Here is a 66,414-nt window from a genome sequence, read left to right on the forward strand (position 1 = left end):
TCAGTAAAACAGGACCAGGTAGCCTCTAGGTCCTTCCAGCCCTAAAGTTCTGCTCCAGAATCTGAGCTAGACTTATTAGCGTCTGACCCCAGAAAGTGGAGTGTGGCCGAGGGCTCATATGTTCCATGGCCCCAGAAAGAAGTTCTCAGGCCTCCAGCACCTTCCAGCTCCAGTCTTCCTAAGATGCCTCACACAAGGCAGTTCTGAGAGAGACGGGCCTAAGAAGTAAAGACTGGTAAAATGAGTGAAGCCCCTGGGATAGCATGAATGGGATTCATGCTGGGTTTCTTTTATTCATGCAAGTCCTGAAGAGGAAAGCATGAAAAATGGTGAAGTCTCTGCCTTGCTGGCTGTCTCTGCCCGTGACTGCTAAGGAGAGGAAGCAGGGTCCTGCTGGTCGGGCCCAGGCTGCTTAGCATCACCCCTCAAGCTCCTGCCCTCACACTAGGGGGTCTTCAACAGTCATGTGAATGCTCCCTTTAACACCCCAACTGCCCACCTCCTCAACTTACTCATTTCCCATGCCATCCTCTGGCACCCCACCTCGGCTACACTCAGAGACAATCAGTCCCTTGATCATCCCGTCACTTACAAATGCACCACTTCCACATTTGGGAACTCTGAAATTCTACACTCCCTCATTATTTCACCCCTCCCTCTGCCTTGCAACCCTAAACCTGCTTTTTCATCCCCCCTGTGAGCTCCGATCTTCCTCCACCCTTCAGTTCTTCTGCTGGTCATAGCCCTGGCACTAGCTCCTCCATTCCCCATCTTGACCCCCCAGGGAGCCAGTTCAACTCTGTAGTCCCATGCCCCTTTATCCTATTATCGATTGTAGTCAGCCAAGCCCCAGCTTTGCATTCCTCCCACCATCCACCCTTCACTCACGTGTGCCACTGAATGAAGCTGGAGAAAATCACCAAACCAAGGTGACTGAATCCACTGCAAACTTCTGCTGCAGCATCTCCACCAGGCCCTGGCTGCCCCAAGACAAGCCCTTCATCCCTTCAAAGTGATTCCCTCTCCTGCCTGCTTGACAACAGTGACTCTTCCAAACCTTTTTATCCCTCCACAGACCTCATAGCTGCCCTCCCCACTCACCCCCATCCTCTCAACCAAGAACCTTGACTCATATTTCACTGATAAAATTGAGGCCATTCGCCGTGAGCATTTTCTTCTCCCCTCCTGCTCATCTTCTATCATTCAGAAGCCTTCTGCCACTACCTCTTTTGTCCTTGTCTCCTGATGAGGCGGTCTTTCTTCTTGCCAAGGCCAACCCTTCGACGTGCACCCCTGATCCCATTCCATCTCATCTCCCCCAACAGATCATGCCCTCTGATCACCTATCTTTAATCTCTCCTTATCTGATGGCTCCTCCCTGACTGTCAATAAACATGCCTGCATCTATCTTCCCAGTCCTAAACAAAACTCTCCCTTGATTCGTGCCTCCTTGCTGTCACCCCATATTTTCCCTGCCTTTTGTGGCTAAATTCCTTGGGAAGGCTGTCTCCAATAGATGTCTTCCTCCCTCTTATGACTTCTCTGCAGATGGTTTTTTGCTTCATCATTCCAGCGGAACTGTGATTCCTAATTGCCACCTTCAATGGTCTTTCCTCAATCTTCATCTTTCCTAAGCTCAATGCAGCCTCTGGCAGGCCCAGCCACCCGCTTCTCCAGGTCACTCTTTTCTCTAGCTTTTCAGGACCCTGCTCTGTGCTGGTCCTGCTCAATGCTAGTACCTTCCCTCTGAGACTACCTCCCATTTTCCCATATGGATCTCGTTTGTCCACAGTGGCTTAAGTGTTGTCCCTGCCATTACAAAGGGAGCACCTTGTCTTTTACCTTTCTACACATCACCAGTGCTTAGCTCAGGGCCTGGAACATAGTAGCTACTTAACAAATGCTTGGTGACTGACTGACTACACAAACTGGCATGTGGTGCCTTGTGATAACTCTACAATACTGGTCTGTCTGAGAATTCTTGACCTCACAATGTCCACATAGCTGGCCCAAGGGCAAAGCCAGAAAGGTTGCACCTTAAAGGTCTCTCGGTTCTTTTGATAGTAGCGATCAGATGATGGGCAGCTGAGAGTGAGCCCTTTAAGGAGCAGGTCACAGCACAAGAGCTTGTGGAAGGCAGTGGCAAAAAGAGCCGAGGAAAGGGGCCCAAAAGGAGACACTGAACTTGGCCTCCTTCACAGTTTGGCTTAGGATTGGCCCACTTCACTGTCTGGTTAACTTGCCATGTTCATTCCCATAGCAGTCTTATTCCCAGCTTTGGAATGGCACAGTCAGAATCTGTTCTTCAAGGCCCTTTTCCTTTCAGAAGCCTTCCTGGTTGATGTGGGCCTTCATTATGCTCTCATCCTTCCCCTGTACAACACTTCCAGGCCTAAGTTTAGCATTTAATTATTATTCACCATTGATGGAAGGGGGAAAAAACTCTGAATGAAGGCTGCCCATTGTCCAGATGAATAGAAAACTGAGGCCAGAGAATTTGGTCATTAGAGGGCATATGCATGTTCCCACGTGCATATGTGTATTGGCTTGAACTGAAATGACAAAAGGCGACACTCTGCCCCAAAGAAGATTAGAACAATGAAACCTGTGCCCTACGACCACCTTATCCTTAATCCACCACCAAAAAGTCTACTAATACCTTGGATTAATTGGCCAATGCTTATCTGGCCCAGATGGACGTTTTTTTTTTGGGGGGGGAGGTGGGGGAGGCTGGGTAGTAGAAGGAAGCAGAGGATCAGACACAAAGTTGAATAGGCCCTTTCATTTTCCAGGAGTGGGGACTAAGACCCCTAGATATTAAAAGACTTACCCAGAATCAAGCCGTAAATGGTAGAGTCAGAATTTGAAAACAAGTCTCCTTAACTTCAATCCCAGTGATCTATCAACTGTGCCATCTAGCTGCTAGTCATTCCTTCTCAGTCTCTCCAGGCCTTACCCTTCTACCTTCCCCCCACTTCCCTCTCTCTGCTGCCTCAGGTGATCTAGAATATGGCTCCTTTGTTGGACAGAAAGAGGTGGGTGCAGTTACTATTCTAACCAACACTCTGAGGCTTGGTGCCCCCAGGGATGCTAAGAGAAAAATGCAAAGCCAAGAGTGGTCCATTCTATCCATTAGCCTGGCCAGGAGTGAAGAACCTGAGACCTCGGGAGCACATGTGGCCCTCTAGGTCCTAAGGTGCAGCCCTCTGACTGAATCCAAACTTCCCAGAACACATCCCCTTCATTAAAGGATTGGTTCTGTCAAATCTGAACTCAAACAGCCACATCTGAGGACCTGGAAAGCCATGTGCGGCCTCAAAGCTGCACGTTCCCCACCTCTGGAAGGGATTGCATTCAAATCTCCAAATATCTGAGTAAAAATATTTCATCTATTCAAAATACCCACTGGACCAAAACCCTTGAAATCTGGAGAGACATCAAAAGTCAGGTGGTGGAAGGGCAATCTGTAAATGACCAGAAGGAGATCAGCAGGGTCCCTCAAGAAGACAAGCTCCTCAACAAGGGAATTAGCACAGTTACTTCTTTTTCAATGACCACTTTTCATAATTTGTGACAAGGACAAGGACTAGACCAGACCAACGAAGTCACTGGTCTAGAGAAAGCTCCCTTCACTAGCACAGGTTGGCACTTTCTCTGCAAGTTAGAATCTTAGAAAATTCCCTGCAAGGTGCCTTGTCCAGGATCACACGAGACAGTATGCAACAGTGTCAGCACTCGAACCCCCAAGTCTCCTAGGCCTTGGGACTCACTCTCTAGCTACTCTGTCTCCAAAAGAAGGTTTCTGTTCACACAGGTCCAACAGAAAGGGCTTCTGGGCGGATGAGGAATGTTCACTATTCAGTCCCCTTTAACACTGAAATCAACATGATGAATCAAAAACACTCTTACACTCACCACCACCTTTAACTTTTTTAGGGAGGCTACCACTTCTCATGGGTCTTGGTGGGGCTTCAAATTACCTCTAGTAGAGCAATAAAGTTCCATGGGTTTGAGAACTGGGAATTTGCCACACATATGAGAAGGAAAAGGTGAGAGTGGAGGACAGCCAAAAGACAGCCTTCATGCAGCACTGCAATCTCTAGGCCTCCCAGAAAGTGGGGGAGGAAGAAGAATGAGACAACCTCTAAGGTGCCTTCCAGATCTAAACTGATGCTTTTATGAACCAGTTTAATTAGTGGGCTCTAGAGGTCAAAGTTCAAATACAGCAAGAGACGTGGGTTTTAAATTTTTTTGTCAATTCCCAAGCATTTACCTTCTCTCCTCCTGCCTTCTCCATCACCCTTTAAAGAAAAAAAAAACTTAAACCTTGTAACAAATATCTGAAATTCCAATATCATCACACCATTGTCCCTTTCAATGACAATACTTTTATTTCTGTCTTCTTAGCACACTGTCTGGAACATGGAAAGTGCTTGCTGTTTATTACACTGATTGAGAAAAAAGCAGCCATCCCCCAGTGGGTATTGGTCCTGGGAGTACAACTGGCATTTGACCTGTCTATATTTCCATGGCAGCACCAGGAGCCAGGAAAGCCTCTGTCCCAGCCCTATCTGCAGGTACCTCACAGCACCCTCCTGTAGACAATCAGCTTATCTTCCCCTGGATTTCTCAAAGAGAAAGCAAAGGCACCAAAAACTGTCATGAATTTGCTAGCCCATGGTTTGGCCAGATAGAGGCTGGAAGAAATGATAGGTTCACTCTACAAATCATGCAAACTGTAGAGCTGGGGAGAAAGATCACTTCCTACTGGACTCCCTGGGTTCATGAGGGCCATCTAAGACAGAGCACTGAGTGTCTACGAAGCCATGTTGTGGATTGGGCACTGTGCTAGGAGTGGGAGGTCACAAAACAAAAATGAAAAAACAATCCCTGATGTCGAAAAGCGAGTGTTAAGTAAGTATCCATCAGAATCAGGCTTGGGGTTAGAAATAGCAAACAGGGAAGTGGAGGCACAGCCATTGCAGGCTTGGAACAGAGACCTCAGAGGTCAGCTTGGACAACCCTGCCACCCCCAACTCCAAGGCTGGAGATAGAGACACTGACACCCAGAATGGCCCTGTGTCTTGCCTATTGCCTCTAGGACAGAAAGGTTAATTTCATTCTACACCATGGGGTCCTCACCACTCTGTCAGGACCCAGGGAGCAGGCCTCATCACTGTCTCTTGAACAGGTACATCAAACCTGACTGTTCTGCCTTCATACAAACCAACTTACAGGTCCATTGTTTTGGCCTAATCAAGGACCAGGCCCTCATTTGGACTCTCCACTTCATTCATTAGATGATCTTCTTAGGCAAATTTCAGATCAAAGTCAGCAAGTCCCCAAGAGCCAGAATAGACCTCTAGAAGAATTTGTCGCCTGGGGCCCAGCCTTGCTTGGGGAGGCTGGGGGGAACACTCTTACTCAGATACAAGCCGGGTTCTAGGGTCGTTCTAATCAGGAGATTGTGTGATTCAGCAGAAACAGAACCAAATGAAACACAGGACATGGGGTAGGCCAAGACAGCACGATTAAGTTCATTAAGCTTGCTACAGTTTGAGACTGGCAAAGGCAGCTGGCAAATGGAAGCTGCCAGTGTTGCCCTGGTGCCCAGTTATGCCCAGACTATTTTGTCAGACCAGGAGGCCTCAACCTATTGGTTTCCTTGAGCACATAGGGATGGGGACTCAATCCAATTCCACCAAATTTTATTTTAGTAAAGTGTAAGAAGACTGGGAAAGAAGGAGAGGACAGAGTAGGGATGGCTCTGCATGCCAGACAGAGGATTTTAGATTTGATCTTGGAGGTAAGAGGGAGCCACCAGAATTTACGCAATATGGAGGTGGCATGGTCAGACCCGTGCTTTAGAAGAAACAGTTTTTATGCTCAAAGAGCCATAAAACCCTGCATACCCTTTGACCTAGCAATACCACTGTTAGGTCTATACTCCAAAAGAGATAAAAAACCAAAAAGGAAAAGGACCTACAGGTACAAAAACATCTACATCAGCTCTTTTCTGGGGGGAAAGAATTGGAAATTGAGGGGATGCCCAGCAATTGGGGAATGGCTGAACAAGTTGTGGTCTATGATTGTGATGGAATACTACTGTGCTTTAAGAAATGATGAGCAGGATGCTCTCAGAAAAACCTGGAAAGACTTACACGAGCTGATGCAAAGTGACATGCACTGTGTACAAAGTAACAACAATATTGTAAGATGATCGGCCGTGAATGACTTAGCTCTTCTCAGCCATACAATGATCCAGGACAACTGTGAAGGACTTAGGATGAAAGATGCTGTCCATCCCCAGAGAAAGAACTAATGATGTCTGAATACAGACTGAAGCAGACTTTCTTAAACTTTTTTTTATTTTTCTTGAGGGCTTTTTGGGGATCTATGTTTTCTTCCACAATATGACTGTTATGGAAGTGTTTTGCATGACTACACATATATGACCTATATCGAATTACTTACCTTCTCAGTAAGGGGGTTGGGGAGGGAGGGAAGGGAGAGAATTTGGAACTCAAAATTTTAAAAACAAATGCTAAAAATTATTTTTACACATAACTAGGGAAAAATAAAATACTAAACAAAAAAAATAGAAAGAAGGAACAGCTTTGGCAGTTGAGTGAAGACTGGATTAAAGAAGGAAAGAGACTTGAGACACAGAGACCAATTGGCAGGCTGCTGCAGTAGTCCAGGTGTGAGGTTATGAAGTGCTGGCAGTGTCAAAGAAGAGAAATGGGTGAACAGAAGAAAAGTGGTTCAAAAAGTAAAAAGCAATGGAACTTGGTAACAAATTGGAAATAGAGTAAGAGAGAGAAAATGGAGTCCAGGTTGAGAGCCTGGACAACTGGAAGGATGGTGGTACCCTAGACAATAACAGCAAATTAGGAAGAGGGGAAGCTTGGGGGGGGAGGAGTTCAGTTTTGGACAGATCGAGTTTGGGAGATAGCCCTAAGACCTTAGATATGTGAGAGTGGAGGTCAAGAAAGGTTAGGGTGGGACAAAGAGATCTGATAGATAGCTGCCTAGAGATTGATTCTGATTATGAATTTGAATTGAGTTTGATTATGGGGGCTGATCAGATCACCAAGGGAAATTGCATAGAGAGAGGAGGGAAGAGGGCCCCAAGGATGAAACCTGGGGAACACCTAACTTAGCCATCTGGATAAAGCTCCAGCAAAGGAAACTGAGAGGGAGTGTTCATATAGGTAGGAGGAGAACCAGGCTAGATGATGTCATAGAAACCTAGTGAGAAGACAGATTGATTGAATGAATGAAGCATTTATTAAGAACTTACTATGTGCAAAGCTCTGTGCTAAGTGCTGAGGGTACAAATAGGTAAATTAGATAGTCCTGGCTCTCAGGGAGCTCATGTTCTAATGGGGAACAACACAGATGAAAGGTTTCGGGTGCAAGTCAGATGGAAAGGCCCCATGACAAAGCAGGCCCTTAGGCAAAGCAGATGTTAATGCATCTTCTTCCTTGTCATTTCCACTAATAAAATGATGTCACCTTTCCCGTGTAGAACCCTAGGACAGGGCCAAGGACTTTAGCCTCAAGAACTCTCTTTTCTAGGTCTTTGGGAATTGTGGCTGGAGCACCCACAGGAGCAGTGGCCAGGCCACATGTCCACAGGGCTGCTGCCCAGGACGATGGCTGAGGGCACTGGGCTGGAAGCACTGCTGTTCCCAAGGCTCTGGGGCTCAGGTTGCTGGGCTATCCTCATCAGAGTCTGAAGGGAGATAGTGGTTAAGGTGGTGGTGGTTTGGCACACTCAGCACATGCTGCCTACATGTTAGATGATGTTTTAGTAACCAAAAGATAGAAAGACAGACTAGAAACATAGGGCCAAATCTAATAAAATAAAACTTAATATGTATAAATATAAACTCACGCTCAGGCTTAAAAAATCAACTACACAAATACAATATGGGTGAGGTGTGGGCTAGTTGCATTTCAACTGAAAAAGATTTTGGGATCTTAGTAGACCACCAATGCAATATAAGCCAACAGTGTGCTATGGCAATCAAAAACAAATTCAATTTTAAGTGTGAGTAGTTGAAACTACCCCTTTGCGATCTGGTTTCTTGCCTAGGTGAGCACATTTTTGAATGAATCAAACAATCAAAACTATATAGGGTCTAGGTGGTGCAGTGAATAGAGCACCAGCCCTGGAGTCAGGAGGACCTGAGTTCAAATCCAGCCTCAGACACTTAACACAAAAACTAGCTGTGTGACCTTGGGCAAGTCACTTAACCCCAGTTGCCCTCCAAAAAGCAAAAAAATAAAAAAAGTAAAGTAAAAAAAAAAAACCTCCGTAGGGTTTGCACATTTCCTTGAATCCATCAGCACACTATGTGAAAGACTAGGTCCTCTGCCGGAAATAATTTGTACAAAATTGAAGAAATTATCTCTAGATCACTGGGGAAGAGATTCTGGACATTTCAAGTGTAGAGGTTGGGGCGAGTAGGTCATTCTCAGGGCATCGGAGGACCAAAGGGAGGAACAGAGTATGGCAGGGGGGAGGGATGCTGGGTAGAGATGCTGGCTCTCTAAGGATCTCAGAGCACGATTCTAAGCTAAAGCAATAAACGTTCAGCATTTTACCCAGCATCCCATCCCAACATCTATTTCTTCACAAATATCCACCAAATCCCAAGGATTTTGCCTCAACAACAAAAGGGCCAGGGGCTAACTAGAAACACATAAATGTAAGGTTCGACTGAGCCTAAACTCTGCCTGGTGGGGTTCAAGATCTTTCCTAACTGGGAATTACATGATTATAACTGAACTCCCAGCTTTTGATCTAAAATAAATTCTGAAACCAAAGGGGGAAGGAACCAAGTAGACCTGAGGTGACATTACTTCACCCCAATGGACTTAAAACTGGTTATCTATTGGGATTTAAAAAATTTCTTTATAATTGGGATATTAACCAATCACAGACTGAGAAAGGATAGGGAATGAGGGAAGCAACAGCATTGATGTGCCTTGATGTGCCTTACTCCAGTAAAATCAATACCATGGATTCTTTTGTTTATTTTTAGGTGTTTATTTATTATTTAGGTGTTATTTTAAGAGGGCCACTGCTAAGTCAGGCAAGCAGGATACAGAAGGGTCTCACAATCTTGAGTATATCTGTCCTAAAACAAAGAAGGCCAAGGATGGTTCAAGTATGGGAGGGGCTGCCTTACTGAAGAAGGGTTCCACTTGTTCCGTCTGGCCCCCAAATATCCGACCAGGCACCAGAGAAGCAGGTTTGTTTGCTGTTAAGAAAATCTTAACAGGGTGTGGGGCTAGGTGTCTCAGTGAACAGAGCACCAGCCCTGAAGTCAGGAGGACCTGAGTTCAAATTTGGCTTCAGACATTTGACATACTTGCTAGCCATATGACTTTGGGCAAGTCACTTAACCCCAATTCCCTCCAAAAAAGCAAAAAAATAAACAAACCCCAAAACGAAAATCTTAACAGTCAGGTAATAATAACAGATAATGAATTGTAAATCAAAAGAAGATAGTTAGCATTTATAGATTGCTTTGGGATTTGCCCAAGTGCTTCTATATGTGTTAACTTATTAGATCCTTATGACAACCTGGGAGTTATCATTTGCATTTTACAGTTGAGGAAAATGAGGAAGACAGGTTAAATGACTATATAATAACAACATGAGAGTTCTCACCATTTATATAGCACTTTTTTTTAAGCAATTGGGGTTGAGTAACTTGCCCAAGGTTACATGGCCTGTTTTTTTGTGTGTGTGTGGGTGTTAAGTATCTGAGGCCGGAACCGATATCAGGTCTCCCAACTTTGGGGCCAGCGCTCTTATTCACTGAGCCACCTGGCCGCCCCCATTTATATAGTACTTTAAGTGAATCTCATGGGAAGAGAGGAGAGCAAGGCTCTCTCCTTGAGACACTGGGATCTTGGAGCTGACTTGCAGAGGGAGCAGCTGTTGTTGCTGTTAAGTTGTTTTAATTGTGTCCAAGTCTCTGTGACCCCATTTGGGATTTTCTTGTCAGAAATACTGGCAAGGTTTGCCATTTTCTTATCCAGCTCATTTTATGGATGAGGAAACTGAGGCAAACAGGGTTAAGGGACTTGCTCAGGATCACAGGGCTAGCAAGTGTGGAAGGCTGGATTTGAATTCAGCACTCTTCCCATAGAGTCACCCAGCTGCTATTTATCACCAAGGGCGTGTTCCACATTAGCACCTCAATGAATATTTAGGCCTGTAGCTATATAGACAGGACACTGTCACAAACTAGCTATTTCCGAGACACCTGCAATTCAACATGTCTAAAACAGAACTTATCTTTTCCCTCAACCCCTCGCCTCTTCTTAACTTGCACATTACTGTTAAAGGCTCCCCTCTTCTCCCAGTCACCAGGCTCACAACCTAGGGGGCATCCTCCTCCCTCCCTCACTCCTCTCCAATCTGCTGCCTGGTTCCAGAAATCGTCTCTCCATGACATCTCACATACATACCTCATAGCGGCCCCTTCCATCCCTCAGCTGCTGCCCTAGCTGGCTGGACTTTGAGAAGTCATACTGATGAACTTGGGGGTCATGGCAGAACAGGTTTTCCTACACTGGAATGTTCCAATATTCTGAGAGCCAATCACCACGTATATTATCCCTAGAAGAACGATGAATGGGTGACATGGGAAGTAGGAAAAGTGTGTCTAATATACCCTCAGCAGAAATAGGGGCCTCTCATGCAAACATATGGTCCCCTTCATTCTAAAATGTAATGTTATCTATGTTTTACTGTATTTTCACTTACTTCATTAAATATTTCCCAGTTCCATTTTAATGTGCTCAGCGTTGCATAGATTTGCTATCTCTCCTCTATACAACAGTAAGTCAAGGGGGATTGTGAAAAGGGGGCTTTAGGACACTGCGGGGGTCAACATAGAGATGTCTCTCCGTCTGAGATTCTGGGAGTGTGGAGGTTGTTTATTCACTTCGATCGCTCAAGGTGTGTCTTGGGTGGCCTAAGGACTGCTGGGACCTCCGCAGGTCTGCTAGAATGGACCTACATGAGCTCCATCAGTGAAGGCTTCAGAGCATGCCTATAAGACCAAACCAGGAAACCCAAGGTAGATTTCTGGAGGGCTCTTGGTCAAAAAGGCTCTATTTTTCAGATGAGGTTCTATCCTCACCCCGGGTTCCAGAATGCACGTTGCTGACATCTGGGCCAGGGAATTAGGTAGAAGATCTGTGAGTAAACCGATGCTTGGCCTTCGGCTTAGGAGAACGGTTCTTTCAGCCTTGCAGGAAACTGGGCGGAAGTTATCCATCTATCTTTTGTTGTCAAATCTCCATTATGCAACTTTAATTTGTGAAGAGCCTCTGCCACTCAATGGGATTTGTTGGCTTCTGCGCCAAGGTCTTTGTGAGGAGCGCATCCGGCATCACTCAGCCCTGTCTGCTGCTCAAAATGCTTGAAGCTCTCTTGTGTCTGTTTTGTAATAAGAAAATTCATGATGACATGTGTAGCCTTGTCCTTCACCACTGGGACATATACTTGCTGCAAGCTGAAAGGGTTATAGGAGGAGAGTACAAATTAATTTCTCCTTCTTCGACCTTGGAAAGCTGCTGGCACTTCTGATCTGAGAGGCCTGGCTTTTTCCATAGAACCTCCATGTTAGATAGAAGAAGAGTCATTGGTTACATGGAATCTTCCAGGAAATCATTCAAACTGAATGCCCAGTGATGGTACACTCCAAGTGAGAGGGACATGTGGTCTAGAAGCCCACCTGTGCCATGCTTAAGGGCGGTTAGTTCTGGCTTCAGGGATGCCATGAAGTATTTCTCTAAATACATATCCCGAACTCAGGTTCTCACAGGGAAAGTCTAGCAGAGTTCTACAGATTCTGCAGCTGGTGATAAATGAGCGAAGAGTCGCAAGCAGATTCCACACAGAGGCTCTCCTGAGTGCTAAGCCTCTATGGGGAAGGGGGACATAGGAAAGGGGGAAGGAACAGGCCACAGTCCTGAGGCTCTGGTACTGACATGATAGGAAGCTGACCTCAGTAGAAAGAGGCAGAGCAAAAGGGAGGAGCCCACATCTTAGTGGAGGAAGCAACACATAAGTTGGTTTATACAAAGAGGCCCGACTTCTTACATATACTTGCTATGTGACCTTGGGCAAGTCATTGAACCAATCTCACTGTTCTAGGCAACTTGCTAAGATTCAAATGTATAGAGAAGGTAATGAGTTGCAATGGTAGAGAGTTATCACCATCTGGGAATTTCCTATACCAATCAAACCATGAGTCCGACCCACATCCCTATCCTACATACAGGATACATTCATAGTGAATGGAAGGTAACAATAAAGGAGAAGGTTCTAGAAGCTGGGAGGACTGGAAAAGGTCATCTGCAGAAGGTGAGATTTGAACTGGGATGTCATGAGGTAGAGGTGAGAAAGGAAAGTATTCCAGGAATGGAGAAGAGCCAATTGCTCCCAGAAACAGGATGTCACCAGCCAAGTGTTAGTATGTTTAAAAAGCCTGGAGTCTTCTGTCTCCTTCTCTCCACCCATACAGCTACTGCCTTAATTTGGGTCCTTATCACCAGTCCCCAGGACCTTGGCCATAGTGTGCTGCTAAGTTTCTCTGCCTCATTCTCATTGGTCCTCTGTCTGGTCACCAAAGTGATCTTCCCAAAGCACAAAGCTAACCACATCACTCCCATGCTCAGTAAATTCCAGTGGTTCCCTATTTCTACCTTTTGCCTCTTTTCGTATAACCAGTGGCCCATAGTAGGTACTTACTAAATGTTTATGGGCCTTACTTCTGTATCAAATACAAACTCCTCTATTTGACATTTCAAGCTCCATTCATACAACTTGGCCCTTTCCTCACTTTCTAGCCATGATGGCGGCCTTGCTCCTCACACTTGGTACTCCATCTCTCACCTTCCTGCATCGGCAATGGCTATAGCCCATGATCACCTCAAGCACAATCACCCTCCCTGCTTCTGCCTCATTGTCCCTCATTTCCTTCAAGATTGGGCTCAAGCAATCATCTTCTGCATAAGGATTTTCCTTGTGTCCCCAACTGAGACCATCTCCTTTGCACTCCATTACACCATACCTGCTTTGTATGGATGTGTGTGTATGCATGGGGTGGGGGGGTCTCCTCCATTAGAATGTAAGCTCCTTTAGGGCAGGTACTATTTCTTTGTTGTCTCTGTATTCCCAATACCTAGCACAGTGCCCAGTTCACTGGAGGCATTTAATAAATGTTTGTTGAATTGAACTGGGGGATGCTAGGGGGTGGGAGAAGAAGGGGGGGACATGATAGGTATCTTCAAATATTTGAAAGGTTATTGTATAGAAGAGGGATTCAACTGAGTTCCAATGTGTGCAATGGGCAGAATTGGTAAAGAGGAAGATTTCAACTTGACCTAAAGAAAAGCGCCCACTTGGCCACTGGAACCATGCTGGGCCTGTCTCAAGAGGCAGTGGCTTCCCCCTTACTGGAGGTCTTCAGGTAAAGGCTGGCTGAGCCCTTGCTGGGGACGCTGCAGAGGATTCTTGGTCAAGTGTGGCTGGGACTCAAGGACTCTGAGCTCACTTCCAATTTTGCATTTGTTAAGTTTCTTAAGCTTACTGAGCCCCAGGCAGCTAGGGAAGATGATAAGTTACTGAGGGCCAGGTAAGCAGCAGTGAATGAGGAGGGAGTTTCCTTAGTAATGAAATCCCAGGCTCTGACAGGTTGGGGAATTCCCAGTTATCTCAATTCCTGCTAAGAGTCATGAACACTTTACCAGCTATTTCAGAGATATTCATGGGCTATCACAACAGGAGAGAAGCTTAGACACTGTCTCAACCATCTCATTTTACAAAAGGGGAAAATGAGGTTCAGGATAGGCAAGAGACTTGTTCAAGGTCACTTAGTTAGTTGGCCCTCATCTTTCTAACACAGCTTCTTCATGTATGATCCTGAAGCTGGTCTACTAAATCTTTAATATTGCTCAGTACAACCTGTCCCTCTTGCCTGAAATGCATTCCCTTTTTATCACTGTATCTTAGAATTCCTAATTTTCTTCAAAACTCAGCTCAAGTGCCACCTTCCACATGAAGCCCTCCCTGATTTCCCCCAGCTGTTTGTACCAATGTCTCCAAAATTACCTGGCATTTGTTTTATATATATTGGGGATCAACTTGATCTGTGTACATACTGTCTCCCCTGTTAAAACAGAAGCTGGTGATATATGAAAGATCTGTGATTTCACCAACATGGGGGATTCTTGGTGTGGGAAACCCCCTCCACCAAGAACACATTACAATCCAACCATGACTTAGCAGCTAAATCCTAGGGAGTTGCCTAAGCTTCAGAGAGGTTCCGTGTTTGTCTCCTGGCCACAGAGCTGGACAAAGACAGAGCTCAAGCCAAGGTTTTCCTCATTCAAGCCCATCTCCATCTCCTATGCCACACTGACCCTGTTCAATAATTAGAACAATAACATTCTTGACTCCTCTCTTCCTGAGGTCCAACCGGCTCAGAACCTCTAGAGAAATACTCTATTGCCTTGACCTCACAGACTTGAAATTGCTCCCAGAAACAGGATGTCACCAGCCAAGTGTCAGTATGTTTAAATAATTAAGAATGCATCACATCCCAAATGCTCTCTGCTAATTTCATGTCACCACCCAGACTGAAAGTGTGACTCACTCATTTCAAAACTGGCAAGTATCAGATCTGATCCAATTACTCATCTCCAGGCCCAGTCTCCATAGTTCTGAGTCTAGCCTGGCAAGTGACAAAGTCTCACTAATACAGTATTACACAGAGCAATAATTAAGGAATGTCTTTGGTAACAATGGGGTTCGGGTTGGGGGTCTGGGGCTGGTTTTTTCCACCTTTCTCTTGTGCTGTTTGATTCCTCGCCTTAAAGGGAGGTACTTACACAAAGGTAAGCTATTCTCCTGAAGGCCTAGAAAGCTCCCCGGGCTTCTTTCTGAAAAGTTCAATGATGTCCTTTGTTTTTCAACCCAGTCATCTCTGGATGTATCTCGGACCCTGGACCCCCTAGAATCCTCGGAAGAGGAGGACAGCTCTCTTATAAATGTTTACTGACTGTTGTTTGATTGACACAAGGAAACATAATTAAGCAGAACCAAGAGATACAACAATTCAACTCGATGGTGTATGTCACATTCCACGGCCCTAGATCCCCACTTCACAGAGAAGAGAGTTAGTCATTCAATTCGTCATCTGTCCTGTGTAATCAAGAGTGATCACTGCCTTTCTGATGAGCTTTGCTGCCTCTCTGTATGAGGGGGAGAAGGGTAATGGGCAGTGGCTATGATGGCATCAGTTGTGTCTTCCAGTTTCAAACTTCCAAGCCTGTTAGTCTCAAATGTGTCTTTTCTCATGAAACAATCTATCATGCCAATGCCTCCAAAATTAGCTGGATCTGCTTTATATATATTGGGGATCAATCTGATCTGTCTATATACTGTCACCCTTCTGTAAACAAAAGCTGGTGATATATGACAGATCTGTGATTTCACCAACATGGGGGATTCTTGGTGTGGGAAACCCCTTCCACCAAGAACACATTACAACCCAACCATGACTTAGCAGCTAAATCCTAGGGAGTGCCTAAGCTTCAGGGAGGCATTGTCTATCTGCTGCTTTATTCATTATGCTCAGTCATTATCCAGTTAAAGGTCATTCACTTGGGGCCTAATGGTTGTGGGGGGGGGGGTTACCACCCAAAAAGTGCCAACCCTTACTCTATCTTACTCTAGCAGCATCTTTGCTCTGGCTCCTTTCATAACTGGAACATAGACATGGTTTGGGTTGTCCTTGCTCTGTGCTCTGCAATTCTGGCAACGACCACATCCTAGACGTACATCGTGGCTTATCTTCCTTTTTGTCTTCTGGAATTTCAGAGTTTGGGTTTGATTGGGCTTTTTAATGGTCTCGGTTCACATGAGAACTTTGGCCACCCATTAACCTGTAGCTGGGCCTCTAGTATGGTGCAGAGAAGGCGGCATGGTAGAGGGGAGGGAGTGACAGGTTTGGAGTCAGGAGACCTGGGGTTCAGGTCAAGCTTGGTAAGTTCAACTTGCCACCTTGGGCAAGTCATGTAAATAAACTCTTGCTTAACCACTAATCATTTAACCGAACCACTAACCACTTAAACTCCGGTTTTCCCATCTGCAAAATTGGGATAATTCCACTGGTACCACTGCCATCCAAGGCAGCCATGAAGATGGCTGAGATGACTGTGGAAGCTTTCAGTAACTAAAGTACTCATTGATGAACACACATTAGTATTTCTGGGGCAGCTGCTGTGTGGTGCCTTCTTATGTGGGGACCAAAGGGAATCAGGAAGAGGAGGAGGCCAGGAACCTGTCAGTCAATCTGAAATCCCTTTCTACTGGACAGCTGAGCTGGCAGTCAGCATTGTTAGCTGTCAGTTGACTGATAAAGACACAACAACCAGAGGAAACTATCAGGCCTGCCTGGTTGTTCATTGGCCTCTTAACAATTTCTGGGCTTGGCCTGGAGTTAACAAGACCAGAGTTCAAATCTAGCCTCATACTCTTACTAGCTGGGCAACTCACTTCACCTCTGCCTCCCTCCATTTCCTCATCTGTCAAATGGGGATCATAACAGCATCTATCCCCTTCCCTCCCCCCCCCACCATTGTGGTGAGGCTCAAATGAGGTATCTTAAAGTACTTTGCAAACATTAAAAGACCATCCAAATGCTTATTATCAATCCTAAATTCCCCAGCAGGAATTCCTGGACCTAAAGGACTTGTACCAGTTCTCAAGGTCTAACAGATTAATTCTGGCTACTAACAACACCAGCAACTTAGATTTCCTTAGCATTTGAAGGTTACCAAGCACTTTGCATGTATTATATCTCCTGTGAGTCCCACAACCATAAGAGGCCAGTAGTACAGGAATTATTAACCATATCTGACAGATAAGAAAACTGAGGTTTACACAGGGGCTGAGCATCCGAAATGGAAATGGGATCTGAGTGTTCCAGAAACCAAACCTGGGCTTCTGTGCCCTGGATCATCAGACCTCTCAGGGCTGGCAAGAGAAGAAAGGCTTTCAGAGCTCCCCTCCAGCCTCCTGACTAGTTCCAGGCTGAAGACCCAAGGCCCATTAAGAGCTGGCTTGGCCAAAGCTCAACACTCAGGCATTTACTGATAGGGGCTTCTACCTCCAAGGGCTCTCAATGGACTCCCTGCTCTATGGTTCTTGATGTTAGAGATCCTGGGGCACGTGGAGTTCACACCCACGTTGTTCTTGGAGGGCTATTTAGTGAGGCCAGGCGAGGAACAGAGTGTTTTGGGACCTCCTGTCACTGAAGTTTTGAGAATTCTCATGCATCTGAAGGGGGGAGGGGCTTCCACCAAATAAGGGTCTACACAGTTGGGACTAGGGCTGAGAAATGGGAGGAGAGCAGCATTGGAGACCTTACAACTTTTACCAGAAAATTCTATTGACAGCACCTGCCCACTGGCCCTCCCAGCAGATCTGTCTTTCCTACTTGGGGGGCTGGGTCTCCTTGTTTGGATTCCAAGGCTTGTGTATGTGTGTGTGTGGGGGATGAGAAATAATTTGAAGTAACTTTGATTTTCATCTCTTCTATGAACTTGTACATATTAGTAAAAGTGAGAGGCAAGGTCAGTTAGCCCAGGGCTTCACAACCAGAGTGACTGTAACTCAACTGGGGATGAAAGAAGCAGGTAAGAGATGATTTCATTGCCAGGGGCCACCCTGGGCAGCACTGGCTCCTCTCAGTGGCTAGTTGGGAGGCCCAGAGCTGATCTCAGGTTAAGAGGCTAATAAGCCACACTGTGGCAGCTTCTTCTACAGCTGAATGATATTACAGGATTTGCCCAGGCCAAGTCTGCCTCCTCCACCTCATCCCTAATTTGTTTCTGGACCTTAGTTTCCTCATCTGTAAAATGAAGTGTCTGGACTGGAGGGGCTTGAGGGTCCCTTCCAGCTCCAAATGTATGTTCCTCTAATCACTTTTCTTTCTACTGACTCAGTCAGCACTGCAACACAAGCTAAGCTTTCAGCCTCTTACCTGAAATACTGCAATGGCCTCCTGATGGGTCTCCCTGCCTCTCCAATCCATCCTTCAATTCAGAGCTGCCAAAGGGGCTCCCAAATCACAAGTCCCTCCCATCACAGGCCCTTGGCTTTCTGTTGCCTCTAGGGTAAACCAAATGCTTTTGCCCGAAGTAAAGGCCTATTCCAAAGGGAATCTGGCTCCTACCCACCTTCAGATCTGACTTCTCGATAATCACTTGAGGCAACCTGAGGATTTAGACGTGGAAGCAGAAAGAGGAGAGCCCAAATCTTGTCATAAACGTTGACTAGATGTGTGACCCTGGGCAAGTCACTTAACGTCTCTTGAAGAAAAGTGAAGTCAAGAAGCATTCATTGGTGATATTGTAAATACATTTGTAAAATGCTGTAAATAAATTTGAAAAAAAAAAAGGAACATTCATTGGGCATCTATGTACTATGTGCCAGGTTGGGGCTACAAATGCAAGGCAGGCCTGGCCCTCCAGGAGTTTACATTCTCATGCTTGGCCCGCGTTGCTTCCTTAAAGGGTGGGTCTAGGAGGAGCCAGCCAATCAGGAGAGGCTGCAGGGGGCGGGTACTTCCGCCAGCCAGAATAGAGAGCTTCTGGCATGGGGCTGGAGGTGTGGGCGTGGCCGTCGCGCAGCAGGAAGTACCTCTGGTTGGCCTCAGTGTCATCAAGTGTGAGATGAGGAGAACATAGCCCCTTCTTCAATGGCCTGAAGGGAGACGCGGCCCAAATGTGTGGAAACTCTTCTGTCAAAGTGCGTGCAAAGCCCAGGCTGCGCTGCTCCGTCCCGGCTGTTTCCCTCCACCTCGGGCATCCCTGGCCCCCGAGCCGCCTTAATGCCTGGGCCTCATTCCCTCGTGCCCAGAGCAGCCGCTTCAGGTGACCTTGGAGTGACCTCGGAGTCTCCTGGCGAGGCCCAGCCAGCCCCGCCCCCAAGCCCCAGCAGGCAGGCCACGTGTCTGTCATATATTTGAAGTCATGTATTAGCCACATTGCAAAAAAAAAAAAAATGCACACACATGCACACACGCAAAATAAAGTAAGAAAGGCATGCTCCAGTCTGGACCCAGACTCCATCAACTCTGTGGAGAACATTTTTCATCATGGATCCTTCAGAATTGTCTGGGATCGTTTTCTTGATCGGCGCAGCTAAGTCTTTCCAAGTTGACCATCCTTACAATGTTGCTACCATGTTCTCCTCCTTCTGCTTACTTCACTTTGCATAAATTCAAAAATGTCTTCCCAGGTTTTTCTGAAACCATCCCATGCCTTGTCAGTTTTTATAGCACCATAATATTCCAGCAAAATCATTGCTGTAATTGTTCACTTATTTTTCAGCTGTGTGACTCTGTGACCTCATTTGGGATTTTCTTGGCAAAGATACTGGAGTGCTTTGCCATTTCCTTCTCCAACTCATTTTACAGATGAGGAAACTGAGGCAAACAGGGTAAAGGGACTTGTCGAGAGTCACACAAGTATGAAGTGTCTAAGGCCAGATTTGAACTCAGAAAGAGGTTTGGCTCCAGGCCTAGCACTCTCCACTGTGCCAGCTAGCTGCCCCTACAATCTCTACTCCATATATATATAATTTTTTTTAAGTCACAGGCTTCTATAATAAACCTCACGAGGCCCTATTGTGCCAGTTCTTTGGTGGTGGTGGGTAGATTTCATTGTGGAGCAGAGAGTGTGCTCGCCTTAGCCGGCTGCCCTCAGATATCTGTCAGCAAGACTTACAGATGAGGAGCCACGGATAAGTATTCATGCTCAGCCTTGTGAAATAAGTTATTGCTGGGCTATGGATAGAGGAACAGATAACAAACAGGAGCCACTGGCACTCAGCCAGGCATCCTACCTTCCAAAGGCTGCTGGGATCCCATCTATCTTCACCCAGTGGGCTGGCTTAATAAGTGTTGTGTTTATATTTGAAAAGCCCCTCCCCACTCTCCCCCCCCCCCCCCCCCCCCCATCTATTAGGCATTCTTTGCAAAGTGGAAGGAAGAATAGGGCAGGAGGAAGAACATTTGACTTGGAAACAGGATGACAAGGTTTTAAGACCTGGTTCTGCAACTGACTAGCAGTATGTCCCTGGGCAAGTCACTTTACTTCTTTGGCCCTCAGAATTGGGAGGGGATTGTACAGGTCACCTCTGAGATCCCTTTCAGATCCAAATTTAGGATCCTATCAGCACTGAGTGGTTTCCAAGGGTAGAAATATGATCAGATGCAGTTCTAGGACCTTCCCAATCTGTCAGTTACCAAATAATGAGCCAAGTAAAACAAGAACTTCTCAGCATTTCACATTTATCTCCTCACTCCAGGATCACTTTAGAAGTACCTAGCATATCTGAACACAATTGGTCATATTTAGAAAAGTTACCAAGATATTGTTTTTGACAAAGATATTGGGGTAGTTTGCCATTTCCTTTCTCAGTGCATCCCCATTTTACAGATGAGGAACTGAGGCACATAGGGGTTAAGTGATTTACTCAGGGTCACACAGCTAGTAAGTGCCTGAGGCAAGATTTGAACTCAGTTCTTTTTGACTCTAAGCTTGGTGCTCTATCCACTGTGCCACCTAGCTGCCCCATCAAGATTTCATATATATACATGTATGTATATATACATGTATGTGTATATATATACATGTATGTATATATACACATATACACACATACATATATACATACACACACATATATATCTTCAGTTCAAGTTATGGCTCAGTCTGTCTCCTCAAAAAACAAAATGGCAGCTGATAAACGTTTTTGAATGAGCATATCTTGTCATTTTTTTACAAATCAATCAACAGATCTCTTCGCATTTATTTTAAAAATAAATTGTATTGACATCTTTTGTTTTCATTTTGCCTAAATTTCTCTCTTAATTCCCTTCCACCTGTCTAGAAAGTCCTCCCTTATGACAAAAAATTTTATAAGAAAAAGACGAAGAGAAAACAATCAGCAAAATCAATCAATATATTGAGAAAATACCAGTCTATGCAGTGTTCCACCCGTAAGGAAGCACCTCTTACCACCCCCACCCCCACCTCAGTGTCTTCCAAGGAGTGGCGAAAGATGGCCTCCCATATCTTTGTGAGGGGGTCAAGCTTGTTCATTGTTATTTCACAACCTTCCATTGTTCCTTTGATTTACGTTGTCATGGTCATTGGGCATATTCTTTTCGACTCAGCTTACTTCCTTCTGATTGTTTCTTACAGCACAGACCTGACACTGCTCTATCCCTGCCTTCTGGACAATACAGAAAAGGCCTTTTAAAGGAAAGGTTTGTTGTTGCTGTTCAGTCATGTCCAACTCTCTGTGACCCCATGTGGAATTTTCTTGGCAAAGATCCAGGGTGGTCTGCCATTTCCTTCTCCAGCTCATTTTACAGAGGAGGAAACTGAGGCAAACAGGGTTAACTGACTTGCCCAGGGTCACACAGCTAGGAAGTATTTGAAGCCAAATTTGAACCCAGGTCTTCCTGACTCCAGGACCAGCACTCTATCCACTGTCTACCCTCTATTAGCAGTCTACAAAACCACTAGTTTAGGGGAATGTCCTTGTTAAACAGTGGTACTGGGGTTTCCCTGGTCTTCTGTGGTCTGGAGAAACTTTTGATAACCTGCCGAGTCCCGTGCCAAGCCTTCCTCTGTGAGCTTGCCCATTCAGGTGTTGGCGTCCAGCTTGCCCATTGTGTGTCAGCTGTGGAAAGAGGAGGTACCTGTCTGGTTGGGGCAGGATTAATCACAGTGTAAATTGGATTTCAGATATGCTAATGTTTCACACTGAGTAAGAATTGTTTGACAGGCAGGCTGTGTGATAGGTGTCACTGGGAATGGTTCCCTTGGAAAAGGAGAGGTGCAACTTACAAATGAAAGAAAATCCACAAGCTCTGGTGACAAGCTGGACCAGGGGTAGGGAGCCTGTGGCCTTGAGGTCACGTGGCCATAAGACTGCAGGTTCCTCACCCCTGAGCTGGGCTTTGGTGAAACTGAGACGTGCAGAACTGGTTTGAAGGAAACTGGATGGTCAAGCCTTAAAGGGTTGCAGGAAGGAGCCAGAGAAGAGATTTTGCTAAAGGGATGCTAAGAGGGGTGATGTGGACAGGAGGCCCAGCATGGCAGGGTTTGGGAGGTAAAGGAGAGAGCAGCTCCAGGGTGGGGTCAGGCCCTGGAGGTCGGCAAGAAAGGCCTGAGGAATGCCAGGATCGGGGCCAAAGGTGGGAGCCAGCCACCCAGGAGGGAGAGCCTGTTCTCTGAGTCAGCTGCAGCCAGCTAATTTAAATAATGGGATTGTTTACCTGCAATTGACCTAATGTGTCTTATAATTTGTAAGGGACAGAAATGTCCACACATGATTATTGTTTTTCCCTGTAATTGGCTGACTGTGCGTGCCTTCCGCTGCCCCAGGAGAAGTGGAAGGGGCATGCGTGGTCTAGAAGGCACGCTCTTTGGAAGGGAGCATCTTCCACACAACCTTAGGTGGGGAACCAGAGTTGGGGAGAGCTTCGGAGTGGCCACACTCGAGGAGGCCTGCCAGTGAGCCTGCCCTCCACCTGCCTTCCTAGGGGCTGCTTCCGCTACTGGGGTAGAGGTTTGCCCAACTGCAGAGCCATTTCTAGGATTTCATGACTGAAATGGGAGCTAAAACCCTGCTAGAAACTGCAGTTTTATTCCTGGCTCCATAGCAGTCCTACTATGTGCCATTCCAGCTAATACTCTACAGCTCTGTGCTAGTTTTGAACTGTGCAATTTGCAAGGTAGGAGGCAAAAGATGGTGCAATGGATAGCATGGCAGCCTTGGCATCAGGAAGACCTGGGTTGAGAAGTACCATTTATCAGACGTGGCAGCACAGGCACATCATTTCATTGTGCTGGGCCTCCATTTCTCATTAAGAAAAAAAATACAATAAAATGGGGATAATAATGCCTGTAGTGTCTGCTTCACAGGGTTGTCCTGAGGATCCAATAAAATCACGTAAAGAAAGGCCATCGTCACCATCGTTGTCATCGTCACCATCATCGCCATCATTACCGTCATTGTCCCTGTCACAGTCATTGTCATCGTCACCAGCACCACCACCAATGCTGCCATTATTATCAGGGCATTTCTGATGTCATTCTTTGTCTATAGTCTCTTTAAGGTTTATAAAGCTCCCAATGTCCAAGATCTCATTTAGTCCTGAAAACACCTCTCTGAGGCAAGGGCTACAGGGATTCTTATCCTAATTTAGAGGTGAGGAGTCTCAACCTCAGACATGTGATGTCACTTGTTGTTCAGTCATTTCCAGACTCTTCCTGACCCCATTTGGGGTTTTCTTAGCAAAGATACTAGAGTGGTTTACCATTTCCTTCTCTAGCTCATTTTATAGAGGAGGAAACTGAGGCAAACAGGGTGAAGTGACTTGCCCAGGGTCACACAGCTAGGAAGTATCTGAGGCCAGATTCCAACCCAGTGAGATGAGTCTTCTTAACTCTAGACCCCGCCCTCTATCCACTGCAGCGCCCCCTAGCTGACTGACTTGCCAAGGGTCATAGAATCAGTAAATGGCCCAGGTAGAAGTTAGCTTCCATACCTGACATGTCTTAGATACTGACCTTCCTAGAGGGAGCCACTGTGATCAGTAAAAACTCTTGGGGACAGAAGGTGTTATAGAAATGTGTGGTCTTTTTTAATGATATCCTGAATTTTTTCAAAAACACTTTACAAGCATGTCTTAAAACACGGTTCCCTCTTTTACTTCCAGACACCAAAAACACAAACAAGTGAGTCAGTTTATAATCCTACTGTAGCCTGCCCTGGCTGGCATTGCATAATACCCAGCTACTCAAGGTGCCTAGCCTCACTTGACAACAACAACCTGGTCACTGGAAAGGTAATATTAGGCAGTTGGGTTGAGTGTGGTAGCAGATCAGCTTTGTGGATGGCCACCAGGACCTGCCTGGACAGCCTGCCCCAATATGGCAGCGTCCTCATTGCCCAGGCACTCCTGCCTAGGCTACAAGCCTTTTGAGCTCAGTTTCCACTGAAGGCAAGTAGGTAGGCAGGCAGGCAGGCAAGCCACAAGATACCCTTCCAAGCGGATAAGCCCAGATCTCCTCCTTCCCCACTGTCCCTGAATCCGGAGCTTGTGGTCTGAGATAGTGGGCAGGTGTTAAGGGGTTATCTAGGCACCTCCTGGAAGGGAGAATGTTAATGATTGTTTGCTTGGTACTTGACAGAAGGGAGAAGGAAGAAGGAGAAAGGTAAAGAAGAGGGAGGAGAATCTTTCGCAGGCTTTAGAGTTGGCCAGAAACTTAACTCTTTGCTTTTCCCCACATTTACAGCCCTTGAAAGCACTTACGGATCATGAGATCAGACCCATAGCTAAAAGGGACCGCCAAGGCTACCTATTCTCCCTCTACCCCCCCCACCATTTCCAGATGAGGAAATCAGCACCCAGAGAGGGCAAGTAGTTAGCCAACGTCACACAGCTAGCAAGCCACAGAGGCAGGTTTCTAAAGTCAGTACTCTTTGTACAGCCTGCCATCACCATCTCCCATATTCCACTCCCATTCCCAGGATTTGAAGTCCTGTCTTCTGATTTATAACTCTTGGGATTGTCCCACTTAGACCACATTGAGGTCCTCAATGTCATTGTCTTTCATTTGAGGAAGACATTTAAAAATGTATGGGAGCCGTCTCCAGTGTAAACACAATGGCCCCCAAAATGGTTCCATCTTTCCAAAGGATTCTGGTACAGGGGGTTCAGAATGGTGACATCCCTAAAAGTGGACTTTGACATTCAGAGGCAAAGGCCAAGGCAATTATTCACTCTAGGCCAAAAGGAGCCATTCCACAAAAGTCTCCCCCAGTGCCACTGGGCATAGTTCTAGGGGATGGCAGCCCACAGGTGCCTGTAGCAGGGCATTTAAAAGGCTGCATTGTAAGTATTTCTCTCCTTTAATGTATCAGTCAAGTTAGCTCAGATCTCCCATTCCTACCCCACCCCCATTCTATACCCATGATTTGGGCCTCATCCTAACTTCATTCAAAGTTGGCCCAGGTTATGCATATAGTTGATCTTGTTTTACGTCTTAGGTAACAACATGAGCCCAGCATTCTCTTTTATCTTTAGCACAGAAGGTCTGAAATCTAGGTTGTGGAAAGAACTGACTATTGTATATCAAATATACATCGACTTTGTGAGACCTCTCTCTTTGTTAGTGGCCTGCTCTGCAAGCCATTGGGAAGCCAGCCCAGAAGGATGTAGTTGAGTTATGTGGGGATATAAATGACTTCTTCAGTTTCACTGAGGCCTTTCCCAGGTCTTGAAAGAGACCAGGGTTCCATAGGCAAAGGAGGAGCAGGGGCAGCCAAGCCGGGGGAGGCCATTTCTCCTGTTAAGCTAATAACTAGCCTGGGATATGTGGCATCAGATTCCTTCAAAACATCAGAAATGCCACATGTGCGAGACTTTGCAGGCTGCTATGTGTTTTCTGGGGTGGGGAACCTGCCACATGTTTCTCACCCCTGCTAGTCCTTCTCCTCCTAACAAGGGACTAGTTTTTTCCTTCCCTTTCCCCTTGTCTTTTTTCCCCTTCTTTGGCTCAATCCCTAGGGCCTTCTAAGGTTATGGATTATTACGTGGTCACTATAAAATCACATTCACATGGAATTAGGAGAGCACATGAAAAGTGGTAGAAAGAGCTTTGGTCTTCTGGTCAATCTTGACCTTGATGCTGCTATATGGTTTGGGGAAATCACTTTGCTTCAGCTTCTCTAAGCCTCAATTTCCTAATCTGTACACAGAGTTGGACAAGAAGCCTTCTTTGTTCCCATTTTAAAGACCTCTAAGTCCCTTGAGTCCTAGATCTCTGATTCATTCTATCTCCAATGGTTGAGGAGATGTATGACCTTATAGAGGCAGAACAACCTTAAAGGGAAACACTTTTCTTTAACATGTCAAGGTTCTATGATTTCCTCAGGGTGGATGCCCTCTTTGCCAGAGCAATTTGAGGGGGGAGGTTCTTCTTTGGTTGCTAAATTCATACTCCTTAAGGCCAACAGGATGCCGAGGCTCTCCAAGTTTGGTCATCAAGGGACACAGAGGTGGCCCCACGTGTAGCTTGGCCCATCCTTGAAGCAAGGACTTGCCTGAGATTGAGCTCCAAGAAGCCAGCCTGACCTCCGTACCATGGCCATGCGTCAGACGGGGCTTTAGTGGAGCAAGTCAGTCAACATATACTTAGTAAGGGCTTACTCAGTGCCAGGCACTGAGGAGACACTCTGAGGATACAAAGCAAGTAGAAAACTTGGTCCCTGCTCTCAGTAAGCTTACATTCGAGAGGGAGAAACAGCCTGGCAATAACTAGGCACATGCCGGATACATACTGAATAGATGGGAAGTAACCTTAGAGAGGAAGGTGCCAGTAGCTGGGGTGGGGAAGGACCAGGAAGGGCCTCTGTAGAAGGTGAGGTTTGAACTGGGTCTTGAAGGATGCCAGGGAAACTAAAAGGTAGCAGGAAAACATTACAGGCACAGGTGATAGCTAGGGAAGAGGCACAGGGATGATCGATGGAGTTCTGTATGTAAGAAGCAGTGAAAAGGCCAGTGTTAAGGTGGAGCCAAGATGGCAGAGTAGAAGTAGGACCTCCCCATGGCCGGCTTCCACCTTCCCCAATCCATGTAAAAAGGGGACTCTGAACAAACTTTGGAGCTGCAGGATCCACAAAATGATACAGAGAAGCTAACCTCCTGCTGAGGACAGCACAGCAGGCTGGCAGGAATTGACCAGCACAGCACTCTGGGAGCTGAGCCCAGGCCCGCTTGAGCCAGAGGTTTTAGCCCCAGGGCAGGTCTAACCAGCCGCTGGCCAAAGGGACTCCAGATCAACGGCAGCTGTGGTCATTTCCAGAATTATCAACACATAGATGCTAAGGACAAAGTGAGAGGTCAGTGGAGTCTGGACTTTGGGACCCAGTAAGTGGGAGTGTGTGGCTTTCACCCCCGGGGTGAGAAGGTGCTGAGACCCCAGCACAGCCAGCCAGCACCACATGGCAGCTGCAGCTCCTGGCCTGCAGAGTGTAGGGGGACCAAGCACCAGTCTGAGGGATAATCACTCTTGCTTTAACCTACTTGGATCTGGATTGCAGTCTAGCAGCTTGCCAGAGCGTGTGGAGACCTCAGAGAGGGCACCCATCAAATACCTCTGACAGCTTTGAGAAAACCCCAGCATCTGGGACGAAAGCTCTGCTGTCTGGTGGCAGAGTCCTACTGTGGCAAAAAGCCCAGGGGTCAAGTGACTGAGGGGCGACATTACCAGGCAAAGGAAACAAAGCAGACAGAAGATTCCAACATTAGACTCCTATTTTGGGGACAAAAAGGAGCAAAGCATGGAACAGGAGGAAGACAGTGAAGTCAGAATTCCTGCACCAAAAGTTTCAAAGGAAAATACAAGCTGGTTACAGGCCATAGAGGACCTTAAGAAGCAGATAAGAGAAGTGGAGGAAAAATTGGGAAGAGAAATGAGAACAATGCAAAAAAATTACGAAATGAGAGTCAACAGCCTGACTGAGGAAAATAGTACCTTAAAAAATAGACTAACTCAAATGGCAAAAGAGGCTCAAAAAGGCAATGAGGAGAAGAATGCCTTAAAAAGCTGAATTTGCCAGATGGAAAAAGAATCTCAAAAGCTCAATGAGGAGAATCATTGCTTCAGAATTAGATTGGAGCAAATGGAAACTAATGACTTTATGAGAAATCAAGATGCTGTTAAACAGATCCAAACAAATGAAAGAAGAGAAGGCAATGTGAAATATCTCATGGGAAAAACCACTGACTTGGAAAATAGATCCAGGAGAGAGAATTTAAAAATTATCTGACTACCTGAAAGCCATGATCAAAGTAAGAACCTAGAAATCATCCTCCAGGAAGTTCTCAAAGAAAACTGCCCTGATGTTTTAGAACCAGAGGGCAAAATAGAGGTTGAAAGAATCCACCGATCACCTCCTGAAAACAATCCCCAAAAGAAAACTCCTAGGAATATTATGGCCAGGTTCTGGAATTCCCAGATTAAGGAGAGAATATTACAAGCAGCCAGGAAGAAACAATTTGAATATTGTGGAAACACAATCAGGATAACCCACGATCTGGCAGCTTCTACACTGAGGGATCGAAGAGCTTGGAATATGTTATTCTGGAGGTCAAAGGAGCTGAGATTAAAACAAAGAATCACCCACCCAGCAAAACTGAGTATCATGTTTCAGGGGAAAATATGGTCATTCAGTGGAATAGAGGAGTTGAATAGAAAATTTGACATTCGAATACAAGAAGCAAGAGAAGCATGAGAAGGTAAACAGGGAAAAGAAATCATAAGCCACTTATCAAAGTTGAACTATTAACATTCCTACATGGAAAAACAATAATTGTAACTGATGAAACTTTTGTCAGTATGAAAATAGTTGAAGGGAATAGAAATATATATATATATATATATATATATATATGTCTATATATGAGGGTATATGGCATATGAATACATATGTGAATGAGTATATATATGTTTACAGGTATACATAGATAGAGGGCACAGGACCAATTTAATAGGAAGGAATGATATTTAAAAGGTGAAATTAAGAGGTAAGAGGAATATAATGAGAGGAGATGGGGAGAGACAGAATGGGGTAAACTATCTCATATAGAAGAGGCAAGGGAAAATGGTTACAATGGAGGGAAAGAATAGGAAGGCAAAAGGGAATGGGTCAACCTTATTCTCATTGAATTTGGCTTGGGGAGGGAATGAAATACATACTAAATAGGGTATCTTACCCTACAGGAGAGTAGGGGGAGGGAAGAGGATGAGAGCAGGGATGATGGAAAGGAGGGCAGGCTGGGGGGGGGGGAGGGAAGTTGGAAGCACCCTCTTTTGAAAAGGGACGGGATCAAAGTAGAGAATAGAACAAATGGGAGGTAGGATAGGAGGGAGGGAAATATAGTCAGTCTTTTACAACATATCTGTTATGTTATTGTTTTGCATTAGCCACACATGTACAACCTATACTGAACTGCTTATCTTCCCAGTACGGGTGGGTAACAAGGGAGGAAGGGAATGAATCTCGAATTCAAAGTTTTAAAATCAAATGTTTAAATATATATACATATATGTATATACTATTATTAATACCATCTTACATGTAATTGGGAAATAAGATATACAGGCACTGGGGCATAGAGATCCACTGGAAAAGTCGGAAGGGGTATGGGAGAAAATATAGGAGAGAGCAGATTGGAGGAGGGGATATCCTGTGGGACTGCTATTTTGGGGCAGTGGGTAGGGGAAAAACAGGGAGAAAATTTGCACCTCAAAATCTGGTGGAAATGAATGATGTAAATCAGAAGTTAATAAAGCATTTGAAAAATGGAAAAAAAAAGAAAAGGCCAGTGTTCCTGGATGACAGAAGGCAAGGAGGGGAGGGAAGTATAAACAGATTGGAAAGGTGGCGTTAGGTCTGCTTTTGCAGAGCTTGAAATGGCAAACAGAGGACTTTACATTTGATCCAGGAGAAAATAGGGAGCCTGTGGGGCTGGGGGTGGAAGCAGGGGAGTAACATGGCTAGACCTGGGTTTCAGAAAAATCACTTTGGCAGCCAAATGAAGGCTGGATTAGAGAGGGGAGAGGCAGGAGGCAGGGAACCAATTAAGAGGCTGTTGTAATAGTCCAGGCAAGAGGTGATGAGGGCTAGGGAGGTGGCTGTTTGACTGGCCAGAAGGGGATGGATCTGAGTGAACTTGTGGAGGCGGCAGCTCCAAGGTTTGGCAATGGCTTCATTATGTGGGGTGAGTGTGAAGGAAGAGCTGAGGGTGACACTGAGGCAGGAAGAAACTGACCATTTCCTCTATGGGCTCTCTGCCAACTAGCAGTATGGAGGGGCTTTGGGATTGCTTTTTCTAGTCACCCTCTGATGATGTTGGAGAACCCATCTGGAATCATTATATTGAGGGCCAGCAGCAGGACTATCTTTATGATGCTCTGCACTGCTCCCTCCCCCCCCCCAGCCCCAGCTCATGTCTCCCAGGGGTTAGAGACCTCAACTTTGTAGCAATGTTTTGTCAGTGAGCGGATACATATGTTTCAAGGGATTTTCCATTAGGAGAATGAAAGGAAAATCCCCAGGACCTTGGGTAGACCCCCTGTGGTTAACATAGCTGAGGGCAGGGCAAACAGTTGCATAAAGTGGGCTGGGATCTTCATTACTGGAGGTAAAGTTCATAGGATATCAGGATGGGCCAGTGTGGACCGGCTGTCACCTACTCATGGGGAGAATACCCACATTGATGAGATCAGAGAACCCTGAAGTGTTAGAGTTCAGTTTCTATGGCAGACTTTTTTTATAGCTTTTGATTAAACAATTTTTCATTTACAAAATCCACTCAAATCTAGTCCCTGGTGGTTGGATTTGTGTCTCTGTCCTCCCCATCCCCCCAATCATTTCATCTTTTGAAAGTAACAGGAGTTGGGCTGAGAAAGGGTGGTGGTAAAGACAATGGAAGCCAATATATTGTTGGGTATCATGGGAGTGGTCGAATCTCTCCGCTGTTTGGTGTGCTAATGTCCCCTCTCAGGGGTTTGCCCAGCCCCTTCCAAATGGCTGCAATCAGGTCCCCTTTCTATTTAGTTGCCAAGAGCTAAGAATGGAAGAGCTGCCACAAAACATGACTTCACACCATTACCACACAGACAATCTTAATAAGAAGGGAGGAGATTGCTATTTGGAGTGTTTGTCTCCTTTGCTTCCTCAACAAAATCACAAATACCAGCTGTTTTCAAATGCCTGGCAATTTTTCCACCTTCCAACTCAGTTGTGGTGACTTTGGTCTCAGTGAGACTCATGGGCAAGCACGGACTCTGGGCACCTTGCTTTCCTGGGGGTCCCAAAGAGGTGAGCAGCTTGCCAGTAGCTGGGTGAGACAAGATCATTGGTGGTGCTTTGGAGGTTTCTTTCTCACAGTTCATCTACCTTCTCAGCAAAGCCCCCTCTCACAAAAGACTACCTCCCACTGCCCCTAGAGAAAGGCAGAAAGTTAGGAAGCAGAAGGACTGGCTTTGGATCCTGGCTCCCCTACTTTCTGGCAGTCTATTTTGGGGCAAGTGCATGCCCTTTCCTGGGCCCCAAAAGGAGGGCTCTCCTGGATGGCACCCATGCCTCTTCTAGCTCTAAATTTGGCTTCTTTCTGCGTTGTACCTAATCCTCTCTCCCCCAAGTCTCAGTCACCTCCCCCTTCTTCTGATCCTTCCATTTCCTGCAGTGCCCAAACATCCCAAGGAAAGTGTTAACTGGGAATGGAAATCGCCTTGGCTGGAAGCAGCTGGGGGGCCAGGAATGAGGTGGCACCCAGCAGTGGCCAATCCTGACATCTCTCTCTCATCTCCTGCTGAGGAAGGGGCTTTGGGGGAAAGCTTTGGGGAAGGCAATGGCCCTGGTGCATGGTTCCTTCCCGGCCACTGACCATGCCAGGACAGTTCTTCCAAGTTTATTTTCTAGCCCTCAACTTGCTCATGGGTAAGAAAGAGTAGAAGCCTTTGTTTGGTTTTCTGTTTCACATAACCCTTCTCCATAATCTGCTTCCCTCTGGCCTCTTGGAAGCCACACAAAGGATGCCTGTGGGCACAGAGCTCTCACCTGGGAAGGGAGGGAGTCCCAGGTTCCAGAGCTAAGCTGGCTCTTGTCGCACTTTGCCAGGCAGCTCACTTTACCTCCCAGCTGGCTCTGGAAAGCAATCTGCTCAGGGTTCCCCCGGAGAGCAGGAGTCCCTTGAGGACTACCGGCTCTCCAGGCTTCGGTGAAAGCAGGGCACTGGGGGATAGGCGGTGGAAGTGGGGAACGTTGCACGGGTAAAAAAAAAAAGCCCTCCAAGCCCTGGAAGGCATAGAGAGGGCCTGAGGAGGGGTGGAGGAGGCGAATGGTGGGGCAGAGATGCTTCTGGTCAGGAGAGTACCAGGTGTTCTGGACAGACTGAGAAGAACTAATGGGGAGGGGGGGGGACGACATGAGAGGGAGGGGCAGGGGGATCAGCACTAGTCCTGGAGATAGGATGGCAGCCCAAGTAAGGGGGGTGGGACAGTGGCTGAAGAAGGGGGTAAGTGTTGCAAAGAGGCTCTGAAGAGACCCCTGCCCTTCACCTCCACCCGCAGCCCAGTCCCCGGCCTGAACACGGAGGTGCTGACTGCTGCGTGCCGGCTCACCTGGGCCGGGCCTGGGGCAGGGGGGCGGAGGGAGCGAGGACTGGAGGGCGGGAGGGCAGCGCAGCCTTCATAAATGGTCCCACCCCTGGGGAAGGTGCATCAGTCTGCCAGGTAGGGACTGAGGAGCCGGCACCTGCCAAGGCGCTGCCCAGCCCAGCCCAGCCCAGCCCAGCCAGCCAGCCTGTCTCTGAGGCCAGGAGAGCCCAGAGAGGCACACACGATCGGAAAGCGAACACAGCATGGACAGGTTCAAGTTACCCGCCTTCCTACGGCGCGGGGGGAAAGAGGTAGGGGCCAGGACGGAGGCGGGCCAGCGCGGGGCGGCCTGGGGGTGTCCCTGGGGTTCCACTGCTGCCGCAGGTGGCAGCTGTCATCTCACTCCGCCTGCACCAGCTCCTTATTCCACCTCCCTCCCTCTGTCCCGTGGCTGCCCTCCGTGCCCACCCCATTGCGAGTTCAAGTGCGGTTGTCAGAGAGCCCCAGAGGGACTGCCTTAGAAATCAGAGGGGTGGGGTGGACTCGGGATCAAAGATGGAGAAGTGTGAGGGGTCCGAGAAGCCCCCAAGTCCTACCCTCTTATTTCAGAGGAGGGTGAGGCCAGGGGACTGCCTGAGCCACAGAAATAGCACTAAGTTCCTGCGACTCAGGGCCCCTCTGGCTCACTCCATCCCTCGGGCATCTTGCAGCTTGCCACACTGCAGTTCGCAAATCATCTCTGTCCCTTCTTCCTGACCTCCTCCCCCGTTCTGTCCTAATGGTAATGGTTGCCTTGGGGGGAGGGTGGGGAGGGGGTGTCTTCTAAGACCTGCGGCTGCTTCCTCCCTCTCCCCCCATCCCCACTGGTTCTGTTCGCCGTCCTCTGGGCAGGGAAGGAGAGATCTTGTCTTCTCCAGGTCCACATCTCAAGAGAGCACCAGTGACCCCTTCTGTGGATTCTTGGCAGAGATCCCATAAGTGATCCAATCTCTCAAAGATTTCTGGGAGCCTTCAAGGTGTTGACTTTGCACTTTCCTCCTTTGGGGAATTTGTTATTGGAGTCTCAATTTCTCCCCATTTCCTTCTTCCTGTTATGGATCAAGGCTTGTCGCTTTTTCATCAAGGGTAAATGGAACTGAGTGAAGGAGGAGTCTAACCTCCCATTCCTTCCAGTCCTTCCAAATTTGACTCTTGATGGGGGACAGGCCCAGTTGCCAAGTGAGATAAGCTATCTCTAGCAATCTCCAGAACTCTATGAAGCTTTTAGTTGGCACACTGTCTACTCTTGTCTGGGCTTCCCCTTGCCTGCCACTCTTTGGCCTTGGGAACGGATGCCTTGTATGATGCTTCCTAGGCTACAGACCCCTAGTGACCAAAGATGTCTTTTCTCTCATCCCTCAGAAAGTGACTGCTTCATCGGAGAATTTCCATGTGGGTGAAAATGATGAGAACCAGGAACGTGGGAACTGGTCCCAAAAATCTGATTATCTTCTCTCCATGGTTGGATATGCAGTAGGACTGGGAAATGTCTGGAGATTCCCTTATTTGACTTACCAGAATGGAGGAGGTATTTTAAAAATATACTTTTAAAAGAACCATCCACTGAGTGACCAATAAATTCTGTAGAATACAAGTTGGAGGGGCAGGGCACTCGTGGTCCCTGAAAGGCAGATGTCCTAGATGGCCTATTAAATCAGACTCTCTGCACACTGGAGGTGGGAAAAGGTTTTTTGGGGGGAAAGATGCTGTACTTCTCTTATCAGCAGTGTGTCCTGTAAAAGGTTCCTCGATCTCTTCCATCTGGAAATGAATCTAAGAACAGATCAGAGGACTCTACCTCTTGGGAAGTTGGGTGAATAAGAACATTGTGTTACTCTTTCCTAGAGGGAAAAGTAGAAGGAGGAGTTTCTGCCTTTCAAAATGCTCAATTTGCTCACATTGTAGCCTGTAGGCACAAGACTACACAGCCATCACCTTGGAGCTGGAAGAGACTGAATCAGAAACTTCATGTTTCTTTGGAGAAAGCAAGGGATTGAATGATCCTTGACTTAAAGCTGGAAGAGACCTCAGGGCTCAACTAGTTCAATCCAGTGATTTAATATAGCTGGAAACTGAGGCCTAGAGAGGTTAAGAACACGTGGGAAGTATCTGAATCAGGCTCTTCTCAAAGCTTTTCTCGTTTGAATTCAAGCCTAGGGTGTGGAATTCATTTCTGTAAGGTGGCATTATTTATAGCTTGTAGGCTATTTAGGCAGAGTAGATTAGAAGAAGGGGGGGGCAAGAAGGCATTGCACAATCCCTTGGTACTATCGAAACAAGTTTTCACTTACACCCTATTTTATTTGCTTGCTAATTACAGGTTCCAATAAAAGTGCAGAGGTGACGTGCCCTTGTATTTCATAACTCCCGCCCAGTGCCAATGAAACTGTGCCATTGTCATGCCTTTTACTTACTACAATAGGATTTTGTGCTTGAGGTTTTCTAGTGTCGTGTCCCCTTTTTAATTGGGTGAATGACAGCTTTTACACTGGTCTTCAGAGAAGGAAGAAAGAACCCTGGTTAGACCACCCTGTGCTGGTCACAGAAATCCCCCTTGCTGACTTAGGGTCATTCAGTCATGTATGTGATTTGACTAGAAGATGAGTCAGGAACCATGACCTTGTTTGGTTAAAATGGCTCAGAGATCAACTGTTTGGGATGATGGAGAGACATGTAGGGCAATCTGTTGACCCCTTCTCCTTGGCCAGACACAGGCCTTATGATGACAAATTTCTTCTAGGACTGACCCCAGGAACGCTCCCCAATCTCAGTCCCAGTTTTAGGTCCTTGCAGTAGTTTTAACAACATCTAGGGAATACCTGCCATGAGCTTAGTACCCTGTAACAGGTTTTCGCTGCCTCTCTGTCTGACCAGGATAAAGAAAACATATTTGGGCTTTATGGATTCTAAAGTCAACTCTAGCAGTGGGGATGCCAGAGAGGGCATTCTTGGTCAGGCATTTGCTAGCCTAGATGGCCTCCAAGGTATTTACAACTCTGAAATGCTGGGAAAAAGATTATCAGGATGAATTACACATGAGGGTGGCACAAACACCCTCAAATATCTCTTCCCTCCCACTGATCCTTTTTTGGGCCAGTTCACCAAACGGGGTTGCCTCCAACGGAGGGGTAGGTGGGTAGGTTAAGAAAATGAGTTGAGACTCTAACATTCACAGGTCATGTAGCCTGCAGGACATTTAGTTGGGGTTGAAGAACTATGGCAAGCAGTCGAGGTTCTTTGAATAGTGCTTGCGTGCAAAGGTCTCTAGGGCCAAGAGTAGTCATGTTATCCTATACTTTAGTACACTAGTGTTTTCAAAAGGTGGACTCATCACATCAAGAGCCAGAAAGCAGAGTTTTTGCTGTTAGTATAGTCAGGGAGAAAGAACAATTGTCATTTTCTCTTTTTAAAAAAAATCTATTTTATTCTACTTTCTACTAAGTACAAGTGTTCAAACCTAGAAAGCAGAAACAAAGGACAAACAGAACCCAAGTAAGCAAAACGGGAGATTGTAACCAAGTGCACAGGTCTTCTCAAACTGCCACAGTGCACCAGATGTTGAGCACATGGGCTGAAAAACAAAAGATGCGCCTATATCTTCGTGTTTGTTTCTAGGACCCCTTTTGAGTTTCTTTTCTGTGTATTATTCGTTGCTGGGACTGATCTCTTCCATTGCATAGCTTGACTCTATGAACACACTCTATGTGTTCTTTTCGGTCTGATTTCTTATGTCTATGCCACTGCTTAGGTCTCCTCATATTTTTTTAATTTTTTCTATTTTATTATTATTATTATTATTATTATTATGGAATGATATGCCATTGCGTTCACATGCCACTCATTGTTGGGCCGTTCCCTAATTGTTAGACCTCGTTTGTTTTCTGGCTTATTTGGGAGGAGGGGGGAGGGGTTGCTGCTCTGACAAATATTTGAGCTGGGAACATTTAGGTGCTGATAAATTTTCATTGCCTGTTAATAATCTCCAGAGGGTATAATTACAGTGGTGGGACAACATCCTTAGGCTACTGGGTCTAAGGGAACAGAAGCTTCTGTGACTCTTACTGTTGAGGTCTTTAGTGATTTCCAGCTGCTGGCTATTGGCATGCTTGCTATGCCAAAGCCACGTCAGCATTGGCTCTCAGCATTTCATTCCCTTTGCCAATTTGAGGGGTATAAGGTGGAATCCCTGAGTTGAACTGAACCTTGGGTTTTTTCACATGGTCGTTCATAATTTGTGTTTCGTCTTTCAAAAAGTACCTAAAACAGATAGATTTTCTTCCATAGAAAATACTTAAGCTAATTTTTCCAACTTGCCCTCACCATGGAGTTTAGAACATGCTACCTCTTTTTGATGTTTAAACATAAACCATATGTGCTAGCATCGTCTTAAGGAATCAATGAAATAATCAACTATCTGACTGAAAGTTTTATGTCACTTCGTAACAGTTGACAGAGTACTGGGCTGTGACCTGGAGTCAAGAATTCCTGGGTTCAAATTGTAACTCTGACACTAATTGTGTAGCCTGGGCATTTCAGTTAACTGTTCTCATATTCAGTCAGCCAACAAGCATTTATTAAGCACCTGCTATGTGCCAAGCCCTGTGCTAAGTGCTAGGGATACAAAAAGAGAAAAAAAGACATCTGTCTCAACTCAAAGATGGAGATAATAATTCCTTTAGCACTTAAATTTCATAACAATTCAAAATAGATATTTTCTTTCTCTTCCCGGTGATGTAGTTTTGGTTTTGGTGTTGGTTTGACACTACATATTCCATCATACCACCAGTATGATTTAAGGTTAGATCATTCATAGTGATGATTTCCATTGTATCATCCATCCTCCCCCACACAGGTCCCAGGGAACTAGTGACAAATAAGACTGAGGTGGTTCACATCGTAAGGGTAGGGCTACTTTGAAGTGAATATAAGGAACCTTCAATCTTTTCCAGTTATTCGATGGAAAACTGAGTTTGGAGTTCCTTAGCATGTGTGAAGTTAAAGATTCTGCTATCCATTTCAGTAAGACAAAGGGTTGTGGTGTGAAGAAATGTCTTGCCTGCATTCCTCATTTTAGCCTCTAGTTTCATTACTTCCATCCATCAACATTTTTACTAAGCCAATAAGCTGAAAAGTTGGCCAATTATCTGCAATCTTCTCTTTTCATGCCTACCATCTGGTAAGGTAAGGCTAAGGCTTTTTTTTTCTTCATTTTTTGCTAGGGCCAAAAAGATGAAGCATAATAGGGATAAATGTAAATCTTAAACGTGGACTCCAAAACCCACTTCCCAAGCACAGATTAAGGGCAGGGCTAGACAGGATTTTGTCTGAAAAAGACATGGGGTTTGGGTGGACTGCAGGCTCCTTATCAGTGGGTGAAAGGAGGAAACAAGAAGCTTTGACTACTCATACACAGGTTAATCCATCCCCAAGAAATCTAGAGGTGACTATGAACATTTCTTTAACGACCAGGAAAAGACTTGAGATTCTTGTGCAATAACTACCAGGGGAAAGAACCTTGTCACTCTTTACATTATGAGAAGCCCTGTTAGATCAGCTTCTTCTGCTAATTGAGCAAAGAGGCAAGGGATGTTTCCAGGTACCACTCCCCTGCACTCAGAAGCAAGGCTGAATGCTTGACTTCTTACTCAAACTGGAATCCAAATCCTGAATTAGGAATCCTTCCCAAAGTCTGGAAGGAGGCTTTTAACAAGCACGCATCTTTTCATTTAGAAGTCAGACACCTCATTCCAAAGGAAATTTGGCTTCAAAAAAAAGTACTGTCCCCATTGCCTTAGTCAGAGAAGGAAAATGTGATTTTGTTTTCTTTTCCCCTTTGAAAGGTGCCTTCCTCATACCCTATGCAATAATGTTGGCACTGGCAGGGCTGCCCTTATTCTTTCTGGAGTGCTCACTGGGCCAGTTTGCCAGCCTGGGGCCAGTTTCAATTTGGAGGGTTCTGCCACTTTTTCAAGGTAGGTATTATTATTAAATCCCTTCCTCTTCCAGTCTCCCCACTCCCTAGTCTTACAGATCTGTGACTAGAAGTAATCTCTCCTCTGGCCCTAATGGGACTCCATAGGCCTTCATGCTTCCTTTTGACATGTCTCCTCTCCTCACCTGCTTTCTCTTTCTCCGTGCACTTGTTCCTTGTTAATTTTCTCTCTCCTCTTAGCCTATCAGTGCTGAAAAGCACTGGCCTCCTCGTCTTCTGGCCTCTTCCAGCCTAGAGCTGGCCTAATTCATGTTGAAGGGCTGGGGCAAAGCTCAAATTCGATAATACATACGAAAGCATACTTTGAAAGCTCTCAAGTGATCTCTAAATCTAAGGTCACCTTAGTGAATGCTAGAGTTTCTTGGAGAGGGATTGGGGTTAACCAACTATATAATATGTAATAGCAACCCTAGAATAGTAGTCATTAGTTGCCTCTCTACTCTCTCCTAATTGCCCGGAGGCACAGCCCTGGTGTCCAGCACCTGATTGGTTGGATGAATGACTTGAAACTGCCTTTGGCATCTCTTACTTCTTATCTCTTTTCCAATGCCTGATTCTTATGAGTTCAGGCAACATTGTGCTGCATGTATCTGATGGGGCCTATGGAACAGGGCACCAATGTGCAATGGGTGCCTTCCTTGGGTCTTGGGTCTCCTCCAAGTTCAGAGCACCTTCCTCTTAGGACATCAGATATGCTTTGGCTATGGGCTAGCTCCCCCAAAGCAACTGGAATAATTGGAATGAGCCATGAAAAATACATGCTGAGAAAGGTGAAGGAGCTAAGAGCTCGCTACATGTTAGAAAAGTTGCCATAGAAGGAGCCACTGCAAACGTTTTTACCTCAGATTTCTGTGGCTCCTGGTTGCCGGCCCCACTGGCAACAAGAGCACGATATGCAAGACGCCTGGCTGGGCTAAGGAGAGAGAGGCAGAGATTGGAACTAGCCTGGGCTGAGTGCCAGATTTGAGTCAGGAGGACCTGGGTTCACATTCTGCCTTTGACACTTTGACTATTGTCAAAGTCAAGCATCAGTGACCATTGGGTTTCCCCATTTGTAAAATGGAGCAAATGCCATCTTTAGTGCCTGCCTCCTTGGGCTTTTGACAGGCTCCAAGTTGTTAATGTCTAGAAAGCACTCTTCAAACTTGAAGGTGTTGCAGAAATGGTGCTTACTGTCATTGTTACTGTTATTTTCATCCAGGCTAAGAGCCATCAGTCAGACTAGCCTCCCAAACCTTTGTCCCAAACAGCTGTCTTACTCTGGGGCCTGGATCTTGAGGGAGATTGGGTGGGAGGAGGATGGACTAATTCTCCACTTCCTATGAGTTTGTGTTCACTGTGACTGGTTTTCCTCTCTTCTAGGTGTGGGAATCACCATGATCTTGATCTCAATATTTGTAACCATCTATTACAATGTCATTATTGCCTATAGTCTCTATTATTTATTTGCTTCATTTCAAAAAGTCCTGCCCTGGTCTGAATGCTTCTACTGGGCAGATAGCAACTGCAGCCGAACCCCCATAGGTAAAGTACCCTCTTGGATACAGTTGGATTGGGAGGATTTGTGTTGTTCTGTTGCCATTGCTCAGAAAAAAACCTGAAGGGCTAAGTTTCCTACTTGACAATTAAGGAGTAATGGTTTTTTTTTTTTTGGTTTGGTTTTTGGTGAGGGCAAGCGAAATCTGAGAAAGACAAATGACCTGAGAGACACGATGGGGTATGTTGGCAGTAGAAATGAGTCTTACCAGGGTGGCTGAGTAGAGCATGGACTAACCATTGGGAGGTCTCCCTTCCAAGCCAGGGAGAAGGAAGAGAGGAAGATGGCAGAAACGGAGTAAGGTGAGAAGAGGAAGTGAAAGAAAAGAAGGGCAAAAAGAGGGAGAGAAGAAGGAAAAGAGTGATATAGAGAGAGGAGAGAGCCAGAGTAACTCCTGCAGTGCCGTCACTGCCAGAGACAAAACAATTAAATCAAGATCTTGGGACTTCTGTGAACATTTCAGGGAATACAGTTGCAAGCAGGGCCCATTTAGACCTTAGGAACACCTTTATCTGCTGTGCTACTCACAACCAAAGCTAGCTAAATCTCAACCAAAGGAAGCAATTATTGGTATCGTTGCCATTTCAGCTCCACAGAGTTCTAGCAAGACTCCTGTGAACGTTTGGGTGTGGGAGCAATTGGCCCTTAGCTGTTCTTCTGAGGGTAACAGGAGACACTTATAGGGCTTATTCTTATTTTCATTCCACTAGGAGTACATGGTTTTTTTCTGCTCCAAATGAGCTGTTGGAGCAATACTTTAAATCTGGGAAACGTGAAGCCCAAATACACATTCACACCACAAATGAATTCAGGAAAACAGGCCTTTCTGCAGAGCTGACCATGGCTATCTTTTTCTCTTCAGTAACTCACTGTAACGTGAGCATGAACATGGGCACCATTGTCAAAATGAACTATTCCTGGGTACTTGACAACAATCAGACCTGCATAAATGGCTCTCAGGTGGAACAGCCAGGGCAGCTTCCCAGCGAGCAGTATTGGGAGTAAGTATCCCCCCCAAAGCCTGGGGATTCTGGGGCCCGAGCAAGCGACCAGCACAGTGCCCAAGGACCTTAAAGAGGCCGGGCAAAGCACACTCATCTCCTTCTCCTCTTGCGCTCCTGAAAAGCAAAAGAAACGAAATCCCCTGGTCTCCATTCCCAGCACAATGTTTAAGGATTTGTCCTCTTTAAGGACAAAGCCTGCTTTCATGTTTGCCTTTGTCCAGACTCCTAATAAGTGTTGGTTGAGTTGAAATGAATGGAATTGATCTCACTACCCACACAGCCTGGGAGCCACAACTAAAGGGGGGGGGGCAGGGCTGAAGTTTTTCCCCATGTTGTTGAAATGTTGAGACCCTGAGGACACTTCTACTCATTCTTTCAGCAGTAGAATAAACAAATGAGCCTAACACACGTGAGAATCATTGTTTAAACTAGGAAGCTCTAGGTTGGGTCGCAGGATTCAGCCCCCCTCCCAGGTGAGATTTTCCTTGCCTGTTCCCCACCCTCTTTCCTTCTCCAGCAGTGTCCTCCTGATATCTGGGATCCCCTGATGCCGGGGAGTTTTGGTCTCCCTTTAGCAAGGGTCCTCGTGTCCTGAAGTTTGAGATCCTCCCCAGCTTCCCTCCTTTGTTTTATGGCCCTTGCCCTAGCACCAGGATTGCTACTAATGGCTCTGGTCAACCTCGATTATTGCCTCCCCTCAGTGAGGGGCTATCTACAAAGCTGTTTTGTCATCAATTGATTTTTCAAGCATTGAAAAGTTTGACTGAAAAGTCAGTTGTGTGCTTAACAATGTATGGACTAGCTAGAAGGTGCTATAGAAAGTCTTGGTGGCAGAAAGGCCAGGCTAGGTCATCAAAGTCTCCCTGCTACACAATTTGTGAAGCCTGTCCACAACATACCTGCTAAATGGTTGTCGAGCCCATGCCTGAACATTGTCATGGGCTAGCTCAGAGAAGTAGAAAGTAAGCTAGCTTGGGAATCAGAGCTTGACTCTGGTACCACCTCAGTGACCTTGGGCAAATAAATCATTTAACCTCTCGGGTCTTCATTTCCCTCTTCTGGGAATGATCGCCAAGCTCCCTTCCAGCTCTAAGACCTCTGACTCTTTGACTTCCAGTGACATAGCTTTCACCATTCACCTAGGTGTCCCAGTCTATTCTTGGACAGCTCTGATTTCAAGGAGGCTCTTCCTTATTGCTAATGGAAATCTGTATTCTTGCAACTTCCCTCCATTGGTCTGAATTCTGCTCTTTTGAGTCACCCAGAATATTTGACTCTTATCTGTTCTACAGTTCTTCAAAGACTTCAGGCCACAATCCCTGAGACTTTGGCCTCCTGGGTGCCTTCAATATTTCCTCACCCACCTCACTAGCCTGGTTACCCTGTAGAGATATTAGGCACAGACTCCAGAAGTGATCCCACCAAAGAGGAGCCCCCTGTTCTGGGCAGCTAGGTTGCAGTGTGGGTGCCACATCTGAGTACAAACTTTAGAACCATTGGGATCAGGAGAAGTCTCAAAATGGGATGAGGTTAGAAACATGAAATACAATTCAAATGTGCTCTCCTTCATTTGTTTCTTTTTGGAGGGCAATTGGGGTTAAGTGACTTGCCCAAGGTCACACGGCTAGGTTTTTGTGTGTTAAGTGTCTGAGGCTGGATTTGAACTCAGGTCCTCCTGACTCCAGGGTCGGTGCTCTATTTACTGAGCCACCTAACCACCCCACTCCCCTTCATTTGTAACTTGGGAAACAATGGTGGCAATGGAATAATCCCCTTTCTTCAGAAAAGGTAGCTCTTAGTAATGTTTCCAGAGTGCTACCTGAAGGATTTCATTCAACACTTCCGTCTCCTGGAGTTCTGAGCAGTGGACTGCTTAAAGGCAATGCTTGAGTTTGGTTCTGGTTGACAATGGGTTAATTACTGACTTCCAGCCACCTCCTAGGATGAGCCAAGGATGCAAATGAATTAATAATTATAATAGCTAACATTTCTATTCTGCTTACTTGGTGCCAGGCACTGTGCTAAGCGCTTTACAATTCCCATCTTATTGGATCATCACAACAACCCTGGGAGGCAGGTGCTATGATTAGCTCCATTTTACAAGTGACGAAACTGAAGCAAACTGTGAGGTTAAGTGACTTGCTCAGGGTCACAGGCCAGTAAGTGTCTGAGATCAGATTTGAACTCAGGTCTTCCTGACTCTAGGCCTGGTGCTTTCTATGAAACTTACTCAAAACTTTTCTGTGGCTGAAAGAGCACACAAGTGGCTCCATGTTCCTAAATGGGCTTTTGTGTTTTCAGCAAAGTGGCGCTCCAGCGTTCCAGTGGCATGGATGAAACTGGGGTGATTGTGTGGTACCTGGCCCTCTGCCTTCTTCTGGCTTGGCTTATAGTTGGAGCAGCGCTGTTTAAAGGCATCAAATCTTCAGGCAAGGTAACGTGAATGAGTGAAAAAGCATTTGTGAAGCGTTTATACCGAGCACTACAAGGGATGCTGGGGAAAAAAAAAACTACAAAAGCAGAGACTTGCGAGTCCTGAATGAGCAAGCTTCTGTCCTAATGGGGAGCCCGCGCCCCACACATAGCACTCCCCTGGGCTGGCCAGAACTTACTGGAAGCTGTCGACTGGGCAGATCTAGCAGTTTCATAGCAAGTCAGCTTCAAGCATTGTAGCCGTGCGTGTTTCTATATGCTGTATAGTAATATTTGAATATGTAAAAAGTGTTTATCTTTAATCCTCTAACTGGAAAATCCAGCCCTACATAATTGAGTTCACTAAATTGCTTAGCAATGAATAGTAAAGCTTTGCCACAAGGAGAGGCTTTGACTGTCTTATCTGCATGCCCAATGTGCAGCCAGGACCCTGAGATTAAGAGTTTTACAGTCTTCAGATTGAGAAATCTGGCACTGGCCTAGGGCCAGGAGACTTCTATGGGATAATGGAGCAGACCTTTCTCCTGGACTTGGGCAGGCTTATTGGCAAGACTCTACATTTGCTCTTGCTTGGCAGTCAGTGGTCAAAGGCTCCATTTAGGGATGCCAAGGCACCAGCTTGAAATCCCTTTGCCCCTCACCAGTCCTATGTTACCATGGAACTTCCATGCCTATTTATGGGACTTGATCAGTCCCATAGTTCCAGAATCCAGTCCTGGGAGGCCCTTGGGAGGGAGAATTGGGAAGCTTTCTAGGATGCTAGTTCTGAATCGTCGATTCCCCGACTAAACCAAAAGGCTTGTGCTGTAGGAGATCACACTACATTTTTCTTGACCTCTACCCACTGGGTCTTAAGGTTTCCTAAAGCAAGGTGATTACCACAGGCCTTCTTCCTCTTAGAGGCTCCCCCTGTTCCAGGCAGAAAATGGGACTCTACCTTGGGTCTGTTTATACTTTAGAATTATCTGTGCTAACTCGACTAATGTTTAATGTGAAGGTATTTGTAGAGCCTGTATTCGATTGAATGCCGCTATGGAGGGGGGGAAGAAAATTGGGAACTCAAGGGATTGTGGAACTGAATGCTGGAAACTAAAAGTAAATAGATAGATAGATAGATAAAGGAATTATCTGTGCTAGAATAGAGCAAGTTTGGCTGAGGTCCAGTTGCATGCAGACCTGTTGGTGGCTTCTGTAAACACTCTGGCAGTGCCTGTATACCCAGGGGCAACTTCACAGGATTGACTTTACCACTGAACATTGAAAACACAGCACCTCACTTCCTTGTGCTATAAATAGGAGAGAATCCGTTTGAATATTATCTTGCCTGAATTTGGAGAGTTTTTCTTTTTTGCTTTTTGGAGGGCAGTTGGGGTTAAGTGATTTGCCCAAGGTCACACGGCTAGATAAATGTCTGAGGCTGAATTTGAACTCAGGTTCTCTTGACTTCAGGGCCAGTCCTCTATTCACTGTATCACCTAGCCACCCCTAAATTTGGAGAGTTTTTCAAGGCACTTGTTGAAGCTGTCTTTGGGAGAATGTTCTAAAGCCAGCCTGTATTTAGGACAGATCACAGTCATAGTGGCTGCCTGCTAGAGCCACATGTAATCCAGGACACCCAACCCTGACGCTGGGATGCTGACTGTTAGACTGATATGTTAGCAGTAGAGGTCCATAGGCATTTTCAATTGCTTTGTAGAGAATGGGAGGATACATTTTCAAGTACTTTTATTTTTTCTTCGAGGGTTACATGCAAAAGATAGAGAGAGGGATAGGGACTAGGTCTGTAATTTCCTTTGGTAATAGGGAATTTCTGGGTGAAGAAGTTCCTTCTACCAATGCAGGGTGGCAAGTTTTTTGCAACTTAGAGTTGCCTAGAGTAATAAAAGGTTAAGTGAGTTGTTCAGGGTCACCCAGCCAGTAATGTTCAGAAGTGAAACTTGAACCTGGCTCTAAAGCTGCCTCTCCATCTACCATGCCACATTGCTTCTCCTAGATGGCACCCTACAGCACCAGTTCCCACATATTCTAACCAAGAAGGGCAGGCCTAATTTAGCTTTCCCAGGACATAGTTATAAAAGACTCATATTTACTCTTAAGATTATCATGACTACCCAGGCTTTCACTTACAAACAGAAGGGGAAATGTCCTTGCAAGGGTTTTTTTTGTTTGTTCTTTTAAATGGATCCCTAAGAGAAAAGACAGAAAAGAGAATTAATTTGGTGTGACCTTGTATCTCTTGAGTCCCTTGGAAGATTTCTTTATTGCCTCTATTTGTCCTGGGCAGTCATTCTTCTTTATGTAGAAGTATAATTCCAGACCTTTGTTGTTGTTAACTCATCCCTTCAGTTGTGTCTACCTCTTTGTGGCCTCATTTGTGGTTTACTTGGCAAAGATACCAGAGTGGTTTGCCCTCTCTTTTTCTAGCTCATGTCATAGATGAGGAAACTGAGGCAAGAAGGATGACGTGACTTGCCCAGGGTCACACAGCTACTGAGTGTCCGTGGTCAAATTTGAACTCAGGTTTTCCTGACTCCAGGCCTGGCTCTCTATCCATCATGGCACCATAATCCCAGCCTGTTGTTTATAAAGATGATGACTATTATTTCTGATCTCTTGTTTTCTTGGCAGGTGGTCTATTTCACAGCTTTGTTCCCATATGTGGTCTTGTTCATCCTCTTGGTGCGTGGCGCAACGCTTGAAGGTGCCTCCAAAGGCATTTCCTACTACATTGGACAGCAGTCAAATTTCACAAAGTTGAAGGAAGCAGAGGTAAGATCCAGCTCAGCTTTCAAGGGGACTAGATGAGATGATGTGTGTGAGACACTTGGCCAACCTTTGGCAGTGCAAAGAATGCTGGGTCTGAAGTCAGAGAGAGTGGATTCCGCTCTTGTCTCTGATGTTTCCCACCTGAGCCAAGTCACACGACATGTCTGAGCCTCAGTTTCCTCATGTGTAAAGCAAGAGAGTTGGACTGACCAACCTCTGAAGTCCCTTCTGCCTCAAAATTTATGACCTTAAAGAGCGCCATGAAGGTTAGCCATCATCATCGTCATGATCAATGATTGAGTAAGGGCACATGTAAAGATGAGTGCTACCTCTAAGCAGTCTCACGAGCCACCTGTATCTGCAGACTAAGGCCTACTTTCGAAATGTTTCTGTGAAACTCGAATGCATCTTTTAACCGTATACTTCCCTCCTGAACTACATACCAATGAGCTCTCTGGAAATGAAGTACCCTCCCCCATTTTTTTAACAAAAAACTTTGAAAACATCTAAATGTAGCTCCCATAGCCAGAGCTTTGCTTCCAAAGCATTTTATAGCCATCATCTCAGTTGTGAGGGTAGGGGCCATTGGTATCACCATGGGCTATAACTAGCAATGGAGAGATGGCATGGAAGCCCAGACTGTATGTTATATAACGTGTCGGGAACTTGAGTTGACTATTCCCCTTTATTCTTGTTCTCTAGCTTTCCCCTACCTCCCTCCTCTCTGTCTATCGTATCTATCTCCATCTTTCCAACATGGGCAGGCAATGACAAGGAAGACACATTCTTTCCTTCCCATAAAGCCTTCGCTAAAAATTATGACAGGATTAAAATAAAACAGCAGGCTCTATTCTGAGGGATGCTAATTACATTCAAATCCTGAAAATTGGAAATAAACAGAAATGGCCATTATCAGTTGAAGTGGGGAGACGATGGGGGGAAGGCTAACTCATAATGTACACAACACACTTTGTATCTCCAAAGCACAGTACACATGGAAGGCAGACCCAAATTCTAGTTCCAGTGGTGATAAACTAGCTCAATGACACTCTAGTAACTTACTTCACCTCTCTAAGCCTCAGTTTTCTCTTTTGTAAAATAGGAATAATTATATTAATACTACTTAACTCAGGATAAAATGGTGATCATAGCAGCATAGCTTTAGAGCTGTGTGTGTGTGTGTGTGTGTGTGTGTGTGTGTGTGTGTGTGTAGCTTAGAGGTCATCTATTGATGGGGTAACCAGACAGTGGCTGTAGTACTGGACCTGGAGAAAGGAAGACCTGAGTTCAGATCACACCTTGGACACTTACTGGCTGTGTGACCTTGGGCTAGTCTTTTAACCTCTTAGTACTCAGGCATCTCTTTAGGACTAACCACCTAAGTCCAAGAAGGACTGTGAGTGATCTGGTTTGGTGGAGGGAATTCCCATAATGAGAAAACTCAGAGCTCATTTGTATATTTACATAATAATTATGTTAGCTCCTATTTCCATGATGCTGGAAGGTTTAGAAAGCTCTCCCTCCCCACCCCCAGTCTTATGAGGGAGGTGATATAAGCATCATTTTCCCCATTTTACAGAAAAGTAAACTGTAATGCAGAGAGGAAATTAGGTCTGGACAGTTTAAATGATGTATTCAAGGTTATATAGGGAGAGAGTGGCAGACTCAGGATTTGAACCCAGCCCCCAACTCCAAAGCCAGTGTTCCTTCCATTGTGCAGAGAAAATAGGTGTGAAAGTTCTCCTTCACTTCTAAAGTACCATAGAAATTTAAGTTATTTCTAATCATACATGTTGGTAACAGTCACTGCAATTTATTATTAGAAAAAGATGAATAAATATTTGTAGAATTGAATTGTGATGACCTCCCTTACAGGGGTCAGCCCTCAAAGATTCCTTCCATTGTGGATATTCATGATACTGGGTTTTTAGGGGTAGAATTTGATCCAAAAGATCAAATGAAATTAACCAAAGATTAAAGGTAAGGTTGTTCTGATGATGGTCTCTGAAACTCCTACCTTTCCATTAAGAAATGAGGTTGTTATTTTCACTTGAAGGGCATTATTAAAATGTAAACATGTTACCTGGGAGGGGATACCACATTAACTTTAACATACATTACCATGGATTAATTTCTGAATTTAGTTCTAGGGCCTTGAGGGGCTGGAACATGTGAAAGGTCAGATGTGTTGAAGGAAAGAGAGAAGGGGGCAGAGGTCTGGCTGAGAATTGCTTCCTGTGGAGGTGGAAGAAGTGTTGGGGGGCCTGCTGCGTGAGAAGGGCCATACTTCAGGGGCCCATTTCATCCAATTTGTTTCGTTTTTAGGTCTGGAAAGATGCTGCTACCCAGATATTCTACTCGCTCTCAGTGGCCTGGGGTGGCTTGGTTGCTCTCTCTTCTTACAATAAGTTTAATAACAACTGCTACTCTGACGCCATTGTGGTTTGTCTGACAAACTGCTTGACCAGTGTGTTTGCCGGATTTGCCATTTTTTCCATATTGGGACACATGGCTCACATATCTGGAAAAGAGGTCTCCCAGGTTGTAAAATCAGGTATGAAACTATCTGTTTTTAGCACCTACAGCTAACTTAGTGCTTATTCCATGAATTCTCTATTAACCTTTTAGAAACGTAGAAAGATTTGCATCAGGCATTGAGGGCTAGAGGTGACCGGGCTCTCAAGGCCTCTCTCATTACAGCAAAAGCTTTGGCAGCTCCTACCAGGCTGTAGAGGCTCTGTGTATAGGCCTGACAATAGGCAGCATCTACCATTAGTCAGCGCAGCCAAGAGGCTTATGATCAGCAGCTTGGCCATAAGGTGTGAATTCTTTGGCCCATGGTGCCCTGTGAACAGACACAACTAAAAACTGGAGCTCATCCTAATGCTTATGCAGTGACAACAATGGAGAAGCTGAGAAGGAGCCAGAGGATGCTAAGTCTAAGTTCTTAGACTGTCTACAAATATTCATTTAATACTTGTGATTCTAAATGAGATCTTTGTCCAGTAACCAATGAGTCGATAAGCAATTTAAGGGACTGGACTACTTCTGTGTTGATCTTTTCATTCTAAATAATTATAATAGCCAGCATTCTTAAGCTAATGGTTAGGAATGAAATGAATAGATAGAAGGAGGCTACAGCTGAAGTTCTCCTCGAAGAGAAGGACAAAAGATCCCATGTTGTTGTTTCCATCAGGAATCCAAGTTGATATAGAATGTTATTTCATGACATGCTTCACCATGCATGTACCCATGCAGTACTGAAGTTACTGAGCATGGGCAAGTGGCTGGCCATGGGAGGAAGTGACTTCTCATGAGCCGATATCCATTGCAGAGGATGAAAAAAAGGAAATGATCTATGAAGAACTCCACCAGGTCCTACAAACTAAGGCAATACATTCCTTGATACCCAGGGACTCCAGTGCTGAGATGACCAAAGGGGAGGATGGCCAGACTATGGAAGAAAATAAAGTTTGGCATCAAGAAATGAGAGCATCCCAGAGCCTGGAGACTTCCCCGAGCCTCCAGGCCTAAAATCTTCAAGAGTCCAAAGGTTTTACATATGGCAAGCAGTGTCACAGAAACCGACGAGTGATTCAATTTGAACAGAATGGCAGTGGATGCCAAGTGCCATAGGCATTTCAGAATCAGATCGCCAACTCTTATTCTGAAGGTCAAAATCAATACCAGATTAGAAAGAAGATGAAAAGGAGATGGGTCTGTGCATAGTTACAGCACCTCTAGCCTGGCCTGCTTAAACAAGCTGTCAGCTGTCGATTCTTAAAAAATGGGAAATGGTTAGACCCTGTTTCAATCACCATTTCTTAGATAAATTTAGCAATGCAAAATAGTCACTACAACTGTAAAGTCTAAGGAACCTCCACACTACCTTAGTAAGCAAACACTCACTCTCCTTGCCAAACAGGACATGGCAGCCAAGGGTAACTCTGGAAGTTCATTTGCAAAACAAAAGAGGACGATTCTGAATCCTGTTGCCTTACATAACAGGGAAGAGGAATTAAAAATTAGCCTACCCAGAGCTTGGCATAAGATCCAGCGAAAATTCAGTCTTCCAAAGAACACTTCTATTTGAAGCTGAAAGGAGGACCATAAATAGATGTGAAGTGGACCAAGTCTTACAGCATATTCATCATTGACCATGGTAGTAGAATTGCAACATTCCTTGTACCTGAGGTAGTAATTGAGGGAGTGTAAAAGTTGGAGAGATCCAACAAACAGATCTACTATATGTTTTTTTTCTACATTTGTGGTCTTATTTAAGCTTCAAAAATACCTCCAGACTGTATGGCTGGAAGTTAAAATAGCCTTCTTTGAACATACTCTATGAGAGAATCTGATAGAGGCAAATTCCAGGTTACAAAATAGATTAATCAGGGATAATTATTTGCCTTATTGAAGGTTCCTTTAAAACATTCACTCATTTGACATAGCAGGAGAGAGGAACTAAGACCATCTCACTGCAGAGCTGGAACTTAGAAACCAGCTAGTAGCTGTGATAGCTAAGTAGTGCAGTGGAGAGAGTGCCAAGCCTGGCATCTGGGGGACTTGAGTTCAAATCTGGCCTCAGACATTTACCAGCTGGGCGACCCTGGGCAAGTCACTTCACCCTGTTTGCCTCAGTGTCCTCATCTGTAAAATGATCTAGAGAGGGGAAATGGCAAACTGCTCCAGTACCTTTGCCAAGAAAAGTCCAATGGGGGTCACAGCTAATCAACTGAATGAGAAAAGCAGCTGTGACTTATAGTGCAAAGAGGGCTGGATTTGGAGCTCTGGCTTTCACTTAATCTTTCTGGGCCTCAGCTTTCTCACCTGGACAATGACTTGAGAATTTTGAAGGCCCCTTCCTGCTCTAAAATCTGTGATTCCTTCTCAATCAATGATTTTGTTTTATAGATCAGGAAACTGAGGCCGAGAGAAGGAGATAATGAAAATGATGATGGTAGTGGTGATATTTACGAAGACCTGTTGCTCTCGTCCCTGTGTTGCAATTGAGGAAACTAAATTTCAAAGAGGTCACGTGACTTGCCAAAGTTCGTGCAGCTCCTAAGTCTGACTATCTTGCCCAAGGTCTCCTAGCCTTGGCAAAGAGGTGGAGCTACTGGGACCAGAGCCTGGAACACCTGACTCCAGTGCTGGGGAAGGAGAGAGGAACTTCAAAGTCTTAGAAGCCTCACACTGTAACTTGTATGGCCTTGGGCAAAACAGTTCAACTGATCCATCAATCAACATTGCTTAAGCACCAACTGTGTGCCAAACACTTGGGATACAAAAAAAGGGAAAAAAGTCCCTGCCCTCAAGGGGCTTACTATGTAATGGAGGGGAGGAGACAACATACCTACAAATCCCTGTAAAAGAAGCTTTAAATAGGAGAAATAGCAAATAATGAACAGAGAGAAGGCACTAGAAGGAAGAAGAACCGGGGAAAGAAAGATTTTAGTTTGGACTTAAAGGAAGCATGCCTCAGTTTCTTTATCTGTAAAATGAGGGGATTAGACTATATGACCTCTGCAGTCCCTTCCAGCTCTAAATCTATTCAATTCTGATTCTGGGCAACTGAAGAAAAATCAGAAGTGAGGATGAATTATCTCTGTGTAATGGTGTAATGCACCATTAAAGTGAAAACAGAATTAAATTTATAGAATTTTCCTTTACTTACAACTTTGCTGGAGTCCCCTATTGGGTAGAGGGATACTGCAGATTGTGTGACTCATGGGGGAAATTTAGAGACAAGGATGAATACTCAGAAGCCGGTCCCTTAGATTGGTCTTTTTCTGATCCTGGAATTAACTTGGAGTGAGTCAATGTTTCTAAGGTAAAGTGACAAACCACATTTAAGTATTTGGCATTGAAGCATAGAACAGTTCTTTATTAACCCCGAAACATGAAGTATTTCCAAAGATAATTATCAAAATATCCAAGACTGGCTCAAGGAAGTTGGATATTTTCATTTTCACATCATGGAACAAATCATTTTTTTTTAATGTCTCTGTTGATAAGGAGTACATACATGAGGCGTCTTATGGCCAAACTGAAACATGAAAACTATGGCAGTGTGTCTAGGTTTTTGCTTTATTTTGTTTTGGGGTTTTTGTTTTGTTTTGAACTGAGATAACCCCAAATATCCGAACTTCTTTCTAGGTTTTGATCTGGCATTCATTGCTTACCCAGAAGCCCTCTCACAGCTACCAGTTGCCCCATTTTGGTCTATATTATTTTTCTTCATGCTTTTGACTTTGGGTCTTGACTCTCAGTTTGCTTCAATAGGTAAGCAATTTTTGGGGTAATATTTCAAAAGAAATTCTCTTATATTTCACTCATATCCTTTTAATTTCAAAACAGCTTCCTTTAGACTGTCTCCTTTTGCTTGGTATTTTTTTTTACATTACTTTCATTGCAAAGGTATCCCTCCCTCTTCCCCTCACCAGTCATGGTATCTTGTAACAAAGAACAAAGAAAGAAAGAAAAGAACCAGCTCAGCAAAACCAAGCACCATAGCAAGTCAGTTTGGCGGCATATGCAGTGTAATATACCCATGGTCGCCCCTCTGCAAAGAAAGGAAGGGGTGCATTTTCGCAGCTTTTTTTTCCAAGTCCAAGCTTCTTGGGGATTATATTTATATGACATTCTTTTGAAACTTTCTTCTTTACATAGACATCATGGTCCAACATTTATTGAGCCCCAGGTGCAGTAGCACCATGACTCATGTTTTGGAAGATTCACAGTTTACATAAGACAGGATCCTTGCCCTCTTGGATCCAGTTCACTTGCAGGTGGAGGCAGGTCACACACACACACAAACTCTCACATGTCATGCTATTATGACTGACGATTGCTTTAGAGAATTTTGAACTAAAGTACTGGGTGAGAGTGCATAGAATCTGAAGCACACAGCTAAGTACTTCGCTATCCCTTCTTTTGCATTCGTTTGCTCATGGTTCATGGGTACTAGTATAAAGGCCCCAACTAGATTGTAAGCTCATTGAGGAAAGAAATCCCATCTTTTGCATTTTCTTTATCTCCAAAAAATACCAACCATGGTATTTGGGTCACAGCATCAGTAAGGAAACACTTAGGATAGCCCTCCATTGTATGGAAGGAAGACACTTGAAGAGGCTAAGGTTTTCCTTCAAAATAGGGATAAATCTGACTTCTGTCCTTTTGACACTCACTTTCAACAGCAATAAATGCGTCTGTTTGTCCCTATAGGGCTAATTGCAGAAGGTATGGTGGACTCAGCCTATGGCTGAAAATTCTTCAAGGGAAGGAGAATTTCTGGGAGCTAATAGGAACAAGAAGATAATTTAAATGGAGTGAAGAGAAAGCAGGGCCTAGCTCCATTTACATTCCGTTAAAGAGCAGGGGGGACTTTTATTCTGAAATATTTTATACTGTGGCCACCCTAACCCCCAGCTTTTCACTTTTGCATCCCTTTTTCACTTTTACTTGCTGGAGAAAATCCTTGCATAATAAGGGGCAAGGGAAGAATGGGAGGGACCATTGCTATCTCTTCTTCAGTGACCTTAGAGAAGAGGGTATTCCTGGCCAGAAGCTCTGGGTGGTGACAGCCAAAAGGAAGGCCGGCTTGCCAATTCCTAGGGCCTGACCTAAGACTGAGAAGCGTCCCCAGAGATTTCATTGGCCTATGCCCCAAAGTAATACGCTCGATAACCATCTGGGGGTGGAGTCACTACATTTGAATTCCACTAATCACAATGAGACCTTACTGATCACTGAGCTGACATGAAAATGATCATTTTTTTCTCTACAGAAACAATCACAACAACCATTCAAGATTTATTTCCTGAAGTGATGAAGAGACTGAGAGTTCCCATAACTTTGGGATGTTGCTTGCTTTTGTTTTTACTAGGTCTGGTTTGTGTAACTCAGGTAGAACATTTACCTTTTTCATAGCAATTGTTTTGCATTTCTTCAGAGGCAAATGGATCACATAAAAACTGTGGGACTTGACCAAACATATGCATTCATTTATTTGATCTCTATTGGATGATGATGTGGTATAAATGAAAAGATACTGAATCTGGAGTCAGATAACTTTGGTTCACATTCCAGCTCTGCCACTAAACCTGTGTGACCTTGGGCGAGTCCTTTCTAGGCCCTCCTTTCTTCATCTGTAAAATGAGGATGTGAGATTTGGTGACCTCTAAGTTCCCTTCCAATTCTAGATCTATTATCACGGAATTTTTGTCATTTGGTCATTTCTGACTCTTCATGACCCCATGGATCATACTGCCCCTGGGGTTTTCTTGGCCATGTCTTTCTTCAGAATTATCACAGAATAGTTATATTCTTAAAGAAATATCTTTGGCAATTTCTAAAGGAACCATCATGGGTGCCACTTCTTATTGAGTGATACAGGATGGTTCAATCTTGCTTTGATACTCTATAGGCACCCTGCACTCCCTTTTGAAAGCCTAGCATTTTCACATTTCTTGGGTGGAATGTAATGCTACAGAACCTATTTAAATGCAATGAGCAAATGGAGTTCTGAGAACCTTAAAAAACTGTATTTCCCCTCATGTATCTAGAAGTGATTTGTTGTTTTCTTTGCTAGGCTGGAATTTACTGGGTTCATCTCATTGACCATTTCTGTGCTGGATGGGGCATTCTGATTGCAGCCATACTGGAGATAATAGGGATCATATGGATTTATGGTAAGCCATCTATGAAATTGACAGTAAAAGCATTACTGTAAAGGCTATTACTATGATGTTTTATTTACATGGCTTCCCTTTCATCACTTTTCACTACTGTGATTTGGAACTCGATGGAGTTGTCCACTCTGGTAAGGAGACATATTTAGAGGTGTGGGCATCCCTGCTGTTGCAAAAGACAAAAATAATTCAGGCATGCCAAAGAGAATTGGAGCCAAAAATTCCTATTGGAGGCATATGTGACTGCTGGCCACAATGCATTCTTTGCTGGTTTTTTCCATTAGGTGGGAACAGGTTCATTGAAGACATAGAGATGATGATCGGGGCGAAGAGGTGGATATTCTGGCTGTGGTGGAGAGCCTGCTGGTTTTTCATTACTCCTCTACTTTTGATGGTAAGCAATACTATGAAACAATCTGGTAGCAAAGAACATACACATGTATCTGGCATTTCAATGTTTCTTTTAAAAACGATCAGACAACAGGGTAGAGACAAAAAACCAGTAAGAAACAGTACTCTTATTTTCATGTGTAGCCACTTATTTGGGGGGAGGCAATCAAGATTAAGTGACTTGCCCAGGGTCACATAGCTAGTAAGTATTTCAGGTTGGATTTGAACTCAGGTCTTCCTGACTCCAGAGCTGGTGCTCTATCCACCGCATGATGTAGCTGCCCCACCAGTTTTCTCTTGAGGAGCCCAACACGATGCACAAAGGAGTCCCCTGAGGAGTTGAGGGGGGTGTCCTTCATAAGGGGTGGGGTAGATGGCTTCTTCACCAATTGAACAAATATTTCTTAAGCCGCCCCACTTTGTACCTATTAGCACTGTGAGCTAGGTGCTGTGGGAACACAGAAGAATTAACACATAGTCCTTGGATTGAGTTTATAGGGTTGTCGGAGAGACAAAACCACATACCCCCAAGACATTTCCAGAACAATTCAAGTGCTGACAATGAGTGGCAGCTGGGATGCAGAAAGGAATGTTAGATTTGGAGACAGAGAACCTGATCGGTGTTATCTGTCTGACCTCGTGTAAATCATTTCATGTCTCTAGATTCAGTTTCCTCATCTGTAAAATAGAGATTGTTCTTCATCAGCCCTCGAACTAGGATCCTATGATTTTAACTGTTACCTTGGCTAAGTCACTTCCCCTTTCTGACCTCCCAGTTTCTTCCTCTATAAAATCAGAGAGGGAGGAGTTGGATTTTAGTGAGCTTAATTTTCAACAGAATAGGGAAATCATAGAAATTATCCTTCAGTGTATGCTCGTTGCTGAGTGATTAGTAGAAAAGTTGCTTGTCTTCTGATTTCTTCATTTTTAAGATCTCTATAGGTGGTTAGAAAGATTAGTTAGCTTGAACCTATCCAGAGATTTCCATTTCTTGGTTACAGAAAATAGAAGATGGCTCCTACATAGATTTCTTAAACTTTAACCCTAACATTTGAAGCTTATGATGGCAATGGATGAAAATTTTTGTGAGCCGAGTTAGCATTTTAGGAGTCTGAGTCATCCCCAAGGAAAATGGAAATTGAGCCAACGAAGCACCATAACATCACACTGCAAAGAGTGATGGTCTTGGAGTCAGGATAAAGTTGGAGTTCGAACTTATCTCTGACCACATCTGGCCAAGTCGCTCAACCTTCATGAACCTCTACTTTATAAAGTGGGGGGGCAGGGATAAAAATAACCTACTTCATGAGGTGGTTGGGAAGATCAAATGGGATAATGGCTATAAAGCTTTGTGTACACCTTAAAGGATTATAAAAATGGCAGCGATTATTCTATTTAATTTGAGAATTTCCCTTGAAAAAGCCATTTTTGGTTACTTTGATCACTCTGGCAGTATTTTGCATTAAGCCAGCCCAGTTGCTGTCAACACATGCATTTTACAGTCATGCTGTAAACCTTTCACTTGAGCTGTTTTTGTAGCTACCCAGGCTTTATGAGAAGCCACAGTCAAGTTCCTGGAAAGCTTGACACCCAGTTGCAATTCTTAAAAATGTTCCAAACCAGGAAAATTTCCATCGGGAAGGTGGAGATTTATTGTGGAGTTGAATTAATTGGCAACATCATGTAATTGTTCAAATGATTAAATAGTTATGATGGTCTATTACAGATTCGCCCACCCTTGGTCTATTATATATAATATATAAATATATAATTATTTGAGAGATAGCATGGGGTAAGGGGGTGAGGACCATCCTTAAATAAAGAAGACCTGGTAGGTTCTTGTTATGCTTCTGACACAGGCAATTATCTAAGGCTTTAAGTTGCAGAAGCTGTCTATCCATTGGCAGAGAGAAGGCTCCACATTGGAAGTGCCATATATGGACCGAATCACAGACCCAGCCCCTGAAAATAAAATGATTGTGTATATTGCAGTAAACTTATAATCATTCCTGCCTTTGTTAGTTGTACCCAAATATAAGCATTTACATTTAAAATTAAGTAACAAGTACATGTGCAAGGTTTAGGAAAGCATTCTGGTTCCTTGTGGAGAAGCACTGGCTCCAAGATCACGGCCAGATATCTGCATAACAGTATGGAAAACATTAATGGAATGGCAATGATTTTATTTGCAAAGGGGCATTGAGCTCCAGAAGCAAACTTGTAGACATAGAGGCAACATTTAGCAGGGTCAATGTGCTAAATTCCATCAAAGGAAAATGGCTGAAGTAAATAAGCCTACAAGCCAGGTGATGTCACTGTTATCTACACATTTTGAAATACCTAGTTTGACTTACCTTTTGGCTTTGAAGCACCCTCATTTTGGGACTGAGTGGAGGTGGCTTTAATGGGTTTTCCTTTTCAAAAGTTAGCTTTCTCTATGGAAACATATACAGAGTGAGTCTTGTTTCTTCCCTCTATGCCTACTCCAAGAGGTTGGAAATTGAGTAGGCATGGAGGAGGAGAGGACCCTGCCCTCCTGGCAGTGGGTAACAGAGTCGGTTCAGTGCCTGTTCCATACTTTACTCTCTCATTGTGGAATCAGTTGAATTGATACATGTCCCAGACTTCCTCAGAATAAAAGATGTGCCCCCCACCCCATTGCCATAACACCCATTTAGAATCTGACTTTACTTTCAAGTAAGTATACTGGCAGCAGTATTTATTGAAACACATACAGAACACCCATCTACTTGGAGATAGGAAGAATTTGTCCAAATGGTTATTTTTGGAAATTCGTAATAAAAACACATTCCTTTAGTTTGACCACATACTATTTTTATCTTCTTTGAAATAATTTTTTTTAAAAAGTACTGCCAACAACTTCCTAAAATGCCCAACTAATTTCATAGACTTCTTTTAAATGTGAATGGCTCATGACAAATGACTGGTATTTTTGAAGGTCTCACTGGATGTTTTAGTGATGATGTCATTTGGATAGAACACTCTGATCTTGAAATTAACTTTTGATTTCCTCCATTTCACCCTAACAGACCATTTTCATCTGGTCCCTGGTGACATTTCAGAAACCAGAGTATGCTAAAATCCCATATCCTACTTGGTCACTTGCTCTAGGCTGGTGCATGATTATTTTCTGCATCATATGGATCCCAATTATGGCAATAGTGAAAATAATGAAAGCCAAAGGCAACTTTGTTCAGGTGAGTTTCAGGGTGAGGGAGGGGGCTGTACCAGCATTTTACTTATGGTCACAATGTAAATGCATTAAATGATAAGATGGTGGCAAAAAAACCCTCAATTATCCACCAGTCAGTCAACAAACACTTATTAAGTACCTACTATGTGTCAGGTACTGTGCTAAGCACTGAGGATACAAAGAAAGGAAGCTCACAGTCTAATGGGGGAAACAAAATACAAAAAGCTATGGACTAACAAGTTATAGATAGGAGAGCACTCTCCATGCTGGCACGGGTCGACTGCTTGTATGTGTGTGTGTGGGGGGGAGATTAAATCAGACCTACATCTTTCTACTCACTATGGCATGACTTTGGAACTGTCTTGCTCTCTTTGTCCCCTGGCAAAAATGTAAAGAGATCACACTTGGTTGGGCTAGACTTCGTGGGGTCACTCTATATTTGAGCAGATCCCCCAGAAATACCCTTACCCAGGTCCTCACCTCTAGGGTTGGGTCTGGGCCTCAGAGATCACTGTGAATTTGAGGGGGTGAGCCAGGCACTGGAACATTATTCTGGCTTATGAAATAATTTACATAATCAGATTTTCTACTTCAGTTAACATAATTTCATTAACAGTAATTAAATTAAAATATAATTTCATTCTCAGCGGAATATGCATTATCAATAATAAGGATAATCATTTTTCATGCAGAAAATAAGATTTTTGCCTAACCATTTGTGAATCTGTACATTCTGTTCTTGTCTTTGTTTAGCAATGATCAACTTGAATCTTTTTTAAAAATGAAAATATCCTACATAGACTGCAACACTTAAGTTCTCAGACCAAATTGTTTTTTCACCTTTCAGCGTTTTGTAAGTTGCTGCAGACCAGCTTCCAACTGGGGCCCATACCTAGAAAGGCATCGTGGCGAGAGATACAGCGGCATGGTTGACCCCCAAAAAGAGCGTGACCACGAAATCCCAACTGTCAGCGGCAATACAAAGCCAGAATAAGACCCGTTTGGAACATAGATTCCATGTGATTTTTTTTAGAATGGAGAGAATACAGAAAATGAAAAGCCATAGTATTTATTTGTGTGCTCATTGAGTAAAAAGATATATATATATACCGTATGTATAATTTAGTCTTGATATTTTCTTGCCATGTAAAGCAGGAGTTTCACATAATGGAGTGAATCTGCACAGATTTTGCATCTTGATCTGAATTTCCATCAAGTTCTGTATCTGTCTCTCCTCATGCACACAACTGTATGCTGCACAATGATTTTTTTTTGTAATAAATTATTCTTGTAATGTTTTTCTAATAATTGAAGTTTATTTTTGATTCAGTTCTTTAGCTAACAAAAGGCTGTCTTTTCTATGGAAATGTTTTTGAATGATGTGTTTATATTTTCTTAGTGCATTTTGAATAAAGTGAGAAAATAATGAACTACATTGTTAAAGGCATGATAGAAATAAGTTTCTCTCGGAAATTATATACATCTAGGGAGAACATTAAGTGAGATGATGGAAATTGGTGATATAAAATATATAAGGTGAAAATAATACTTTCAAGCATTGGCTATTTCTCAGATGATCATTGTGAAATTGATGATGATTGCTATTTTATAAGGGGGGGAGGGAGGCAGAAAGGGATTCTTTATCCAGTAGATTATGGAACAACAGAATCTAGAATTCCCAATTTCTACATTTTCCATTTAATTCTAACTTCACCTTCCCACATCTGGTATGGCATACATATATGCATACATCCACATGTGTATAGAGACACACATACACACACACACACACACACACACACACATATATATATATATATATACACACACACATTTATTTTTGTTTGTGATATATGACATATGGGGAAAAAATTGGACCGTAACTGGTTTCCTTACTATGCTTTATATATATATATCGAGGGGAATAATCTCTGAAACCTATGTTCCATTTTCTATAGTCAGACCCAGTGGTCAATGGTCTTAAAACAATCGTGTAGGTCTGACAGGTTAATTTGCACTCATTTTGTCCCGATCCAAATAAGTTACTACTCAACATACCTCACAGATCTATGACCTATTAAGCATAGGCTCTCTAAATTGACCATCAGGAATTTCGGGTCTTATGACTCAAAGTTGGTATTGTTAAGAAGTACTGATCTCTTGACCTAATCATCATACCCCGTCAAAAGTAGTGAAAACATAAACTACAGGACAAACAGGCTTATATCATGTTTCTAACTCCTTAGATGAAACACAACTTAAATGGTGCGGTCTACTGACATGAGCCCTGTTTGAGTTGCATTCTTAGTCACTTCTAAGGCAGTTTTCCCAACCTAGCCCCAGAAGATTTTGTAGCTTGACCTAACACACAGCTCATATTTATATATCATCCTACAAAGCATTACAAAACTTATCAATGCTGGTCCAGGGAAGGCTTTGGTGTTTTATCATATCCCTGGGATATAGAAGAGGGAGGTAAGGGAAAGTTTGGGGCAATTAAATATTTCCTACTAGGAAACTGCCTCATATATATATATGTACCGTGTTTCCCCGATAATAAGACCTATCCCGAAAATAAGCCCTCCCCTTACTGTGTAAGATTCCTCTAAAATAAGCCCTCCCCCGAAAATAAGCCCTATCGAGATTGGTACTGTAGTGAAGGTGATCCCCTGCGCTACACGCTACATTACAGTACCCTCTGTATGCACCATCCCCCCCCCGTGAAACGCACGCCGAGCTCCGAGCTGCATCCAATCAGAGCTGCAGCAGTGAGCATGTCATCCTGTTCTTCCCCAGTGATTTGCTTATTGAATAAAGGTACATTTTTTTGTTCACATTTACCTGTTTATTAAAATTGCTGTCAATGTTCATTAAAATAAGCCCTCCCCTGAAAATAAGCCCTCTGGTGTTTTTCTGTCCAAAAAAATTAATAAGACAGTGTCTTATTATCGGGGAAACACGGTATATGTATATATACATATATATATATATAAACATAAAAATTCATATCTAAATACTTCAGAGGGACACACATTGCTACTTTCAATTTTTTCAATGGTCAGCATTTCCCATCCTACAATACCAGCATTCCACGAAACAGTTTGGGAAAGAATAGACAGTGTCTGTAACTATCTGACTCTTAAAGGGTTGGTTCTTGCTTGGTGATGGTTCTAAGTGGCGTCATGTTAAAAAAAAATTACGAGGAAAAATTCTAGGGATAGAAGAGATTCCCAATTCCTCTTATGATCATCATTTGCCTCTGTGATGACTAAAACATGTTTTAACAGTCAAATTTAGTGTACATGGGAAGGGACATAATAACTGGTGGATATGCAGTTGAACTCTCTCATACTGAAGACATACTGTATCATATATAGGTACTCCTTCTGTCAACTCCGATCCCAGTCCTCCTACATTTTACAAATTGCTGTGGCCAAAACATTCACGACCTTTTGGTCTTCTAGTGATGAGTCTCTCTGTACTTGACTAGGGCATTAGGGAAGTTTATTGTGCCAGGCCTATCATATCTTATATTCCTCAAAGTTTTCAAGAACCCAGGCTTACCTCCACATGTGAAAAAGGCTCTCCAGGGTAACTGCCAACAGGCAAAATTAACCTGTGCTTATGTGTACCAAGATAAAGTCAAAATGGGTACATGAGATTTAGACATACAGGGTGAAACCATAAGCAAATTAGGAGAGCAAGGAATAGCATACCTGTCAGATCTATGGAGAAGGGAAGAATTTATGATCAAAGAAGAGATAGAGAACATTATGAAATGCAAAACGGATTTTGATTACATTAAATTAAAAAGGTTTTTGCACAAACAAAATTAAATGCAATTAAGATTAGAAGGGAAGGTAGGAAAAGCTTCATTTTTCAAATATGTAGAGAATTGAGTGAAATGTATAAGAATACAAGCCATTCCCCAATTGATAAATGGTCAAAGGATATGAACAGGCAGTTTTCAGAGGAAGAAACTAAAGCTATCTATAGTCATATGAAAAAATGCTCTAAATCACTATTAATTAGAGAAATGCAAATTAAAACAACTCTGAGGTACCACCTCACACCTATGAGATTGGTTAATATGACAGAAAACAAAAATGATAAATGTTAGAGGGGTTGAGGGAAAATTGGGACACTAATGCATTGGTGTGGAGCTGTGAACTGATCCAATCATTCTGGAGAGCATTTTGGAACTATATCCAAAGGGCAATCAAACTTCATATCCTTTGATCCAGCAATATAACTATTAGATTTGTATCCCAAAGAAATCACCAAAAAAGGGAAAAGAACCCACATGTACAAAATATTAATAGCAGCTCTTTTTGTGGTAGCCAAGAATTAGAAATTGAGGAGTTGCCCATCAACTGGTGAATGGCTGAACAAGCTGTGGTATATGAATGTTATGGAATGCTATTGTGCCATAAGAAATGATGAGCAGGTAGATTTCAGAAAATCCTGGAAAGACTTATATGAATTGATGCTGAGTGAAGTGAGCAGAACCAGAACATTATACACAGTAACACTGTGTAATGATCAACTATGATTGACTTAGCTCTTCTCAGCAATACAATGATCTAAGACAATTCCAAAAGACTCACAGTGGAAAATGCTATTCACAACCATAGAAAGAACTATGGAGTCTGAATGCAGACTGAAGGATATATTTTTTCACTTTTTTGTGGCTTTTACCTTTTGTTTAGTTTACTATTTCACAACATGACTAATGTGGAAGTGTTTCCATGATTGCACATGTATAACCTATATCAGATTGCTTGCTGTCTTAGGGAGGGGAGAGGGAAGGAAAGGAGGGGAAAAAAGTCTGGAACTCTAAATCTTATAAAAGTGAAAGTTGAAAACTATCTTTACAAGTAATTGGAAAAATAAAATATTATTTACAAAAAGAATTAACTCGTGCTTAACATTTCATGGAATTTTTTTTAGTGCGTATGGTTCTGTTATCACAGAGCCAACATGATATAGTAGTTCGAACATCAGACTTGAAGTCAGGAGACTTAAGTTCAAAGATGAGCTGACGTTTATTAATCACGTTACCAGGAATAGGTCACAACCTGAGCCTGTTTCTTTATCTATAATATAGAATATCTGTACTGCCTACCTCTGGGTGGTTATGACTGAGGTACCTCATACATCTTAAAATGCTACGTGTTTTATCATCAAATATTGTTAAAACAAAATCCAAAGGATTCAGTACTTGTTTGTATATTGCAATTCTTCTGTATCAAATATTACTCTAAAAAGCAAGAGCTTGAATATGTTTGTTGTTGTGGGACTTGACCTGAGTTATATTTCAACAAGTGACATTGCTTCTTACTATCCAACAGGCACTATCTTTCCTGACCACCATTCCCATTTATTGTTTCTCCCCCATTAGTGTGTAAACTCCTCAAAGCGATTGTCTCACCTGTCTTTGTATTCCCTATGCTTAGCACAGGGCCCACCTTACAGTAAGTCCTTAATAAATGCTCTTTCCCCATCCATTTATTCTAGTGTGCTTTAATGATATTGGGATGTGGGAATCCTGTTCATGATTTAAAAAAAAAAGCCCTTATGTTTCTCAGGCACACCTTCCTATTCATGCTATAATAGTTTCTTATTGGGACTTTCCCACAGTATGGCAAAGGGAGGAAAATGATAGGGAACAACTGCAGCATTTAAGTGATATCATAATTCTGATACCTTTTCCAACATACAGATATCCTCCTTTTTTTTTTTAAGCAATCAGGGTTAAGTAACTTGCTCAAGGTTACACGGCCAGTTATTTCTGGGTGTGGTGCTGAGTATTTGAGCCCGGATTTGATCCAGGTCATCCCAACACTGGAGCCAGTACTCTTACTCGCTGAGCCACCTGGCCACCCCTAAGCAATTGGGGTTAAGTAACTTGCTCAAGGTTACACGGCCAGGTGTTTCTGGGTGGGTGCTAAGTGTCTGAGCCTGGGATTCGATCTCCAGGTCTTCTCAACACTGGAGCTGGTACTCTTACTTGCTGTGCTACCTGGCCGCTCCTCCTCCTTTTCAATTATCAATGAATTTGTTACAATATATCAGCATGTGGCCACTCAGGTTTGAATCACTATGTCCTAAGTCTCAAAGGAGTCTTTCATCGGGAATAATTATAGCTAGCATTTCTACATGACATTACAAATATTATTTCATTTGATCCTTTCAACAATTTTGAAAGGTAAGTGCTATTATCCCCATTTTATGGGTGAGAAAACTGAAGCAGGCAGAGATTAAATGACTTGCCCAGGGTCACATAGCTGGTAAGCATCTAAGTCTGGATTTGAACTCAGGTCTTCTGGACTCCAGGTCCAGTCCTCTATCCACTGAACCACCTAGCTGCCTCATATTCATACCTATGATATCAAGCAAATCAATAGTTTTGAGTTTATTCATTTTTTTAATTGTTGACTCCCATGAATACTACAATCTTCATTTTTTTCCAGAGATCTCTAATTTTCCACTTAAACCCTGTGCAACTAGAAAATGTTCCAGCTCTGCCAGCTTATATTCTACCATCCTGAGGTTTATCAGAATTCTTTTCTGCATGGCAGCTGAGTGTGGGAAATCATTCAGGATCTCTTTGGAGAGGTTGCACACAGACAATCCGCTTTCTATATATTTTTTTGAAGTACCATCATCATTGAGTGTTGTTTCAGGGATCTCTTTTTCTGGAAAGGAAAGAAATTATGTGTCTGTGGTTTACGGAGTTATGAAATTTTCGACCAGTAGTTAAATGATATGGAGTCTGGGCTTATTCCCTGTACCCCACCTCTTAACCTCTTCTAAAGTTAAGAGTTGGAAAATATTTTCAATTGGCCATTCTGAGTCTGAGCCATTTAGTAAACATTCATTAAGCACCTACTATGTGCAAGGCAACACGCTAGGTTCTATGGATTCTTTATCTAAAATAGGCTGAGAAAAAAGGCTCAGTAACTCACAGGATGTTCCCCTAGTCTCCGCGCTAGAAGAACTCAATAGCCAGGATCAGGTTTGCCAACAAGATCAAGATACATGTTCCCAGGTGGTGATCCTTAGGGATATGATGTACATGTTGAATTTCTGCACCAGCCCCCATTGAATAACTTATTTGTATAAAGCATACTTTAGTTACAATCCCTAAGAGTGATGCAAATATCGCTCCCATTCCACTGAAAAACAAACCAAAGCCTCCTTCAGTGATTAACAATTACTTGTCCGTGCACCAGAATTTGAATTCGAACGACTAATTTAAGCACTCTTTGTACTACATATGCCACAGTGGCATCAGCAGCAGCGAGGAGAAATTAACATCTACTGGGCCAAGAAGTTCTGCTCTTCTCCTTGACATCCCAAAGAAGTCCTGTTGTCTTCTTGTTCAAATCTATCTTTGGGCAACCATGCAGAATGGAACCAAATGAAAAAGAAGTTTCAAGAAAACTTAGTTTACTTAATACTAAACGCATTTGAAAAGACTTTGCCCAAGGGAAGGTCACCCTGCCTATTAACTAAGAAAAGTGATTTGATTTTGAAAAAGAAATATATTCTTCACAGAAAAGTGCCTTTTCAAGGTCAAGGTATAGAAGCCCTTTATCTTCTATAATTTCTAGGCTTTGATTACTAGAGCCTGTTGGGAGCAGGCAATGTCAAGCCAGGAAGAGTCTCCCCTCCCTCAAGCATCCAGATTCCAAGAACACAACTGAGTGTTCTGGAGGCTTGGCCTCAGCAACCTGGAGAACGATTTGGTAGTGCCCACAGAGAACAGATGCTGCTGGAAACTTAAGGGATACTGAAAGGAGAGGGAGGGAAAGAGAGAACAAGATGAAGAGAACCAGGAGAGACAAAAGTTGGAATGATGAGGAGTGGAAGAAAGCCACCAGTGGCCTCAGGTGCCCCCTCTATTTTAGTCTCCCAGTGTGTGTGTGTGTGGGGGGGGTAGTAGGGGAAGGAAGGAGAAAAAAGGTGAGGAATGTCTTCCTAGGTTGAGCCACTAGCCATAAGGAGCTTGTCTGCCTTTTCTTTGGGTGAGGGATGGAAAGGGGCAG

At 44.1% G+C, this 66,414-nt stretch overlaps 1 protein-coding gene across 2 annotated transcripts; it reads left to right on the forward strand.

Annotated features, from left to right (window-relative positions):
* The first annotated feature begins 32,418 nt into the window (after nt 1–32,418).
* Nucleotides 32,419–59,793, forward strand: SLC6A14 (solute carrier family 6 member 14). Of its 2 annotated transcripts, none has more exons than XM_069065214.1 (14): nt 32,419–32,606; nt 33,697–33,862; nt 38,175–38,306; nt 39,689–39,850; nt 40,726–40,864; nt 43,169–43,301; nt 45,929–46,069; nt 48,392–48,620; nt 52,226–52,351; nt 53,856–53,974; nt 54,660–54,759; nt 55,044–55,153; nt 58,200–58,367; nt 59,211–59,793. In XM_069065214.1, exons 1-14 carry the CDS (start codon nt 32,559–32,561, stop codon nt 59,355–59,357), a joined length of 1,920 nt encoding a protein of 639 aa, XP_068921315.1. In that variant the 5' UTR covers nt 32,419–32,558; the 3' UTR covers nt 59,358–59,793. The 2 variants fall into 2 exon arrangements, with proteins under 2 accessions (XP_068921315.1, XP_068921316.1); XM_069065215.1 differs by having other exon boundaries at nt 32,419–32,566.
* The last annotated feature ends 6,621 nt before the right edge of the window (nt 59,794–66,414 follow it).

The sequence above is a fragment of the Petaurus breviceps genome, unplaced genomic scaffold (genome assembly GCF_028583685.1).
Source record: "Petaurus breviceps papuanus isolate PSGF00001 unplaced genomic scaffold, PetGlider_PUasm1.0 90681, whole genome shotgun sequence".
In the NCBI taxonomy this organism is placed as follows: domain Eukaryota; kingdom Metazoa; phylum Chordata; class Mammalia; order Diprotodontia; family Petauridae; genus Petaurus; species Petaurus breviceps.

Bases quoted from the DNA above. Each gene is read 5' to 3' on its own strand.
- SLC6A14 (XM_069065214.1), top strand. From the start codon at position 32,559: ATGGACAGGTTCAAGTTACCCGCCTTCCTACGGCGCGGGGGGAAAGAG. The intron at 52,352-53,855 runs GTAAGCAATTTT...TTTTCTCTACAG, and splicing joins CTCTCAGTTTGCTTCAATAG to AAACAATCACAACAACCATT. The intron at 53,975-54,659 runs GTAGAACATTTA...TTTCTTTGCTAG, and splicing joins GTCTGGTTTGTGTAACTCAG to GCTGGAATTTACTGGGTTCA.